Source organism: Mustela nivalis, assembly GCF_964662115.1.
Source record: "Mustela nivalis genome assembly, chromosome: X".
Classification (NCBI taxonomy): domain Eukaryota; kingdom Metazoa; phylum Chordata; class Mammalia; order Carnivora; family Mustelidae; genus Mustela; species Mustela nivalis.
Window position 1 is genome coordinate 84,807,533 of NC_139040.1, and position 72,089 is coordinate 84,879,621.

Genomic DNA, 72,089 nt, shown 5'->3' on the forward strand with positions numbered 1-72,089 from the left:
GAGCATCGAATGTTCTTCCATCTTTTTGTGTCTTCTTCAATTTCTTTCATGTGTGTTCTGTAGTTCCTCAAGTACAGTTCCTTTACCTCTTTGGTTAGGTTAATTCCCAGGTATCTTATGGTTCTTGGTGCTATAGTAAATGGATTGATCCTCTAATTCCCCTTTCTGTATTTTCATTGTTCTTGTATAAGAAAGCCACTGATTTCTGTACGTTGACTTTGTATCCTGCCACATTACTGAATTGCTGAATGAATTCTAGTAGTTTGGGGGTGGAGTCTTTTGGGTTTTCCATACAAAGAATCATGTCATCTGCGAAGAGAGAAAGTTTCACTTCTTCATTGCCAATTTGGATACCTTTTATTTCTCCTTATTGTCTGATTTCTGTTGCTAGGCCATCTAATACTATGTTGAAAAAGAGTGGTGAGAGTGGGCATCCTTGTCTTGTTCCTGATCTCAACAGGAAAGCTGCAAGCTTTTTCCCATTGAGGATGATATTTGCTGTGGGTCTTTCATAGATAGATTTGATGAAGTTCAGGAATGTTCTCTCTATCCCTATCCTTTGAAGCGTTTTAGTCAGGAACGGATGCTGGATTTTGTCAAATGCTTTTTCTGCGTCGATTGAGAGGACCTTGTGGTTCTTCTCTCTTCTCTTATTCATATGTTCTCTCATATTGAATCATTTGCGAATGTTGAACCACCCTCGTAGCCCAGGGATGAATCCCACCTGGTCATGGTGGATAATCTTTTTAATGTGCTGTTGGATCCTGTTTGCTAGGATCTTGTTGAGAATCTTAGCATCCATATTCAATAGGGATATTGGTCTGACATTCTCCTTTTTGGTAGGGTCTTTGCCTGGTTTGTGGATCAGGGTAATGCTGGCTTCATAGAAAGAGTCTGGAAGTTTTCCTTTTGCTTCAATTTTTTGAAACAGCTTCAAGAGAATAGGTGTTATTTCTTCTTTAAAAGTTTGGTAGAATTCCCCAGGGAATCCATCAGGTCCTGGGCTCTTGTTTTTTGGGAGTTTTGTGATCAGTGGTTCAATCTCATTACTAGATATCGATCTATTCAGGTTGTCAATTTCTTACTGGTTCAATTTTGGGAGTTTATAGTTTTCCAGGAATGCATCCATTTCATCTAGGTTGCTTAGCTTATTGGCATATTACTGTTGATAACCTCTGATGATTGTTTCTACTTCCTTGGTGTTCATTGTGATCTCTCCCTTTTCATTCATAATTTTATTAATTTTGGCTTTCTTTCTTTTCTTTTGGATTAGTGTGGCCAATGGTTTATAGATCTTACTGATTCTTACTAAAAACCAGCTTCTAGTTTCATTGATAGCTTCTACTGTATCTCTGATTTCTACGTCATTGATCTCACCTCTAATCTTGATTATTTCCCTTCTTATGTGTGGAGTTGTTTTAATTTGTTGTTGATTCTCCAGTTCTTTAAGGTGTAGAGACAGCTGCTGTGTTCTGGATTTTTCCATTTTTTTGAGGGAGGCTTGGATGGCTATGTATTTCCCCCTTAGGACGGCTTTTGCTGTATCCCATAGGTTTTGAACAAAAGTGTCTTCATTCTCATTGTTTTCCATGAATTGTTTCAGTTCTTCTTTGATCTCCTGGTTGATCCAAGCACTCTTAAGCAAGGTGATCTTTAGTTTCCAAGTGTTTGAGTTCCTTCTGAACTTTTCCTTGTGATTGAGCTCCAGTTTCATGGAATTGTGAACTGAGAATATGCAGGGAATAATCTCAGTCTTTTGGTATTGATTGAGTCCTGATTTGTGCCGCAGTATGTGGTCTAATCTTGAGAAGGTTCCATGTGGACTTGAGAAGAATGCGTATTCTGTTGTTTTAGAGTGGAATGTTCTGTATATATCTATGAGGTCCATCTGGTCCAATGTGTCTTTCAATGCTCTTTTTTCTTTATTAATTTTCTGCTTCAATGATCTCTCTATTTTTGAGAGAGGCATGTTAAGATCTCTTATTATTAATGTATTCATATCAATATGATTCTTTATCTTGATTAATAGTTTTTTTCATGCAATTGGCTGCTCCCATTTGGGGACATATATATTTACAATTGTTAGATCATCTTCGTGGATAGGCCCCTTAAGAACGATGTAGTGTCCTTCTCTATCTCTGACTATGGTCTTTAGTTTAAAATCCAATTTATTTGATAAGAGAATTGCTACCCCAGCCTTCTTTTGACGCCCATTGGCATGAAAAATGCTTCTGCATCCCTTCTCTTTCAGTCTGGGTGTATCTTTATGTTCATAATGGGTCTCTTGTAGACATCATATGGATGGGTCCTTTCGTTTTATCCAATCTGCAACCCCGTGCCATTTTATATGTGCATTTAGGTTATTCACATCGAGAGTGATTATTGATAGATACGATTTTATTGACATCGTGTTACATTTGAAGTCTTTCTTTCTGTAGATTTTCTCTATATTTCTGTTCAATCCTATTCTTAGTATTTTTGCTCTTTTATAGAACCCCCCTTAATATTTCCTGCAGTGTCGGCTTGGTGGTTGCATAGTCTTTTAAGCCTTGATGGTCTTGGAAACTCTTTATCTCTCCATCCAATTTGAATGGCAGTCTTGCTGGATAAAGTATTTTTGGCTGCATGTTTTTCTCATTTAGTGCCCTGAATATGTCTTGCCAGACCTTTGTGGCTTGCCAGGTCTCTGTGGAGAGGTCTGATGTTATTCTTATGGGCTTTCCTCTGTAAGTAAGGAGCCTCTTTGTCCTAGCAGCTTTCAAGAGATTATACCTACAATTATGATTCCTCAATTTGACTATCAGGTGTCGTGATGTTTGTTTGGAATGTATAATCTTGGGTGGAGTCCTTTCAGCCTCTAGTACATGAACACTGGTTCCATTCATGAGATTGGGAAAATTTTCATGAAGAACTTGTTCCACTATATCTTCTAGACTTCTTTCTTTCTCCTCCCCTTCAGGGATTCCAATAATTCTGACATTGGAACGTTTCATGTCATCATTTATTTCCCTGATTCTGTTTTCGTGGCTTCTAAGCTGTTTGTCCAGGCTTCCTCCTGATCCTTTCTCTCTATCTGTTTGTCTTCCAGATCACTAATTCTATCTTCTGTCTCAGTTACCCTCTCTTTGAGAGAATTTAGATTAGTTTGGAACTCATTGAGAGCATTGTGAACCTCATTCCTGGTAGCTTTCAGCTCAGTCCTAAGATTGTGAACATCCTCTCTGGTCGCTTTCAGTTCGACCCTCATCAATTCTGTTTGGTCGTCCATGGCTTTCTTCAACCGAGCTATTGCCTGGATAATTATTAGCCTGAATTCTCTTTCCGACATATTGTCTATGTTGATAGCCATTAGCTCTGTTGCTGAAGGTCCATCCTCTGTATTTTTCTTCTTTTGGGCATGTCTCCTCCTAGTCATTTTGGTGAGAGATGACTGAACAGATGTAGCTGGATGTATCGACCCTGGTGCAGTCAAGGTGCACCCTGGAACACTTCTGAGCAATCAGGATTCCCCACCTATATGAGAGATAAAAGAAAAGAAAAAGCAAAAAAGAGAGAGAGAGAGACAGGAGAGAAAGTGAAGATCAAAGAGAAGGTTCAACCCAAATGGGCCCCAAGGTAAGATTTATGAAGTATACAATCAAAGACAGACAAACACAAAGACTGATAAAAGTATATGACAAGAGAAAAAAATATATATGCAAATAAAGGAAGAATCTCATCAAAAAGAACCCCAAGTATAAGATTTATGTACTATCAGGAGAAACACTAAAACACAGAAACACTGGCGGAGGAAAAAGATTGGAGAGGTAATAAATTCTCAGTGTGGGTGAGGATGGTTGTTTTGATTCCTCCTGGATGTATCTTAATATCTTTGATAAATGACTCAACTTTCCCAAGATAAAGGGGGATTAAAAATTGGTTTACCTGGGGCGCCTGGGTGGCTCAGTGGTTTAAGCCTCTGCCTTTAGCTCAGGTCATGATCTCAGGGTCCTGGGATCGAGCCCCACATTAGGCTCTCTGCTCAGCGGGGAGCCTGCTCCCCCCTCTCTCTCTGCCTGCCTCTCTGCCTACTTGTGATCTCTCTCTGTCTATCAAATAAATAAATAAAAATATTTTTAAAAATTGGTTTTCCTATAGGGGTAGTATTGATTGGGGAAAGGGGTTTACTTTGAAGTTTAACTATATGAATATTAGAAAATAAAAATAAAAAGGAATAAACTAAACTAATCTAAAATAAAAAAAATTAAAAATAGAAATGCAAAAAAAACCACAGGTATATTATCAAAAAATTCAGGTTAGAATGTTATTATGGAATATAATGTACTGGACATCTCACTGTGATGATAAATAGGTTAAAATTATCTATTAAAAAAAATAAAGAACCAGAATAGTGGGAACGAGTTAAAAATAAAAGTTGTCCTATGAAGTAGTGGTGGTTGTTTTCTTGTAGTCTTTTTTTTTTTTCTCCTTTCTTGGTTTGTGTTCTGGGGGAGGGGCCTGACACGTGGGTTTTCAGTCAATGAGGTTCCCTGAGTTAAGTCCCCCCACCCCCCTCAAGAGGGTAGGCTCTAAGGAAACTGTTTTTTTTTCAGTCTTTTGTTCTCTGGTGGTTTTTATGTTTGTTCATTTTTTTTTTCTCTAACCTTGCCTGCTTTTGATAGTTTTTGTAGTTTTAGAGGGAAACAAACTACATTCTGGCCTCCCTCTCAGAGAGAAGCCTCAGTCTGCCTGCAGAGTCCAAATAAGTTCCCAATTGGCCACTGGCAGAGCAGGTTCCAAGTCGCGGTCCCTGGGGACGCAGGATCTTTTGCTTGTACCCAAAACCAGGGCAGCGGCAGCTGTCTGGGCAGCCTCAGACCGCCAGAGAGGTTCCAAGCAGCGATCGCACACTGAGATTTTCCTGCTGGCCCGGGCTGGAAGTGCCTGGTCTTTCTGGGTGTAAGAGCCCCCGGCTTGCGCACACCAATTTCATGGGGGACTGTGGGTTGTGCACGCTTTTCAGGCTCTAAGGACGGGGCGCAGGTCCAAAAGCACCAGGCTGGGCCTTCCGGCACCTCTTTCAGGGGAGAATTTGGGGCACGCGTCTTAGGCTCTGAAACAATGGCGCGGGTCACAGAGCGCCAGCTGGGCCTTTGTGTACCTCTTTCAGGGGAGAATGAGGGGCGCGCGCATCTCAGGCTGTATAGCAGGGCTTGGGCATTCTGTCCTCTGGTGAGGCACCCAGCCCCTCACAGGAGCCGGATCCCACACATTCTCGGCAGCGCTGGTGGCTTAGGGACCAAGACCTGGTTTCTCTGCTGCACTCTCTCTGGCTCAGCACCAGGGGAGGCTGTCCTGGGACCAGGGACTTAAGCCCCTGTCCCTAGCTACCCCAATTCCCACAATTCCACCCCCCACGTTCTTTTGCTCTTTTGAAGTGCGTTCAACCAGTCTCCAAGTTAATGCTAGTCCCCAGATGCAGGGCACTCTCGCTCATATTAGGGTTATTACTTTCCAACCCATCGCCTCTAGTGGCTCCCTCCTCCTTTTGTTTATCTTCCGATGATCAGTTCGGCATTCCCACTCCGCTTTACCTGCCCACTGGAGTCTTTTGCCCCTGTAGAGATCCAGACTTGTATAATTCTGATCTCAGGCTGATTTCATGGATGATCGGAGTTCTTTGGTTGGTAATCAGCTCACTTTAAGGTACAGGTTTAAAAGGCGCCTCCTCCTACTTCCCTGCCATCTTGTCCCCTCCCCCATGATTTTTATGTCGTTCAAAGTTAAATTTATTAAATTTTATTTTTTTCTTATTCTATTTTTAAAAATTTTCCTCTTTCCTATTTTAATGCTTTTAATATTTTATTCTATCAATACCTTTTAAAAATAAGTTTTTAAAACATTCATTGTTATAGTCATATTCTATCCCTTCATTGTATTTAACCTTATGTTTTCTATACATATAGGTTGTACTTTCCTTAAAATTTTTGGATAGTTTCTTCTAACGAGTCAAAATATACCTGAAATCTAGTGCATGGCTTTATTCTAGTCTCCAGCCTGATCATATTCCTTCATCATTTTTTAAAAATTTTTTTCAAATAACTTCTTATCTTATCAATTCTTCTCTTAGAATATATTTTTTTAATTTTTTAAAATTTATTTTCAGTGTTCCAGAATACATTTTTTTATGCACCACACCCAGTACTCCATGCAATATGTGCCCTCCATAACATCCACCACCAGGCTCACCCAACCTCCCAGCCCCCACCACTCCAAAACCCTCATGTTGTTTTCAGAGCCCACCATTTCTCATGGTTCATCTCCCCCTCTGATTTCCCCCAACTCTCTTCTCCTCTCCATCTACCCATGTCCTCCATGTTATTTCTTATGCTACACAAATAAGTGAAACTGTATGATAATTGACTCTCTCTGTCTCTTTGACTTATTTCACTCAGCATAAGCTCTTCCAGTCCCATCCATGTTGATATGAAGGTTGGGTATTCATTATTTCTGAGGGAGGCCTTATACTCCATAATATATATGGACCACATCTTCCTTATCCATTCATCCATTGAAGGGCATCTTGATTCTTCCCACAGTTTAGTGGCTGTGGCCATTGCTGCTGTGATGGCCCTTTTTTTCATTACATCTGTATCATTGGGGTAAATACCCAGCAGTGCAATTGCAGGGTTTTCCATATAAAGTATTGTATCATCTGTGAAGAGAGAGAGTTTGATTTCTTCATTGCCAATTTGGATACCTTTTATTTCTTTTTGTTGTCTGATTGCTGTTGCTAGGACTTCTAATACTATGTTGAATGAGAATGGTGAGAGTGGGCCTCCTTGTCTTGTTCCTGTTCTGAAAAGGAAGGCTGTCAGCTTTTTCCCACTGCAGATGATATCCACTGTGGGTTTTTCATAGATAGATTTATGAAGTTGAGGAATACTCCCTCTATCCCTGTTCTTTGAAGCATTTTAATCAGGAATAAGTGTTGGATTTTCAAATACTTTTTCTGCATCAATTGTGAGGACCATGTGATTCTTCTCTCTTATTGATTTGTTCTATCACACTGATTGATTTGTGAATGCTGAATCACCCATGAACCTCAGGGATAAATCCCATATGGTCCTGGTGGATAATATTTTTAATGTACTGTTGGATCCTGTTTGCTAGTATCTTGTTGAGAATCTTAGCATGCATATTCATCAGGGAAATTGGTCTGAAACTTTCCCTTTTGGTCGGGACTTTGCATGGTTTGGGGATCAAGGTAATGCTGGCTTCGTAAAAAGAGTCTGGAAGGGGCACTTGAGTGGCACTCCTTCAGCTCAGATCATGATCTCAGGGTGCTGGGATTGAGCCCCGCATCAGGCTCTCTGCTCAGCAGGGAGCCTGCTTCCCCCCCCCCCCGCCCGTTGCTCTGCCTACTTGTGATCTCTTTCTCTGTGTGTGTCAAATAAATAAATAAAATCTTTTCAAAAAAGAGTCTTGAAATTTTCTTTTTGCTTCAGTTTTTTGAAACAGCTTCAGGAGAATAGGTATTATTTCTTCTTTGACAATTTAGTAGAATAGGTATTATTTCTTCTTTGACAATTTAGTAGAATTCCCTAGGGAATCCGTCAGGTCCTGCAATCTTGTTTTTTGGGAGGTTTTTTTTTTTTTTAAGAATTTATTTTATTCATTTGACAGAGAGAGATCACAAGTAGGCAGAGAGGCAGAGAGAGAGAGGAGGAAGCAGGCTCCCCGCTGAGCAGAGAGCCCTATGCGGGACTCGATCCCAGGACCCTGAGATCACGACCTGAGCCGAAGGCAGCGGCTTAACCCACTGAGCCACCCAGGCGCCCTGGGAGGTTTTTGATCACTGCTTCAATCTCTTTACTAGATATTGGTCTATTCAGGTTGTCAGTTTCTTCCTGATTCAGTTTTGGAAGTTTATAGTTTTCTAGGAATGCATCCATTTTGTCTAGGTTGCTTAACTTATTGGCATATAACTGTTGATAATAATTTCTGATGATCGTTTCTATTTCCTTGGTGTTAGTTGTGATCTCTCCCTTTTTATTCATAATTTTATTAATTTGGGTCTTCTCTCTTTTCTTTTGGATTAGTGTGGCCAAAGCTTTATGTATCTTAATCATTCTTTTAAAAAACCAGCTTCCAGTTTCATTGATGCTTTCTAATATATCCTTAGTTTCTATCTCATTGATCTCTACTCTAAACTTGATTATTTCCCTTCTTGTGTGTCAAGTTGCCTTAATTTGTTGTTGATTCTGCAGTTATTTAGGGTGTAAAGACAGCTAGTATATTCTGGATTTTTCAATTTTTTGAGGGAGGCTTGGATGGCTATGTGTTCCCTCCTTAGGACTGACTTTGCTGTATCCCATAGGTTTTGGACCAATGCGTCTTCATTCTCATTGGTTTCCATGAATTGTTTAAGCTCTTCTTTGATTTCCTGGTTTATCCAAATATATATATTTTTTAATCCAAACATTCTTAAGCAAGATGGTCTTTAGCTTCCAGGTGTTTGAATTCCTTTCAAATTTTTCTTGTGATTGGGCTTTAGTTTCAAAGCATTTTGATCTGAGAATACACAGGGAATAATCTCAAGCTCTGATTTGTGAGCCAGTACATGATCTATTATGTGAAGGTTCCATGTGCACCAGAGAAGAGTGCATATTCTGTTCTTTTAGGGTGGAATATTCTGTATATATCTATGAGTTCCATCTGGTCCAATGTGTCATTCGGTGGTCATGTTTCTTTACTGATTTTCTGCTTGGGTGACCTGTGGATTATTGAGAATTGCATGTTAAGATATCCTACTATTAATATAATGTGAATCAATATGACTCTTTATCTTGAATAACAGTTTTCTTATGTAATTGGCTACTCCCATATTGGGGGCATGAATATTTACAATTGTTAGATCTTCTTGGTGGATAGACCCTTTAGGAATTTTGTGGTGTCCTTCTATATCTCTGACTACAGTCTTTAGTTTAAAAGCTATCTGATGTGAGAATCACTACCCCAGCCTTCTTTTGAGGCCCATTGGCATGAAAGATGCTTCTCAATCCCTTTACTTTCAGTCTTGATGTATCCTTAGGCTCAAAATTGGTCTCTTGTAGACAACAAATGGATGTGTCCTGTCATTCCATCCAATCTGCAACCCTGAGCCATTTTATGGGCATGTTTAGGCCACTCACGTTGAGAGTGATTATTGAGAGATATGTTTTTATTGACATCGTGTTACATGTAGAAGTCTTTGTTTCTATAGATTAATTTCTGTTCAATGATACTCTTGAATTTTTTTCCTCTATGTCTTGTAGTGCTGGCTTGGTGGTCACATACTCTTTTAAACCTTGCTGGTGTTTGGAAGTTCTTTATTTCTCCATCCATTTTGAATGTCAGTCTTGCTGGATAAAGTATTATTGGCTGCATGTTCTCCTCATTTAGTGCCCTGAATATGTCTTGCCAGCCCTTTCTGGCTTGCCAGGTTTCTGTGGACAGGTCTGACATTATTCTGATGGGCTTTCATCTGAATCTAAGGAATCACTTCCCCCTAGCTGCTTTTAATAACTCTTGTCTAAAATTATGATTTATCATTTTCACAATCTAGATTCTATGATCTTGGAGGCAGTCCTTTCTGCCTCTAGGACATGAACGCTGATGCAATTTTAGCCAGACTGGGAAAATTTTCATGGAGAATTTATTTAACTATATCCTCTAGTCTTCTTTCTTTTTCCTCCCCCTCAGGGATTCCAATAATTCTGACATTGAAACAATTCTTGGCATAATTTATGTCCCTAATTCTATTTTCATGGCTTCTAAGCTGTTTGTTCCAGGCTTCCTCCTGATTCTTTTTCTCTATCAGTTTGTCCTCCAGATCAATAATTCTATCTTCTGCCTCAGTTACCCTCATTGTTAAAGAATTTAGATTAGTTCAGAACTCATTGAGAGCATTGTTGACATCATCCCTGCTGGTTTTCACTTCTGCCCTAATTAATTTCATTTTGTCATTAAAGGTTTTCTCCAACGTAGCCATTGCCTGGATAACTGTTAGCCTGAATTCCCTTTCTGACATACTGTTTTTGTCCAAATCCAATAGCTCTGATGGAGAGGTCACAGTATCTGAATTTTTCCTCTGTTGTGCATTCCTTCTCCCATTCATTTTGATGAGAGACAGCTGAGGGGATGTTTAGCTGAATGTATCATCCTTGGTGCAGTGAAAGTGAACTCTGGAACACTTCAAAGCAATTAGATGTCCCCACCAAAAATGAAGAAAAAAAAAAAAAAGAGTGACGGAGAGACAGGATAAAAAAGAAAAACAGAAAAAAAATAAAAGAGAAGACCCAGCTCGAATGGCCTCCAAAGGTAAGATTTATAAAGTATATGAACAAAAACAAACAAAGAAACCAACAGAATTAAATGAATAATAATAAAAAAAATAACCCAGCCAAAATGAACCCCAAGTATAAGATTTATATTCTACCAGAACAAAAACAAATAAACAGAAACACTGACAGAAGAAACCTATGGGAGAGTGGTTACAAATTCTCTGCATGGGCAAGGAAGTTTATTTTGATTCTTCTTGAATGTTTGTTGATATCTTTGTTAAAAGATTCAAATTTCCTGAGATAAAGGGAAGTGAAACCTGGTTTATATATAGAGGTAGCATTGATTGAGGGAAAGGGGTTTACCTCGAAGCTTATTTCTATATGAATATTAAAAAATAAAATAAAATTTAAAAATTAAAAAAATAGAAAAGCAAAACAGGTATATGTATCAAAAAGTTCGAGTTAAAAGGTTATTATGGAATTTGTTTTACTGAACATCTCATTGAGATGGTAAATAGGCTAAAAATAATTTAAAAAATAGAAGAGAGGAAAATTCCAACATGGCAGAGGCTGCAGTCCATCTTCCCTTCAAAAACTTGGAATGATTTCAAATCATAGGCACCTTCACTTAACCCTAGCTTCCATTCATCAGCAAACACGTCGGATCAAAGCTACGCTAACCTATCGGGTTTTCGTTCTGCGCGTTCAGGTTAAATGAGTACCTGACAAAAGGGCCCACGTTTCAAGGCAGTGACATTTGATAGCTGAGAGGAAAAGTGGCTTTAATGAAAAATAAACTTTGGAATTCCTGCTTGTGAGAAATCCAATTCAGCTTTTTGTGCTGCCAGCAAGAAATGATCAGTAGCACCAGTGTTTATGGGGGAGGAGTCAAGATGGCGGAGAAGTAGCAGGCTGAGACTACTTCAGCTAGCAGGAGATCGGCTAGATAGCTCATCTAAAGATTGCAAACACCTGCAAATCCATCAGCAGATGGAAGAGAAGAAGAACAGCAATTCTGGAAACAGAAAAACAACCACTTTCTGAAAGGTAGGACTGGCAGAGACGTGAATCCAAAGCGACGGGAAGATAGACCCTGGGGGGAGAGGCCGACTCCTGGCAAGCGGCGGAGCAACGGAGCACAAAATCAGGACTTTTAAAAGTCTGTTCCGTTGAGGGACATCGCTCCAGAGGCTAAACCGGGGCGAAGCCCACGCGGGGTCAGCGTGACCTCAGGTCCCAGAGGGTCACAGAAGGATCGGGGGTGTCTGAGTGTCACAGAGCTTGCGGGTATTGGAAAGGGAAAGCCAGCTACAGAGACAGAGCAGACAGTAAGCTCACAGCTTGGTGTTACCTTGAACCAGCCACAGGCTCAGTGAACTCGGAGCGTGGCCGGAGGTCAGGCAGATGGGATTAACTGTGCGCTGTTCTCTAAGGGCACACTGAGGAGTGGGGCCCCCAGCTCTTGGATCCTCCGGGCCGGAGACCAGGAGGCCGCCATTTGTATTACCATCCTCCAGAACTCTATGGAAAGCACTCAGGGAACAAAAGCTCCTGAAAGCAAACCAGAGCAGATTACTCACCCGGGCCCCTGTTAAGGGTGGTACAATTCCGCCTGAGGCAAAGACACTTGAGAATCACTACACCAGGCCCCTCCCCCAGAAGATCAACAAGAAATCCAGCCGAGACCAAGTTCACCTACCAAGGAGTGCGGTTTCAATACCAAGGAGAGCAGCAGAATTCCAGAGGAGGAGAAAGCAAAGCACGGAACTCATGGCTTTCTCCCTGTGAGTTTTTTTAGTCTTGCAGTTAATTTAATTTTTTTCTTTTTCATTTTTTTTTTTTTATCCTGCCTTCTGGTAAAAAATTTTTTTTTTAACTTTTACCCTTTTCTTTTTTAACATTTTTTAACTAGCTTATCTAATATATATATATTTTCTTTTTTATATTATTCTTTATTCATTTTCTTTTTTTTAAATTATTTTTTCTTTTTTTTCTTTCTTCCTTTTTGAACCACTTTTTATCCCCTTTCTCTCCCCTCAAGATTTGGGATCTCTTCTGATTTAGTTAAAGCATATTTTCCTGGGGTAATGCCACCCTTTTCGTATTTTACTTGCTCCTTCATATATTCTTATCTGGACAAAATGACAAGACAGAAAAATTCACCACAAAAAAAAAAAAAAAAAGAACAAGAGGCAGTACCGAAGGCTAGGGACCTAATCAATACAGACATTGGTAATATGTCAGATCTAGAATTCAGAATGACAATTCTCAAGGTTCTAGCCAGGCTTGAAAAAGGCATGGAAGATATCAGAGAAACCCTCTCGGGAGATATAAAAGCCCTTTCAGGAGAAATAAAAGAACTAAAATCTAACCAACTTGAAATCAAAAAAGCTATTAATGAGGTGCAGTCAAAAATGGAGGTTCTCACTGCTAGGATAAATGAGGCAGAAGAAAGAATCAGTGATATAGAAGATAAAATGTCAGAGAATAAAGAAGCTGAGCAAAAGAGGGACAAACAGCTACTGGACCACGAGGGGAGAATTTGAGAGATAAGTGACACCATAAGAGGAAACAATATTAGAATAATTGGGATTGAAGAAGAAGAAGAAATATAGAGGGGAGCAGAAGGTATACTGGAGAGAATTATTGGGGAGAATTATCCCAATATGGCAAAGGGAACGAGCATCAAATTTCAGGAGGTTCAGAGAATGCCCCTCAAAATCAATAAGAATAGGCCCACACCCATCACCTAATAGTAAAATTTACAAGTCTCAGTGACAAAGAGAAAACCTGAAAGCAGCCCGGGAAAAGAAGTCTGTAACATACAATGGTAAAAATATTAGATTGGCAGCTGAATTATCCACAGAGACCTGGCAGGCCATAAAGAGCTGATATGATATTTTCAGAGCACTAAATGAGAAAAACATGCAGCCAAGAATACTATATCCAGCTAGGCTATCATTGAAAATAGAAGGAGAGATTAAAAGCTTCCAGGACAAACAAAAACTGAAAGAATTTGCGAACACCAAACCAGCTCTACAGGAAATATTGAAAGGGGTCCTCTAAGCAAAGAGAGAGCCTACAAGTGGTAGATCATAAAGGAACAGAGACCATATACAGTAACAGTCACCTTACAGGCAATACAATGGCACTAAATTCATATCTCTCAATAGTTACCCTGAATGTTAATGGGCTAAATGCCCCTGCCAAAAGACACAGGGTATCAGAATGGATAAAACGACAAAACCCATCTATATGTTGCCTCCAAGAAACTCATTTTAAGCCTGAAGACACCTCCAGATTTAAAGTGAGTGGGTGGAAAAGAATTTACCATGCTAATGGACATCAGAAGAAAGCAGGAGTGGCAATCCTTATATCAGATCAATTAGATTTTAAGCCAAAGACTATAATAAGAGATGAGGAAGGACACTACATCATACTTAAAGGGTTTGTGCAACAAGAAGATTTAACAATTTTAAATATCTATGCCCCCAACGTGGGAGCAGCTAACTATATAAACCAATTAATAACAAAATCAAAGAAACACATCAACAATAATACAATAATAGTAGGGGACTTTAACACTCCCCTCACTGAAAGGGACAGATCATCCAAGCAAAACATCAGCAAGGAAATAAAGGCCTTAAACGACACACTGGACCAGATGGACATCACAGATATTTTCAGAACATTTCATCCCAAAGCAACAGAATACACATTCTTCTCTAGTGCACATGGAACATTCTCCAGAATAGATTACATCCTCGGTCCTAAATCAGGACTCAACTGATATCAAAAGATTGGGATCATTCCCTGCATATTTTCAGACCACAATGCTCTAATGCTAGAACTCAACCACAAAAGAAAGTTTGAAAAGAACCCAAATACATGTAGACTAAACAGCATCCTTCTAAAGAATGAATGGGACAACCGGGAAATTAAAGAAGAATTGAAAAAAATCATGGAAACAAATGATAATGAAAATACAACGGTTCAAAATCTGTGTGACACAACAAAGGCAGTCCTGAGAGGAAAATATATAGCGGTACAAGCCTTTCTCAAGAAACAAGAAAGGTCTCAGGTACACAACCTAACCCTACACCTGAAGGAGCTGGAGAAAGAACAAGAAAGAAACCCTAAACCCAGAAGGAGAAGAGAAATCATAACACTCAGAGCAGAAATCAATTTAATAGAAACCAGAAAAACAGTAGAACAAATCAACAAAACTAGGAGCTGGTTCTTTGAAAGAATTAATAAAATTGATAAATCCTGGGTCCGACTTATCAAAAAGAAAAGAGAAAGGACCCAAATAAATAAAATCATAGAATGAAAGAGGAGAGATCACAACTAACACCAAAGAAATACAAACTATTATAAGAACATACTATGAGCAACTCTTCGGCAATAAATTTGACAATCTGGAAGAAATGGATGCATTCCTAGAAACATATAAACTACCACAGCTGAACCAGGATAAAATAGAAAGCCTGAACAGACCCATAACCAGTAAGGAGATTGAAACAGTCATTAAAAATCTCCAAACAAACAAATGCCCAGGGCCAGACGGCTTCCCGGGGGAATTCTACCAAACATTTAAAGAAGAACTAATTCCTATTCTCCTGAAACTGTTCCAAAAAAGAGAAATGGAAGGAAAACTTCCAAACTCATTTTATGAGGCCAGCATCACCTTGATCCCAAAACCAGACAAGGATCCCATCAAAAAAGAGAGTTATAGACCAATATCCTTGATGAACACAGATGTGAAAATTGTCACCGAAATACTAGCCAATAGGATTCAACAGTACATTAAAAGGATTATTCACCACGACCAAGTGGGATTTATTCCAGGGCTGCAAGGTTGGTTCAACATCCGCAAATCAGTCAATGTGATACAACACATCAATATAAGAAAGAACAAGAACCATATGATACTCTCAATAGATGCTGACAAAGCATTTGACAAAGTACAGCATCCCTTCCTGATCAAAACTCCTCAAAGTGTAGGGATAGAGGGCACATACCTCAATATCAACAAAGCCATCTATGAAAAACCCACCGCAAATATCATTCTCAATGGAGAAAAACTGAAAGCTTTTCCGCTAAGGTCAGGAACACAGCAAGGATGTCCATTTTCACCACTGCTATTCAACATAGTACTAGATGCCCTAGCTTCAGCAATCAGACCACACAAGGAAATTAAAGGCATCCAAATCTGTAAAGAAGAAGTCCAATTATCACTCTTCGTAGATGATATGATACTATATGTAGAAAACCCAAAAGACTCCACTCCAAAACTGCTAGAACTTGTACAGGAATTCAGTAAAGTGTGGGGATATAAAGTCAATGCACAGAAATCAGTTGCATTTCTCTACACCAACAGCAAGACAGAAGAAAGGAAAATTAAGGAGTCAATCCCATTTACAATTGCACCCAAAACCATAAGATACCTAGGAATAAACCTAACCAAAGAGGCACAGAATCTATTCTCAGAAAACTATAAAGTACTCATGAAAGAAATTGAGGAAGACACAAAAAAAATTTAAAAATGTTCCATGCTCCTGGATTGGAAGAATAAATATTGTGAAAATGACTATTCTACCTAAAGCAATCTACACATTTAATGCAATTCCTATCAAAGTACCATCCATCCTTTTCAAAGTAATGGAACAAATAATTCTAAAATTTATATGGAACCAGAAAAGACCTCGAATAGCCAAAGGGATATTTAAAAAGAAAGCCAAAGTTGGTGGCATCACAATTCTGGACTTCAAGCTCTATTACAAAGTTGTCATCATCAAGACAGCATGGTACTGGCACAAAAACAGACACATAGATCAATGGAACAGAATAGGGAGCCCAGAAATAGACCCTCAACTCTATGGTCAACTAATCTTTGACAAAGCAGGAAAGAATGTCCAATGGGAAAACGACAGCATGTTCCATAAATGGTGCTGGGAAAATTGGACAGCCACATGTAGAAAAATGAAATTGGACCATTTCCTGCCACCACACACGAAAATAGACTCAAAATGAATGAAGGACCTCAATGTGAGAAAGTAATCCTTCAAAATCCTTGAGGAGAACACAGGCAGCAACCTCTTCGACCTCAGCCACAGCAACATCTTCCTTGAAACATCACCCAAGGCAAAAGAAGCAAGTGCAAAAATGAACTATTGGGATTTCATCAAGATCAAAAGCTTTTGCACAGCAAAGGAAACAGTTAACAAAATCAAAAGACAACTGACAGAATGGGAGAATATATTTACAAATGACATATCAGATAAAGGACTAGTGTCCAAAATCTATAAAGAGCTTAGCAAACTCAACACCCAAAGAACAAATAATCCAATCAAGAAATGTGCAGAGGACATGAACAGACATTTCTGCAAAGAAGACATCCAGATGGCCAACAGACACATGAAAAAGTGCTCCATATCACTCAGCATCATGGAAATACAAATCAAAACCACAATGAGATATCACCTCACGCCAGTCAGAATGGCTAAAATCAAGAAGACAGGAAATGACAGATGCTGGCGAGGATGCGGAGGAAGGGGAACCCTCCTATACTGTTGGTGGGAATGCAAGCTGGTGCAGCCACTCTGTAAAATAGCATGGAGGTTCCTCAGAATGTTAAAATCACAACTTCCCTATGACCCAGCAATTGCACTACTGGGTATTTACCCTAAAGATACAAACGTAGTGATCCAAAGGGGCACGTGCACCCGAATGTTTATAGCAGCAATGTCCACAATAGCCAATCTATGGAAAGAACCTTGATGTCCATCTACAGATGAATGGATCAAGAAGAGGTGGTATATATACACAATGGAATACTATGCAGCCATCAAAAGAAATGAAATCTTGCCATTTGCGACAACATGGATGGAACTAGAGTGTATCATGCTTAGTGAAATAAGTCAAGCAGAGAAAGACAACTATCATATGATCTCCTTGATATGAGGAAGTGGTGATGCAACATGGGGGCTTAAATGGGTAGAAGAAGAATCAATGAAACAAGATGAAATTGGGAGGGAGACAAACTATAAGTGACTCTTAATCTCACAAAACAAACTGAGGGCTGCTGGGGGGAGCGGGTTTGGGAGAAGGGGGTGGGATTATGGACATTGGGGAGGGTATGTGCATTGGTGAGTGCTGTGAAGTGTGTACACCTGTTGATTCACAGACTTGTACCCCTGGGGATAAAAATATATGTTTATAAATAGGACTTTTCATTTTAGATGCACATAATTTGCCCTGAGAAATGTTTTAAGGAGGAGAGAGCACAGCTTTTTTTCCCCCAGAGTTGTTCGAGCGGATGGGATTGCCAGATGGGTGATTTCCCTCTGTGATGTTAAAGCTGTAATATATATTCAGAGCAGTTGGGCTGCTGCCTGTGATGAGGAGGATATTACATTTATAAATTTTAAATCGGAGCTCGGAGAATGTGCTGAGAGTCGAAATTGGATGGTTTGACTGTTCACTGTATTGATACTTAAATGTAATTTCTAGGTAGTAGTAATAATAATCACTGCAATAATATGTAAAAAACACGTTGGCATAGGCAATCATATAATTCATGAGATTTAACAGCAGATTTCAGTGTGTAAATTGCCCCCTCCTCTGTCTCTGCTTACTATTAAATAATAGTCACATAAAAAAAATAGAAGAGAACAAGAATAGTGCAAATGAATTAAAAATGAAATTTGTATCTATGAAGTAGTGGTGGTTGTCTCTTGTTATTATTATTATTACTATTATTAATGTTTTGGCTGTCTTTCGGGGGTAGGGGCCTACTGCGTGGTTTTTCAGGCAGTCTTGCTTGAGTTGAGTCCTCCTGCCCTCTATCAAGGTGCTGGGCCCTGAAGAAACTGGTTTTTCAGGCTTCTGTTCTCTGGAGGGTTTTTGTTTATTTGTTTGTTTGTTTTGTTTTGTCTTTGGTTTTTTTTTTTTAATTTTGTTTTGTTTTGGTCTTTTTCCTCTCCTTGGCAACTTTTGGTGGTTCTTTGGAGGTTTAGAAGAAAGCAAACTGCACCCAGACCTCTGTCTCAGATAGAAGCCTCAGTCTGTTCCCTTCTGGGTTCTCCAGAGCACATAAATTCTCCCTCTGTCACTGGCAGAGCACATCCCCCGTCACGGTCTCAGGGGTCACATGAACTCCTGAGAGTTCTCCATGAGAAATGCTGGTCCAGAGTGTTGTCTTCCAGTGGCTGCCTTCACCTCCACTGTCTGGGCAGGTCCAGACGACCAGAGAGATCCGAACCAGAGACAGAAAACTGAGATTTTCATGCTGGACCAAGCTTGGAGTGTTCAGAATCTTCTGGTCCTGAGGAGCATGGGCTAGTACCTGCATAGATTTCTCTCAATTGAGGGTATGGAGTTGGACTCAGAAACTGGTTGTGCAGTGTGTGTGCAGAACACAAAAGGTTGTGGTTCTAGAGAGTGCCTTCTGGTATCCACACCAGACTCACTTATGTGCGCTGCCACCCAGGCTGTCATGCATGCTGGTGGCTCAGGGACCAATGCCTGGCTTCTTCACTGCACTGTCTACGGCTTGGCGCCAGTGGTGGCCATCCTGGGTCTGTGGGCTTAAGCCCCTGTCCCTAACCACCTGATTCCACCAATTTCCCTTTAAGATCCTTTGCTCTTTTTGAGGGCTTTCAACCAGACTCCAAGTTAATGCTGGCCTCCAATCACAGGGCATTCTTGTAATGAGGTATTACTTTCCAATGGGTCATGTCTGGTGGCTCCCTCCCCCTTTTGTTTATCTTCAGATATCAGTCTGATGTTCCCACTCCACTTTACCTGTCCACTGGCATCTGGAATCCTCTGTCTCTGTAGAGATCCAGAAGTGTATAATTCTAATCTCAGGGTGATTTCATGGGTGATCAGAGTTCTTTGGGGTAGATAATCAGCTCACTTTGAAACAGCGCCTCCTACTTCTCCACCATCTTGTCTCCTACCCTCATCTCTTGGAATCTTTTTGAATTTTCATCTTTACATCAATATTAAACCCTTCATTGTTTTACCCTTATTTTTGTGTGTATATATATATATATATATATATATATATATATATATATACATTTTTTGTTATACATATGTTTTTCTTTCTTTAAATTTGGGAGGGAATTTCTTCTAACAGACCAAAATAGACCTAAAATCCAGTGTCTGGCTCTTTTCTATTCACCTGTCATACACACACACACACACACACACACACACACACGCATTTCCTCTTTTCTTCTCCTTCTGGTTTTCAGAACTCTTCTGATTTGCTTTGTGTATATTTTTTCCATGATCATTGCTACCCTTTTCATATTTTGTTCTCTCATTCATCTATTCTTATCTGGATAAAATGATAAGCTGAAAAAACTCATCTCAAAAAAAGAATAAGAGACAGTACTAATGGCTGGGGACTTAATCAATATGGACATTTGTAAGATGTCAGAACTAGAGTTCAGAATGACAATTACCAAGGTGCAAACTGGGCTTGAAGGAAACATAGAAGATACTAGGGAATCCCTTTCTGAAGAAAAAATAAAAAGAACTAAACTCTAACCAAATTGAAATTTTAAAAATTGTATTAATGAGGTGCAATAAAAATAGGAGGCTCTACTGCTAGGATAAATGATGAAGAAGAGAAAATTAGTGATCTATAAGTCCAAAGGATGGAGAATAAGGAAGCTGAGAAAAAGAAATATAAACAAGTACTGGTACATGATGGGAGAATTTGGGAGAGAAGTAATACCATCAGATGAAACAATATTTGAATATTTGGAATCCCAGAAGAAGAAGAACGAGAGAGGGAAGCAGAAGTTATATTGGACTTAATTGTAGCAGAGAACTTATCTAATTTGGTTAATGGAACAAGCATCAAAACCCAGGGGGCACAGATAATCTCCTTAAAATCAATAGAAATATGTAAAAGAACTATAATCTAATAGTAAAACTTATAAACCTCAGTGACAAAGAGAAAATCCTGAAAGCAGCTCAGGATAAGAGGTCTGTAACATACAATGGTAGAAATATTAGATTATTAGCAGACCTATCCACAGAGACATGGCAGACCAGAAAGGACTGCCATTATAAATTCAGAGCACTTAGTGAGAAAAATATGCAGCCAAGAAAACTATATCCAGCTGGCTGTCATTGAAAATAGAAGGAGAGATGTGGAGAAAGGGGAACCCTCTTACACTGTTGGTGGGAATGCAAGTTGGTGCAGCCTCTTTGGAGAACAGTGTGGAGATTCCTCAATAAATTAAAAATAGTACTTCCCTATTACCCTGCAATTGCACTCCTGGGTATTTACCCCAAAGATACAGATGTCGTGAAAAGAAGGGCCATCTGTACCCCAATGTTTATAGCAGCAATGGCCACGATTGCCAAACTGTGGAAAGAACCAAGATGCCCTTCAGTGGACAAACGGATAAGGAAGATGTGGTCCATATACACTATGGAGTATTATGCCTCCCTCAGAAAGGATGAATACCCAACTTTTGTAGCAACATGGACGGGACTGGAAGAGATTATGCTGAGTGAAATAAGTCAAAGAGACAGAGAGAGTCAATTATCATATGGTTTCACTTATTTGTGGAGCATAATAAATAACATGGAGGACATAGGGAGATGGTGAGAAGGGAGTTGGGGGAAATTGGAAGGGGAGATGAACCCTCAAAGACTATGGACTCTGAAAAGCAATCTGAGGGTTTTGAAGGGGCGGGGGGTGGAAGGTTGGGAGAGCCAGGTTTTTCGTATTATGGAGGGCACATATTGCATGGAGCACTGGGTGTGGTGCATAAATAATGAATTATGTTATGATGAAAATCAATGAATCAATCAAGAGAAAATAGAAAGAGAGATAAAAAGCTTCCAGGACAGGGCAAAATGGTGGAGAAGTAGGAGACCCTGTTTTACCCAGTCCTCTGAATTGAGCTAATATCTACCAGAACACTCTGAACACCCAAGAAATCAGCCTGAGATGTAAGATTATAAACTTTCCTATCTCTATGAGGTCAGAATATACCCAATGGGGAGGTCAGTGAAGTGGAAGCGCTTTGATTGGTATCAGGTGATAAACAGAAGGGGGGGGGGAGCTACCAGGAACAACATATTTGAAAGTAATATCCCAATACAAAAGTGCCCTGTGCTTGGGGACTAACATTACCTTGGAATACGGTTAAAAGCATACAAAAAGAACAAAGGGTCTTAAGGACAGTTTCTGGAATCAGGCAGGGACCTAAGCCCATAGTTTCATGGCAGTCACAGCTGGTGCCCACCCTGTCAGAGCCTGGCAGGGCCCAAGTCAGTGTTCCCTTAGGCCATGGCTTTCTGCTGCTTGCACCAGCCCTGAGGTTGTGTGCACCCTGCCCATTCCTAAAAGCCTGGCTCGGGCTTCTCCAGGAGGTCTCTGGACTCACAACCTTCCATTACCTTCATTGTTGCAGGGTCATAGGCATGGATTCTAGACAGCAATCCTGTCAATTTCAAATACTAGGATCAGGCTCACCTGGACCAATATCACTCATGGTTTTAGAGGCACAAGGGTGAATCAAACAGAGGGCCTTGGGTGACCACTGAGACAGTGGCTGGGAGTGTGTATCACTTGTGGGAAGTTGCCATGTTCAGTGGAGTTTGCAGAGAGGGAGTCTGTGTGATTGGGACCATCCAAAGAGGACCAGACTGAGACTTCTCTTTGAGGCGGAAGACTGAGTGTGGACAGTTTACATTGCACTAACCCTCTAAGAAGCCACAAAAAGCTGCCAAAGCACAACAACCCCTAGAGAACAAAAGCCTCAAACACCGGTTTCCACAGTGCCCAGCACCTTGATAAAGGGGATGGTGACTCAGCCCAAGCAACAATGACTGAAAAAACAATGCTGCAGGCCCTTCCCCCAGAAGACAAGCCAAAAGAACAAGAGGACAACCACCACAGGATCCCCATAAAACTGTAAAACCCCAACATCAAGGAAAAACAATAAATTAAGACCACAGTATTGCCTGAAAAACCTGTGTATTTCATATCTACAGCTTTTTTAAAAAATTTGTTCTCAGGATTCTTCTTTTTTTTAACCTATTTACCATTATAACTAGATGTTTAGTACAACATACTACATAATAACTTTTTAATGTGAACATTTTTCATATATATATATGGTGTATGTATGAAAAATATGTATGAAAAATACACCATATATATATATAGTGTATGTATGAACATTTTTCATATATATATATGGTGTATGTATGAAAAATATGTATGAAAAATACACCATATATATATATAGTGTATGTATGAAAAATGTTCACATTAAAAAGATATTATGTATATATATTAATATATTATGTAATATATAGAAATTAAATATATAAATATATAGAAATTTCTATAAATATATAGAAATTAAAATTGTTTAATATATAGAGGCAGTATTGCACAGGGACAGAGGATTAATATATTAATATTAATATATATTTATATATTTATATATTTATATATTATATATATTATATATTACATAATATTAATATATTAATATATTAATATTAATATATATCTATATATTTATATATTATATTATATATATTAATATATTACATAATATTAATATATTAATCCTCTGTCCCTGTGTAATACTGCCTCTATATATTAAACAATTTTAATTTCTCTGTCTCTCTGGAAAGTTGATTCCTTTAACAACCATAACAAGATACATCGAGGAAGTACTAAAATAAACTTTCTCGCCACATCAAGGGGTTATAACCACCTTCCCATCTTATTCCTCTGTCAGTGTTTTTCTGTGTATTTGTTTCTGTCCTTGTACTATATAAATATTATGCTTGGGGTTCATTTCAGCTGGGATTTTCTTTTCTTTTCTTTTTTTCTTGTCCTTTACTTTTGTCAGCAGTTTGTTTCTTGATTTTTGTTTATGTGCCTTATAAGTCTTACTTTTGGGGCTCATTTTGGCTGCGTTTTCTCTTCTCTCTCTTTTTTCTTTTTGGTGGTGACTTCTGATTTCTCTGAGACTTTCCAAAGTGCACCTTGCCTGGATCAGAGTTGATACATTCATCTACACATCCACTAAGCCATCTCTCACCAAAATGACTAGGAAGAGGAATGCCCAACAGATAAAAAATTCAAAGACTGTGTCCTTTCCATCAGAGCTATTGGATTTGGACATAAACAGTATGTCGGAAAGGGAATGCAGGCTAACATCTATCCAGACAATGGCTAGGTTGGAGAAAATCATTAATGACAATATGGTTTTTTTTTTTCTGTTTATCTCTCTATTTTCCTTTTTCCTTCTTTTTGGTGGTGACTTCCAATTGCTCTGAAACTTTCAGGGTGCACCTTGCCAAGATCGTGGTTGATATACTCAATTATACATCTCTTCAGCCACCTTTCACCAAAATTACTAGGAGGAGGAACACCCAACAGAAGAAAAATTCAGAGACTGTGCCCTCTCCATCTGAACTGTCAGATATGGACATAAAGAGTATGTCAGAAAGGGAATTCAGGGTAACAATTATACAGGCAATGGCTGTATTGGAGAAGGCTACTTGTGGCATCACAGTATCTCTATGGGCTGAAGTGAGAGCTGATATGGCAGAAATTAAAAATTCTATCAATGAGATGCAATCTAACCTAAATACTCTAACAGCTAGGGTAAATGAGACAGAAGACTGAATTAGTGATCTAGAAGACAAACTGATAGAAGAGAAGGAAACAGGAAGAGACATAGAACAAACAGCTTAGAAGCCATGAAAACAGAATTAGGGCAATGAATGACACCATGAAACATTCCAATGTCAGAATTATTGGGATCCCTGAGGGGGTGGAGAAATAGAGAAGACTAGAAGATATATTTGAACAAATGCTAGATAAAAATTTCCCAGTCAGGTGAGTGGAACAAGTGTTTGGGTCCTAGAGGCAGAAAAGACACCCCCCAAGTTCAATAAGTCTAAAAAGAACTCCAGACACTTATTTGTGAGATTCATGAATCGTAATTTCAGACAAGAGGTCTTAAGGGCATCTCCGGGAAAGAGATTCCTTACATACAGAGGAAGGACCATCAGAATAACATCAAGCCTATACACAGAAAACTGGAAAGCCAGAAAGGGCTGGAAGGACATATTCAGGGCACTAAATGAGAGGAACATGCAACCAAACATACTTTATCTAGCAAGGTTAACATTCAAAATGGATGGAGAGATAAAGAGCATCCAAGACCAGCATGGTTTAAAAGTGTATGTGACCACCAAGCCTGCACTACAAGAAATATTAAGGGGTATTCTGTAAAAGAAGAAAGAACCCAAGAGTCGCCTAGAACAGAAATTTACAAAGATAATCTAAAGAAACAAGAACTTTTCAGGCAACATGAGGTTAAAACAGATAATTTTGCAAATCTTTTCCACTCTTTATTGGAAAATGAGATTTTTTAAAAATTTATTTTTCAAATTTCTTTTCAGTGTTCCAGAATTCATTGTTTATGCACCACACCTAGTGCTCCATGCAATACGTGCCCTCCATAATACCCACCACCAGGCACACCCAACATTCCACCCTCCTCCCATCCAAACCCTCAGATTGTATTTTAGAGTCCATAGTCTCTCATGGTTTATCCTCCCCCCCCCCAATTTCCCTCAACTCCCTCTCCTCTCCATCTCCCCATGTCCTCTGTGTTATTTTTAATGTTCCACAAATAAGTGAAACCATATGATAATTGACTCTCTCTGCTTGACTTATTTCACTCAGCATAATCTCTTCCAGTCTCGTCCATGTTGCTACAAAAGTTGGGTATTCACCCTTTCTGATGGAGACATAATACTCCAAGGTATATATGGACCACATCATCTTTATCCATTTGTCCACTGAAAGGCATCTTGGTTCTTTCCACAGTTTGGTGACTGTGTCCATTGCTGCTATGAACACTGAGGTATATATAACCCTTCTTTTCACTACGACTAGAACTCATACAGCAATTCAGTAATGTGGCAGGGTACAAAGTCAGAATGTACAAATGTACAAATGTACAGAAAGCAGTTGCTTTCTTATACAACATGATGTCAATAAAAACGTATCTTTCAACAATCACTCTCAACTTAAATGGCCTAAATGCTCTGATGAAAAGGCACAGGATTGCAGACTGGATACAATGACAGGACCCATCCATATACTCTCTACAAGAGAGAAATTTGGAACCTAACGATACATCCAGGTTGAAAGTAAAGGGATGGATAACCATCTTTCATGCCAACAGGCCTCAAAAGAAAGAAGTGGCATTGTTTCTTATGCCAAATAAATTGGAATTTAAGCTAAAGACTGCAGTCAGATATACAGAAGGACATGACATCATTCTTAGAGGGTCTATCCACCAAGAAGGTCTAAAGATTGTAAATATTTACACCCCCAACTACATAACCCAACTGTTCAGCAAAATAGAGAATCATAGTGATATGAATACATTAATTGTAGGAGATCTTAACATGCCACTCTCAGCAAAAGACTGATCTTCTAAGCAGAAAATCTACAAAGAAACAAGAGCTTTGAATGACATATTGGACCATGGACCTCATAGATATATACAGAAAATTCCACTCTATATCAATAGAAAACTCACTCTTCTCAATGCACATGGGAATTTCTCCAGAATGCCCACATATGGGGTCACTAATCAGGGCTCAACTGATACCAAAAGATTGAGATTATTCCCTGCGTCTTCTCAAACCACAATGCTTGAAACTGGAAATCAACCACAAGAAACAGTTTGGAAGGAATTCAAACACTTGGAAGCTAAAGACCATCCTGCTCAAGAATGTCTGGATCAACCAGGAAATCAAAGAAGAACTTAAGCAATTCATGGAAACCAGTGAGAATGAAGACACATCAATCCAAAACATATGGGACACAGAAAAGGTGGTCCTAAAGGGAAATACATAGCCATCTAAGCCTCTCTCAAAAAAACCTGAAAAATCCTGAAAACGCTAACTGTCTTTATACCTTAAAGGACTGTAAAATCAACAACGAATTAAGCCAACCCCATGCACAAGAAGGGAAATTATTAAGATTAGAGCAGAGGTCAATGAGTTAGAGACTAAAGATACAGTAGTTCACATCAATGAACATAGGTTCCTTTCAAAGAAAAGATAAGATCGATAAACCAAGGGACAAACAAATCCAAAAGAAAAGAGAGAAGACCCAAATTAATAAAATTTTGAATAACACCAAAGAAATAGAAACAATCATTAGAAATAATTAACAGCAGAAATATGCCAATATGCTAAGCAACCTAGAGGAAATGGATGAATTCCTGGAAACCTGTAAATTTCTAAGACTGAAATAGGATGCAGCTGACAGCCTGAATAGATCAATAACTAGTAACAAGATTGAAGCAGTTATCAAATCTCCCCCAAAATACAAGAGACCAAGACCTGACTGATTCCCTAAGGAATTCTACCAAACATTCAAAGAAGAAATTATACCTATTGTCCTTACACTGTTTCAAAAAAAATTAAAAAAGAAGGAAAAATTCCAAACTCATTCTATGAAACCAACATTAACTGGATCTCCAAACCAGGCAAAGATTACATTAAAAAGTAGAATTTCAGACCAATATCCCCAATAAATATGAATGCTAAAATTCTCAACAAGATCCTAGCAAGTAAGGAATAACATGGAAGACATGGGGAGATGGAGAGGAGAAGGGAGTTGGGGGAAATTGGAGGAGGAGAAGAACCATGAGAGACTGTGGATTCTGAAAAACAATCTTAGTGTTTTGGAGGGGCAGGGGGTGGGAGGATGGGTGAGCCTGGTGGTGGGTATTATGGAGGGCACGTATTGCATGGAGAACAGGGTGTGGTGCATAAACAATGAATTCTGGAACACTGAAAAGAAATTTAAAAAAAATTTTAAAAATCCTAGCAAATAACATCAAACAGTGCATTAAAAAGATTATCCACGATGACCAGGTGGGATTTATCCATGGAATGCAAGGGTGGTTCAACATTTGCAAGTCAATGCGATTGAACAAATGAATAAGAGAAGAGAGAAGAACCACGCAGTCTTATCAATTGATGCAGAAAAAGCATTTGACAAAATACAGCATCCATTCTTGATTAAAGCTCTTCAAAGTACAGGGATAGTGGGAACATTCCTCAACTTCATAAAATCTATCAATTAAAAACCCAAAGTGAATATCATTCTTAATGGGGAAAAGCTGACAGTCTTCCCTTTGAGATCAGGAACACAACAAGGATGCCCACTCTCGCCACTGTTGTTCAATATAGTAGAAGAAGTCCTAGCAACAGCAATCAGACAACAAAAATAAATACAAGTAATTCAAGTTAACAATAATTAGTCAAACATTTTCTCTTCCCAAGTTATATGATACTTTATATGCAAGCCCCAAAAGTCTCCACACCTAACTAGTAGAACACATTCAGCAATTCAGTAATGTGGCAGGATACAAAATATATGCACAGAAATCAGTTGCTTTCTGATACACTAACAATGAAAATACAGAAAGGGAAATTGGAGAATTGATTCCCTTCACTATAGCACCAAGAACCATAAAATAACTGGGAATAAACCTGATCAAAGAGGTAAAGGATCTGTACTTGAGGAACTATAGAACACTCATGAAAGAAATCAAAGAAGACACAAAAAGATGAAAAACCATTCCATGCTCATGGATTGGAAGAATAAACATTGTTAAAATTTCTATACTGCCTAGAGCAATCTATACTTTCAATGCCATCCTGATCAGCATTTTTCAAGGTGCTGGAACAAAGAATCCCCAAATTTGTATGGAACCGGAAAAGACTGCAATTTGCTAAGAAAATTTTGAGAAAAAAAACCAAAGCTGTGGGCATGATGTTGCCTGACTTCAAGTTTTACTACAAAGCTGTGATCATGAAGACAGTATGGTACTCGCACAAAAACAGACACATAGACTAGTGGAACAGAGGAGAGAGCCCAGGTATGGACCTGCAACTTTATGGTCAACCAATCTTCAAAAAAGCAGGAAAAAGTATCCAGTGGAAAAAGGACAGTCTCTTCAATAAAATTTTTCTGGAAAAATTGGACACCTATGTATAGAAAAATGAAACTTGACCATTCTCTTATACCATACACAAAGATAAATTTGAAATGGATAAAAGACCTCAAAGTTAGGCAGGGATCTATCAAAATCCTAGAGGAAAACATAGGCAGTTACCTCTTCAACATTGTCCACAGTAACTTCTTTCAAGACATGTCTCCAAAGGCAAAGGAAAAAAAAAAAAAAAGGAAAAATGAACTTTGGGGACTTCATCAAGATCAAAAGCTTCTGCATAGCAAAGGGAACAGTCAACAACAACAACAACAAAAACATGGAATGGGACAAGAGATCCACAAATGACACTACTGAGAAAGGGCTGATATCCAAGATCTATAAATCAGAGAGGGAACATGAACCACGAGAGACTGTGAACTCTGAGAAACAAACTGAGGGTTATGGAAGGAAGGTGTGGGGGATGTGTGAGCCTGGTTGTGGGTATTATTGAGGGCACATATTGCCTGGAGGACTAAGTGTGGTGAATAGACAATAAATTTTGAACACTGAGAAAATAAAATTATTTTTTTTTAAAAGGACTGATCAAACTCTACACTTAAAAGACACAATCAGGTCAAAAAAAATGGAGAAAATATATGAACAGACACATCTCTAAGAAGACATACAAATTGCTAACAGGCACATAAAAAATGTTCGTTGTCATTAGCAATCAGGGAGATTCAAATCAAAACCACATTGAGATACCACCTTACTCAAGTTAGAATGGCCAACATTAACAAGACAGTAAACAACATGTGTTGGAGAGGACGTGAAGAAAGGGAAACCTCTTACTCTGTTAGTGGGAATGCAAGTTGGTGTAGCCACTTTGGAAAATAGCATGGAGATTCCTAAAATATTAAAAATAGAGTTGTGTTATGACCCTGCAATTGTATTACTAGTTATTTATCACAGTGATACAGATGTGGTGAAAAGAGGGGCCATATGTATCTCAATGGTCATAGCGGCAATGGCCAGAGTTGCCAAATGGTGGAAAGAGCCAAGATGCCTTTCAACAGGCTATTGGATAAAGAAGATATGGTCCATATATACAATGGAGTATTGTGTCTCCATCAGAGAGGGTGAATACCCAACTTTTGTATCATCATGAACTGGACTGGAGATTATGCTGAGTGAAATAAGTCAAGCAGAGAGAGTCAATTATCATATTGTCTCACTTACTTGTGGAGCATAAGGAATAACATGGAAGACAGGGGAAGGAAAGGAAAAGTGAATTGGGGTAAATCAGAGCAGGGGGGGAAAGAAGTATGAGAAACTCTGGACTGAGAAACAAACTGAGGGGTTTGGAAGGGAGGGGGATAGAGGGATGTGTGAGCATGGTGGTAGGTATTTGGAGTGCACATAATGCATGGGGCACTATGGGTGGTGCTTAAACAACAAATCCTGGAACATTGAAAAAAAATTAAATAAAATCAAGATTTAAAAAAAAAGCTTTCCTGAGAAACAAAAAGTAGAAGAATTTGTGTACTCCAAAACAGTGCTACAGGAAATATTGAAATGGGCCCTCTAAGTAAAGGGAGATCCTTAAAGTAACAGAGCCAAAAAGAACAGACAGAATATACAGTAGCAGTCACCTTATAGGACTTAATGGCACGAAATGCATATCTTTCCATAGTTACCCTATATGAACATATACTAAATACCCCAAAGTATAGATACAGGGTATCAAAATGGACTTAAAAAATAGGACCCATCGATATGCTGTCTGCAAGAAACTCATTTTATACTGAAAGATGTCTCCAGATTTAATGTGACAGAGTCGAGAACAATTTACTATGCTGATGGACATGAAAAGAAAGCTGGGGTGGCAATCCTTATAGTAGACAAATTAGATTTTAATCCAAAGACTATAATAAGAGATGAGGAAGTACACTACATCATCCTTAAAGGGTCTGTCTAACAAGAAGATCTCACATCTGTAAATATCTTTGCCTCTAACATGGGAGCAGACAATTCTATAAGCCCATTAATAACAAAATCAAAGAAACACATTGAAAATAACACAATAATAGTAGGGAAATTTAACACCCCCTCACTGAAATGGACAGATTGTCTATGGAAAAGATCAACAAGGCAATAAAGTTTTAAATGATACACTGGACCAGATGGACTTCACAGGTATATTCAGAACATTGCATCCAAAGCAACAGAATACACATTCTTCTCTAGTGTACATGGAATATTTTCCAGAATAGATCACATTCTGCGTCACAATTGAGGTCTCAACTGGTACCAAAACATTGGGATCACTCCCTAAATATTTTCACACCATAATGCTTTGAAACTAGAGCTCAGCAAGAGTAGGAAAGCTGGAAAGAACTCAAATACATGGAGGTTAAAGAGCATCCTACTAAAGATTGAGTGGATCAAGCAGGAAATAAATTAGGAATTTTAAAAATTCATGGAAAGTGAAACATAATTGGTCAAAAATTGTTCACTATTACCACAAGTGGAAAAGTGAAAACACAATTGGTCAAAATCTTTGGACACAGGGAATGTAGTCTTGAGAGGAAAGTATATAGCAAGACAGCCTTTTCAAGAAGCAAGCAAGGCCTCAAGTACCCAACCTAACCCTACATATAAAGAAGCCAGAGAAAGAATACTAAAGAAAGCCTAAACTCAGCAGGAGAAGAGAAATAACAAAAATCAGAGTAGAAATCAATGAAATAGAAACCAAAAAGAACAGTAGAACAAATCAATGAAACTAGGTGCTGGTTTTTTGAAACAATTAGTAAGATTGATAACCCCTGGCCAGACTTATCCAAAAGAAAAGAGAAATGACCCAAATTATTGAAATCATGAATGAAAGGGGAGAGATGACAACCAACACCAAAGAAATACAAACAATTATAAGAACATAGTATGAACAACTATACACCAGTAAATTTAACAATCTGGAAGAAATGGATGCATTCTCAGAGACGTATTAACTATCAAAACGGAACAAGGAAGAAATAGAAAACCTGAGCAGAATCATAATCAGTAAGGATATTGAATCAGTCACCAAAAATCTCCCATGAAAGAAGAGCCCAGGGCTATATGTCTTCACAGGGGAATTCTACCAAATATTTAAAGAAGAATTAGTACCTATTCTCCTGAAACTGTTCCAAAAAATAAAATGGAAGGAAAGCTTCCAAACGCATTTTATGAGGTCAGCAGGTCCTTGATCTCAAAATCAGAGAAAGACCCCACTAAAATAGTGAATTACAGACCAATATCCTTGATGAACACAGATGCAAAAATTCTCAGCAAAATATGACCCAATTGGAACCAATAGTACATTAAAAGAATTATTCACCATGACCAAGAGGTATTTTTCCTGGGCTGCAAGTTTGGTTCAACCTCTGCAAATCAATCAGTGTGATACAGTACATAAATAAAAGAAAGAACAAGAACCATATGATACTCTCAATAGATGCTGAAAAAGCATTTGACTAAGTACAGCTTCCTTTCTTGATCAAAACTTTTCACAGTGTAGGGATAGAAGTTACATATCTCAGTGTCATCAAAGCCATCTATGAAAACCCACAGTGAATATAATTATCAATGGGGAAAAGCTCTCATTTTTTTTTCAGCTTTTTTTTTCCCCTTTTAGGGGAAAGCTGAGAGCTTTCCCCTAAGGTCAGGAACACAGCAAGGCTGTTCACTATTACCATTGCTATTCAACATAATACTAGAAGTCCTAGCCTCAGTGATCAGACAACAAAAAGAAACAAAAATCATCTGAATCAGCAAAGAAGAAGTCAAACTCTCACTCTCTGAAGATGATATGATCCTTAATGTGGAAAACCCAAGACTCCACTCCAAAACTGCTAGAACTCATACAGGAATTCGATAAAGTGTCAGGATGTGAGATCAATGCAAAGAAATCAATTACATTTCTGTACACCAACAGCAACACAGGAGAAAGAAAAATAAAGGAGTTGGTCCCATTTACAATTGCACCAAAAATCACAAGATTTTTTTCATAAGAATAAACCTAACCAAAGAGGTAAAGAATCTGTACTCAGAAAACTATTAAGTACTCATGAAAGAAATTGAGGAAGGTGGAAAGAAATGGAAAAACGTTTCATGCTCATGGATTAGAATAACAAATATTGTGAAAATATCTATGCTACCTAGAACAATCTACACATTTAATGCAATACTTATCAAAATCCCATCAACTCTTTTTAACAAAATGGAATAAATAATCCTAAAATTTATATGGAATCAGGAAATACCCCGAGGAAGCAGAGTATTGTTGAAAAAGAAAAGTAAAGTCGGTGGCATCACAATTCCACACTTGAAGTTGTATTACAATGCTATAATCATCAAGACAGTCTGACAGTGGCACAAAAACAGACACATAGATCAATGGAACAGAAAGAGAGCCCAGAAATGGACCCTCCACTCTATGGTCAACTAATCTTTGACAAAGAAGGAAATAGTGTCTAGTGGAAAAGACAGTGTCTTCAAAAAATGGTGTTGGAAAAATTGGACAGCCACATACAGAATGGCACTGGAGCATTTCCTTATACCACACACGAAAATAGACTCAAAATGGATGAAATACCTCAATGTGAGAAAGGAATCCATCAAACTCCTTGAGGAGAACACAGACAACAACCTTTTCAAGCTCAACCACAGCAACTTCTTCATAGAAACATCACCAAAGTCAAGGGAAGCAAGGGCAAAAATGAACTACTGGGACTTCAAGATCAAAATCACAGCAAAGGAAACAGTCAACAAAACCAAAGACAACCAACAGAATGGGAGAAGATATTTGCAAATGATATATCAGATAAAGAGGTAGTATCCAAAAGCTATAAAGAACTTATCAAACTCAACACCCAAAGAAGAAATAACACAATCAAGATATGGGTAGAAGAAACGAAGAGATCTTTTTGTAAAGAAGACATCCTAATGGCCAACAGACACATGAAAAAGTGCTAAACATCACTCAGCATCAGGGAAATACAAATCAAAACCACAGTGAGATACCACCTATGTATCACAGCAGTCAGAATGGCTACAATTAACAAGTCAGGAAATGACAGATGTTGGCAAGGATGTGGTGAAAGGGGGACTCTCCTACATTGTTGGTGGGAATGCAAGCTGGTGCAGCCACTCTGAAAACATTATGAAGGTTCCTCAAAAAGTTGAAAATAGAGCTACTCTGTGACTCAGCCCTCATACCCCTGGGTGTTTACCTTAAATTGCAAATGTAGTGATCCAATGGGGCACATGTACCCAAGGGTTTATAGCAGCAATGTTCACAATAACCACCTATGGAAAAAACCTAGATGTCCATCAACAGATGAATGGATATAGAGGAATTGGTATATATATACAATGGAATTCTATGCAGCCATCAAAAAATAAAATCTTGCCATTTACAATGTTGTTGTTGGAACTAGTGGGCATTATGTTAAGAGAAATAGGTCAATCTCAAAAAGGCAAGTATCTCTCTGATATGAGGAATTTGAAAATCAGGGTGGGGTTCATGGGGGTTTGGAGGAAGAAAAGAAAATAAAATGGGACCAGGGAGGGAGACAAACCATAATATTCTCTTATCTCAGTAAATAAATAAAATTTGGGTTGCTTCAGCCTCTTAATGTGAATAGTGCCTCTATAAATATGGGTGTGCAAATATAATTTCAAGAACCTGTTTTCAGTTCTTTTAGATATACACCTTGAAGTCAGATTCCTGGGTCAAATAGTAATTCTATTTTAAGTTTTTGAGACACCTCCATATTGTTTTCCATAATAGTTGTACCATTTTATAATCATACAAACAGTGCACAAAGGCTTCCTTCTCCCCATTCTCACAAACACTTGATACTTTTTTTGTTTTGTGAATAATAGCCATTCTAGTGAGTAAGAAGTTACATATCAATGTGGATTTGTTTTGCATTTCTTTTATAATACTTGATGTAGATTATCTTTTCATATGCTTGTTGGGCATATGTATATCATACTTGGAGAAATATCTATTCAAGTCCTTCACATATTTTTAAAAATCAGGTCATTTATTTATTTTTTTTAATATTTTTAAGTTGAAGAAGTTCTTTATATTTTCTGAATATTAACCACTTATATTTGATTTGGGAAAAAATACCTCCAGCTGGATAAGTTGCCTTTTCCAACTATTGTACCTTGGTGAATAGCAGTTTTTAAGTTTGATGTATTTCCATTTGTCTATTTTTTAAATTAATTTATTTATTTTCAGCATAACAGTGTTCATTATTTTTTCACCACACCCAGTGCTCCATGCAATCCGTGCCCTCTATGATACCCACCACCTGGTACCCCAATCTCCCACCCCCCCCGCCACTTCAACCCCCTCAGATTGTTTTTCAGAGACCATAGTCTGTCATGATTCACCTCCCCTTCCAATTTACCCCAACTCCCTTCTCCTCTCTAACACCCCTTGTCCTCCATGCTATTTGTTATGCTCCACAAATAAGTGAAACCATATGATAATTGACTCTCTCTGTTTGACTTATTTCACTCAGCATTTGTCTATTTTTAATTTGCTTGCCTGTGCATTGGATTTTATATCCAAGCATTCATTGTTAACTTCAAGGTCATGATGATTTGACCTGATATTTTCTTCTAGGTGTTTTATAGTTTTGAGGTCTAAGTTCAGGTTTTTAATCCATGTTGAGTTAATTTTTTGTGGTAGAATATGAGTCTAACTTTGCTTTTTTGATTATAGATATTCACTTTTTCCAATACTATTTGTTGAAGAGATTGTCTTTTCTCACTTTGGTGACCTTGGTATGCATTGTAAAGATCATATGACCATATATACTTGAGGGATATATAATATGTGTGTACTGTTCCTTCAATGTATATGTCTGAATTTATGTCAGTACTACATTATTTTAATTACTGCAGCTTTGAAGAAGATTTTAAAATCAAAAACTGTAAGAACTCCACTTTTTTTTAAAAGAAACATTCTATAGTTTTATATTTATATATTTATTAACTTATTTTTTGAAGTAGAATTGACACACAATTTTACATTTGTTTCATGTCCATAAAGTAGTGACTTAATAATTGTATATATTATGCTGGACCCAACACAAGTATAGATACCATCTATAGCTACACAATGCTATTACAATACAATTGACTATATTACTTATGCTGTACATTTCCTTTTTTGATTTAATTTTATTTCACAGGGTTCCAGGATTCATTGTTTATGCACCACACTCAGTGTACCATCCTATATGTGCCCTCCTTAATACCCACCACCAGGCTCATCCATGTATTTACTATGCAATTTACTATGGCAAGTCCACCCGAGAATCACTGCAATAGAATCGTCCCCCAGAAGACCTGAACATCAACTCACACAAATTTTACTGATCAAAGAGAATTACAAAGCTTCAGATCTAGAGGAAAATGTTATCTAGCCTCCTTTGTACTCTTATTCTTTATTTTTATTATTATTTTTTATTCAAAACTTTTTTAGTTCTTCTGCATCATTACCTCTTAATGTGTGTGTGTGTTTGTGTGTGTGTGTGTGTGTGTGTGTGCATGTGTGTGTATGATTTATACATACAGTACATTTTGGCTTACTTTCATTATAATTTATTTTATTTATTTTCTCTTATTTTGATCTCTAGATTCTTTCAACAAGCAGATGAAAACACACTCAGGATCTAGGTTTTTCTTTGTTTTGTTTTTCATTTTCTTTCTTTTTTTCTTTTCTGGACAGAATGATGAGATGGAGAAATTCTTCCCAAAACAAAGAACAGTTGGTAGTTCTCACAGCGGGGATTTAATCAATACAGACACAGGTAAGATGTCTGAATGAGAATTTAAAATAAAAATTTTAAGGATACTAGCTGAGTTTGAAAAAAAAACATAGGAGACACTAGAGAATCCCTTACTGCAGAGATAAAAGAACTAAAATCTAGCCAGCCCCAAATTAAAAATGCTGTAACAAAGATGCGGTCCTAGTGGAGGGCAAAAAATATGGCTATGGATGAATAAGAGAAATGAATCGGTGAAAAAGAAGATAACATTAAGGAGAATAATGAAGCTGGAAAGAGGAGGGAAGGAAAGGTAACAGACTTCAAAGGTAGACTTAAGGAACTCAGCGACTTATTAAAACAGATTAACATTTGTATCATAACAGTACCAAAAGATAAAGAGGAAAAATAAATGGACAGAAGGATTATTCAAACAAATTATAGCTGAAAATTTTCCTAATCTGGGAAAGGAAGACATCAAAATCCAAGAAGCACAAAGAGCCCCCATTAAATTCAACATAAGCTGATCATTGCTAAGGCATATCATAGTCACATTCACAAAAGACACAGACAAGGGCAGAATCCTGAAAGTAAGAGAAAATGTGTCCTTAACCTATGAGGTAAAGCACATCCATCCACAGAAACTTGGCAGGCTTCTAGTAGCAGGAAATATTCAAAATGCTGAAAAGGAAAAATATCTAGCCACAAAATTTTTATCCAACAAGGCAGCCATTCAGAATAGAAGAAGAGATAAATAATTTTACAGGCAAATAAAAACTGAAGGAATTTTTGACCACTAAATGAGCCTTGAAAGAAATTTTCTGCACTAAGAGTGGAGGGGAAATAAAAAAGTGACAAAGACTAGAAAGGACCAGAGAACATCATGAGACACACTGACTGTACAGGTAACACAATGACACTAAATTCATATCTTTCAAAGCTGACTCTGAAAGTAAATGGACTAAATACTCTAATCAAAAGACATAGGATGAGACTGAGTGCTGTGAAGTGTGTAAACCTGGTGATTCACAGACCTGTACCCCTGGAGATAAAAATATATGTTTATAAAAAAAAAGACATAGGATGTCAGAACAAGTTATAAAACAAGATCCATATGCTGCCTATAAGATACTTATTTTAGACCTGAATATATTCACAGATTAAAAATGAGGGGATGGACAACCATCTATGATGGCAACAGACATAAAAAGAAAACCAGAGTAGCCATACTTACATCAGATAAACTAGATTTTAAAACAAAGACTATAAAAAGAGATGAATAAGGGCATTATATCATAATTAAGAGGTCTATCTATCACGAAGATCTAATAATTGTAAATATTTATGCCCCAACTTGGAAGCAACCAAATATATAAATGAACTGAAAATAAACATAAAGAAACTCATCAATTAAATAATACAATAATAGTAGGAGAACTTAGTACCCAAAATTACACCAGTGGAAAGATAATAAAAGCAGAAAGCCATCAATGAAATAATGTCTTTGAATGACACACTGGACCAGATGCTCTTAACAGGTATATTCAAAGCATTTCATCCTAAACCTACATCCTAAGCCTTTTGAGTGCAACAGAATATTCTCCAGAGTAGGACACATACTGGGTAACCAATAAATCAGCCCTCAACAAGTAAAAAAAGATTGAGAACACAGTATTCATATTTTCAGGGCATAATGCTAAAAACTTGAACTGAACCACAAGAAAAAAAAATGGACAGACCACAAATTCATGGAGGTGCCACCCCAAAAGAAAAAAAAATAAGAAATTCCTTACTCAGAATAAATGGGTTAACCAAGAAATTAAAAGAGAAATTTTTAAAATTACATATAAGTGAGGAAAATGAAAACATGACAGTCTAAAACCCTTGGGATGTAGCAAAGACAGTGGTAGGAGGGAGGTATATTACAATACAGGCTTACCTCAAGAAGCAAGAAAAGTCTCAGACACCCTAGCTTTTTACCTAAAAGAGCTACAAAAGGAACACCAAAGACAAAAACCAGTAGAAGAAGGGAAGTAATAAATACTAGAGCAGAAACAAATGTTATAGAAACAACGAAAGAAAAAACAGTAAAGCAGATTAATAAAACCAAGGACTGGTTCTTCTAAGGAATTAATCAAATTGATAACACCCTAATGAGACTTATCAAAAAGAAGAAGGGGCACCTAGGTGGCTCAGTTGATTAAGCACCTGCCTTTGGCTCAAGTCATGATCTGGGGCTTCTGGTTCTAGGCCCTACCTCAGGCTCTCTGCTCAGTAGGGAGTCTGCTTCTCCTTCTGACCCTCCCCCTCCTCATGCTTACTATCTTTATCTCAAATTCATACATAAAATATTTAAAAATAATAAAGAATAGGAAGAGGGAGGCAAGATGGCTGAGGAGTAGGGGATCCTACTTCAACTGGTCCCCTGAATTTAGATGGATATCTACCAAACCATTCTGAACACCTATGAAATCAGCCCAAGATATAAGAATATATACCTGGATTTCAACAAGCAGAAATTCTTCAGTGTTTGTGACATATGAAGGGCAGAATTGTGATTCTGTGGGCAGATATCAGAGATAAACAGAAAGGAGAGGGTGGTGCCAAAAGCTAGCACCAGGAAGATGATATAACACTGGAGCACAATAGCGTTCCACACTGGGGACCAAGCACAGAGTAACAGACAGGTAGTAGTGGGGAAAAGACTTTAGTACAGCCCACATACAGGACACAGCAAATGCAGGTGCATGCATGTAAACAAGGGGAGGTTCACGGTTTTAGAAACACAAATGGAGGAGATGTGCCTCAGTGCTGGGAATAACCACTGAGAGAGTTTCTGTGGGGTGTACCACTGGGGAGGCTGAGGTTTTTAGTAGTGCAGACAGAAACAGACATTGGGAGTTCAGTGAAGATTAGAGTGGGATTTCTCTTCTCTGGGTTAGAGGTTTGGGTGTGGTAATTTCTGCTCTCAGAAGAGACAGAAGAGACTCAGAAGGCCACCAGAGAACAAAAGCACACACACACACACACACACACACACACACACACACACACTCAAAATTCCACTGAGCCCAACCCCCTGACAGGAGGAAGGGAAAATCTGCCCAAGCAGGGTTACCTGAGTAAAAGTGCGACAGAATTTTCTCCCAGAAGACAGGCTTGAATAACAAGAGGGCAACACTAGGGTCCTTATAAAATGAGTGTATCTTGCTTGGGTCATGGTTAAAACTTTGGACTCTGTACATTCCCTCAACCACTCCTCAACAGAATGACTAAGGAGGTGCCAACCCAAAAGAAAAAAAATCAGAATGTCACAGAACTAATGGATATGGACAGAAACAAGATGGCAGAGATAGACCTCAGAGTAGCAATTATGAAGTCAATATCTAGGCTTGAGAAAAATATTAGTGTCAATATAGAATCTCTAAGGAAAGAAATGAGATCTAAGCAGGCTGAACTTAAAAATGCTATGAATGAGATGCATTCTAAACTGGATACTCTGACAGCCAGGGTAAATGAGGTAGAATAATAAATTAATGAGCTAGAATATAAGATGATAGGAAAAAAAAAAGAAGTAAAGGATGCCTGGGAAAAGCAGCTAAAAGCCCAAGAGTTCAGACTGAGAGGGATTAATGATGCCATGAAACATTGAAATATCAGAATTATTGGGATCTCTGAGAGGGTGGAGAGAGAATGAGGCCTAGAGAAAATTATATCTGAGAACTTCCCTAACCTGGGGAAGAAAACAACGATTCCTGTACAAGAGGCCAGGAGAACCCCTCCCAAGATTAATAAGAACAGATCAGTGCTGTGACATATAATAGTACTAATTCACAAACCTTAGATCCAAGGAAACAATCCTGAAGGTATCAAGGAGGAAGAGTTTTCTTACATACAGATGGAGGAAAATCAGAATAATGTCATACATGTCCACAGAGACCTGACAAGACAGAAAGGGTTGGCAAGACATACTAAGGGTACTAAATGAGAAGAACATGCAACCAAGGATAATTTATCCAGCAAGGCTGGCATTTGGAATGGGTAGAGAGACAAGGAGATTCTGGGACCAGCAGAAATCAAAAGAAAATGTTGCCCACAAAGCTGGCCCTGCAAGAAATATTAAGGGGGGGGTTCTATAAAAAAAGACCCCCAAAATAATATAAACCAGATATTTACAGAGACAATCTGTAGAAACAGGGAATTCATAGGTAACACAAAAATCATATCTTTCAATAGTCACTTTCAGCATGAATGGCTTAAATATTCCCGTGAAATGGCACAGGGTTACAGACTGGATAAAAAGACAGGATCTACCTATATGCTATCTACAAGAGACTCATTTTGAACGAAAAGACAATTGCAGACTGAAAGTAAGGAGATGGAGAAGTATTTTTCATGCCAAAGGACCTCAAAAGAAAGCTGGGATAGCAAATTTCATAGCAGACAAAATAGATTTTAAGCTTAATATTGAAGTAAGAGATACATAGATAGGGACACTCTGTCATTCTTGAAGGGACTATCCAATAAAAGATCTAACAATTGAAAATATCTATGCTCCTAACATGGGAGTAGACAGCTTTATAAGACAACTGTTAACAATAACAGACATATTGACAATAATACTTTACTAGTAGGAGACCCCAACATTCCACTCAGCAATAGACAAGTCATCTGAGCATAAGATCAACAAAGAAACACGAGTTTTGAATGGCAAATTGGATCAGATTGACTTCATAGACATACAGAACGTCCCACCCTAAAACAATAGAATACTCATTCTTCTCGAATGTACATGTCAATTTCTCCCAAATAGACCACATATTGGGACACAGAGCAGGTCTCAACTGATACCAAAAGACTGAGACAATTACTTACATATTCTCTGACCACAATGCTTTGAAACTGGTACTCAATAACAAGAAAAATAAATGGAAGGATTTCAAACACTTGGAAACTAAAGACCATCTAGCATAAAAATGTTTGGGTCAACCAGGAAATTACAGAACTTTCACAATTCATGGAAACCAATGAGAACAGTACAACACTGGGTCCAAAACCCATGGGATACTACAAAGATGGACCTAAGGGAGAAACACATAGCCATCCAAGCCTCACTCAAAAAAATTGAAACATGCCATCTGCAAAGACAGAGAGTTTGACTTCGTCATTGCCAATTTGGATAACTTTTATTTCTCTTTGTTGTCTGATTGCTGTTGCTAGGACTTCTAATAATATGCTGAACAACAGTGGTGAGAGTGGGCATCCTTGTCGTGTTCATGATCTCAACGGGAAGGATGCAAGCTTTTTCCCATTGAGGGTGATATTTGCTGTGGGTCTTTCATAGATAGATTTGATGGAGGTCAGGAATGTTCCCTCTATCCCTATATTTTGAAGCGTTTTAATTAGGAACCAATGCTGGATTTTGTAAAATGCTTTTTCTGCATCAATTGAGAGGACCATGTGGTTCTTCTCTTATTCATTTGTTCTATCACATTGATTGATTTGTGAATGTTGAACCATCCTTGTAGCCCAGGGATGAATCCCACCTGGTCATGATGGATAATCTTTTTAATGTGCTGTTGTATCCTGTTTGCTAGGATGTTGTTGAGAATTTTAGCATCCATATTCATGAGTGATATTGGTTTGAAATTCTCCTTTTTGGTAGGGTTGTTGCCTGGTTTGGGGATCAGGGTAATGCTGGCTTCATAGAAAGTCTGGAAGTTTTCCTTCTGCTTCAGTTTTTTGAAACAGCTTCAGGAGAATAGGTGTTATTTCTTCTTTGATAGTTTGGTAGAATTCCCCAGGGAATCGGTCAGGTCCTGGGCTCTTTTTTTTGGGGGGAGGTATTTAATCACTGCTTCAATCTCGTTATTAGATATTGGTCTAATCAGGTTTGTCAGTTTCTTCCTGGTTTAATTTTGGGGGCTTATAGTTTTCTAGGAATGCATCCATTTCATCTAGGTTGCTTAGATTACTGACATATAACTGTTGATAATAACTTCTGATGATTGTTTCTACTTCCTTGGTGTTCATTGTGATCTCCCCCTTTTCATTCAAATTTTATGAATTTGGGATTTCTCTTTTCTTTTGGATTAGTGCGGCCAATGATTTATCGATCTTATTGATTCTTTAAAAAAACAGCTTCTAGTTTCATTGATACATTCTACTGTATCTCTGGTTTCTACCTCATTGATCTCAGCTCTAATCTTGATTATTTCCCTTCTTATGTGTGGAGTTGGTTTGGTTTGTTGTTGATTCTCCAATTCTTTAAGGTATATAGACAGTTTCTGTGTTCTGGATTTTTCAATTTTTTTGAGGGAGGCTTGGATGACTATGTATTTCCCCCTTAGGACTGCCTTTGCTGTATCTCATAGGCTTTGGACCAAAGTGTCTTCATTCTCATTGGTTTGCATGAATTGTTTCAGCTTCTCTTGGATCTCCTGGTTGATCCCAGCATTCTTAAGCAAAGTCAATGTACAAAAATCAATGGATTTCTTATTTTTAAATAAATTAATTTATTTATTTTCAGAAAAACAGTATTCATTATTTTTTCAACACACCCAGTGCTCCATGCAATCGTGCCCTCCATAGTATCCACCAACCTGTACTCCAACCTCCCACCCCCCTGCCACTTCAAACCCCTCAGACTGTTTTTCAGAGTCCATAGTCTCTCATGGTTCACCTCCCCTTCCAATTTCTCCCAACTCCATTCTCCTCTCTAACAATCAATGGCTTTCTTATACAATAACAATGAAAATACAAAAGGGAAATTAGAGAATCGATTCCATTTACTATATCACCGAAAACCATAAGATAAATGGGAATTAACCTAACCAAAGAGGTAAAGGTAAAGGATCTGTACTCGAGGAACCACAGAACACTCATGAAAGAAATTGAAGAAGACACAAAAAGATGGAAGACCATTCCATGTTCTTGCATCGGAAGAATAAACATTGTTAAAATGTCTATACTGCCTAGAGCAATCTATACTTTTAATGCCATTCTGATCAAAATTCCACCAGTATTCTTCAAAGAGCTGGAGCAAATAATCCAAAAATTTGTATGGAATCAGAAGAGACCCCGAATTGCTAAGGAAATGTTGAAAAACAAAAATAAAACTGGCAGCATCACGTTACCTGATTTCAAGCTTTATTACAAAGCTGTGATCACCAAGACAGCATGGTACTGGCACAAAAACAGACGCATAGACCAGTGGAACAGAGTAGAGAGCCCAGATATGGACCCTCAACTCTATGGTCAATTAATCTTTGACAAAACAGGAAAAAATATACAGTGGAAGAAAGACAGTCTCTTCAATAAATGGTGCTGGGAAAACTGGACAGCTATAAGTAGAAGAATGAAACTCAACCATTCTCTTACACTGTACACAAAGATAAACTCATAATGGATAAAAGACCTCAACGTGAGACAGGAATCCATCCGAATCCTAGAGGAGAACATAGGCAGTAATCTCTTCGATATCAGCCACAGCAACTTCTTTCAAGATATATCTCCAAAGGCAAAGGAAACAAAAGCAAAAATAAACTTTTGGGACGTCATCAAAATCAAAAGCTTCTGCACAGCAAAGGAAACAGTCAAAAAATCAAAGAGGCAACCCACAGAATAGGAGAAGATATTTGCAAATAACAGTACAGACAAAAGGTTGATATCCAGGATCTATAAAGAACTCCTCAAACTCAACACACACAAAACAGATAATCATATCAAAACTAGGCAGAAGATATGAACAGACACTTCTCCAATGAAGACATACAAATGGCTCTCAGACACATGAAAAAATGTTCATCATCACTAGCCATCAGGGAGATTTGAATTAAAACCACATCGAGATATCACTTTACACCAGTTAGAATGGCCAAAATTAGCAAGACAGGAAACATCATCTGTTGGAGGTAATGTGGAGAAAGGGGAACCCTCTTACACTGTTGGTGGGAATGCATTTGGTGCAGCCTCTTTGGAGAACAGTGTGGAGATTCTTCAAGAAACTAAAAATAGAGCTTCCCTATGACCCTGCCATTGCACTACTGGATATTTACCCCAAAGATACAGATGTAGTGAAAAGAAGGGCCCTCTCTACCCCAATGTTTATAGCTGCCATGGCCACGGTCGCCAAACTGTGGAAAGAACCAAGAAGCCCTTCAATGGACGAATGGATAAAGAAGATGTGGTCCATATACACTATGGAGTATTATGCCTCCATCAGAAAGGACGAATACCCACCTTTTGTAGCAACATGGACGGGACTGGAAGAGATTATGCTGAGTGAAATAAGTCAAGCAGAGAGAGTCAATTATGATATGGTTTCACTTATTTGTGGAGCATAACAAAAAGCATGGAGGACATAGGGAGTTAGAGAGAAGGGGGTTTGGGTAAATTGGAAGGGGAGGTGAATCATGAGAGACTATGGACTCTGAAAAACAATCTGAGGGGTTTGAAGTGGTGGGGGGTGGGAGGTTGGGGTACCAGGTAGTGGGTATTATAGAGGGCACGGATTGCATGGAGCACTGGTTGTGGTGAAAAAATAATGATACTGTTATGCTGAAAATAAATAAATGAAAAAAAGGAGAATTACAGAACAATATCTATGATGAATATGAATGAAAAAATACTCAACAAGACTCTAGCCAATAGGATCCATCAATATATTAAAAGGGTTATCCATCATGATCTAGTGGGGTTTATTCCTGTGATGCTGGGTTGGTCCACATTTGCAAATCAATCAATGTGATACAATACAGTAATAAAAGAAAGACAGTCACTATATAGTCCTCTCAATTGTTGCAGAAAAAAAATTGACAAAATACCGCATCCTTCCCTAATTATAACTTTTCAGAGTGTAGGGATAGAGGGAATACTCCCCAATTTCATAAAAACCATCTATGAAAAGGCCACAATATCATTCTCTATGGGGAAACGCTGAGAGTTTTTACCTTAAGGTCAGGAACACGACATGGATGCCCACTGTCACCACTACTGTTCAACATAGGACTAGAAGTCCTAGCATCAGCTATCAGAAAACAAAAAGAAATAAAAAGCATCCAAATTGGCAAGGAAGAAAATAAAGTCTCACTCTTCAAGGATGACTTGATATTTTATGTTTAAAACCCCAAAGACTCCACCCACATTAATAGAACTCATACAGCAATTCAGCAGTGTGGCAGGATATAACATCTATGCTCAGAAATCAGTTGCTTTTCTATACACTAACAATGTAACTGTAGAAAGAGAAATTAGTGAATGGATTCCATTTACAATAGCACAAAAAACATAAGATATGTAGGAATAAACCTCATCAAAGAGGTACAGCATCTATGCTCTAGAAACTACAGAACACTTCTTAAAGAAAATGAGGAAGACACACAAAAAAAGGAAAATCATTCCATGCTCACGGATTACAAGAAGAAAACACTATTAAAATGTGTATACTGTCCGGAACAATCTATACTTTCAACACCATCCCTATTAACATTCCATTGGCATTTTTCAATGAGCTGGAACAAACAATCCTTAAATTGTTGTTGATCCAGAAACGAATCCAAATCGCCAATGGAAGGTTGAAAAAGAAAAACAAAGATGGGGGCATCAAGTTGCCTGATCTCATGCTCTGTTATAAAGCTGTGATCACCAAGAGAGCATGGTATTGGCACAAAAACAAACACATACATCATTGGGAAAGAAAAGAGTCTCCAGAAATAGACCCTTAACACTATGGTCAACTAATCTTTGACAAAGCAGGAAATAATATCTAATAGAAAAAAAAAAAGACAGTCTCTTCAATTAATGGTGTTTGGAAAATTAAGCAGCTATATACAGAAGAATGAAACTGGATCATTCTCTTACACCTTACACAAGGATATACTCAGAATGGATGAATGACCTCAACATGAGACAGGACTCCATCAAACTCTTAGAGTATAACATAGGTAGGAACCTCCTCGACACAGGCCACAGAAACTTCTTTCATGACATGTCTCCAAAGATGAGGAGAAAAAGGGGAAAAAGGAACTTTGGGGACTTCATCAAGATAAAGCATTTCTCAAAAGCAAAGGAAACAGTCAATGAAACTAAAAGGCAACTCACGAAATGGGAGAAGATATTTGCAAATGACATTACAAATAAGGGGCTGGTACCAAAGATCTATAAAGAACTTCTCAAACTCAACACCCAAAAGACAATAATCAAGCAAGAAATAATCAGAAGACAGGAACAGACACTTCTCCAAAGAAAACATACAAATGGCTGACAGACACATGAAAAAATGTTCAACATCATTAGACATCAGGGAAATTCACATCAAAACCAAATTGGGATACCACCTTACAAAAGCTAGAATGGCAAAAATTACCAAAGTAGGAAACATCAAATGTTGGTGAGGGTGTGGATAAAGGGGAACCCTCTTACACTGTTGGTGGAAATCAAGTTGGTACACCCTCTTTGGAAAAAGGCATGAGGTTCTTCAAAAAGTTAGAAAAATGAGATACTCCATGACCCAGCAATTGCGCTACTGAGATATAGATGTGGTGAAAATAAGGTGCTCATGGATCCCAATGTTCATAGCAGTAATGTCCACAATAGCCAAACTGTGGAAGGAAATGGAATGCCCTTCAACAGATAAATGGATACAGAACATATGGTTCATATATACAATGGAATCTTACTCAGCCATCAGAAAGGATGAATACCTAACATTTGCATCGACATGGCTGGAACTGGAGGGGATTATGCTAAGTGAAATAAGTCAAGTAGAGAAAGGGAATTATCATATGGCTTCACTCCTATGTGGAACATAAGTCAACATGTGGAGCATGTTAGGGGAAGGGAGCGAATATTGAACAGGGGGAAATAAAAGGGGCGGAGAACCATGAGGGACTATATTCTCTGGGAAACCATCTAAAAGTTTCAGAGTGGAGAGGGCTGGCACAATGTCATATCCCAGTGATGGATATATAGGAGGGCATGTCTTTTAATGACCACTGGGTGTTATACACAAAGAATGATCCCTGGAGCACTACATCAAACACTAAAGATGTGTTGTGTGGGAGCTAATATAACATAATAAAAAAATATGAGTAACGAAAAATTTTTAAAAAATAAAATTAAGGCAGAAAAAGAAAAGGATTCAAATAGGTAAAAATCACAAATGAAGGAGGAGAAATCACAAACAATACCAAAGAGTTACAATTAAAAGAGAATACCATGAAAGAGTATATGCTAAAAAAGTGGGCAACCTGGAAGAAATGGACATTTTCTAGAAACATACAAACTACTCAAACTGAAATGGCGGAAATAGAGAATTTGAGGAGACCCATAGTCAGAAATTAAATTGAACCAGCAATCAAAAATCTCCAAAAATATTAGTCTGGTTCCGGGTGGCTTCCCAGGAGAATTGTACTAGACATTTAAAGAGAAGTTAATACCTATTCTCAAACTCTATGGAGGTTTCTCAAAAAGTTTAAATTAAAAATATCCTACAATCCAGCAATTTTATTATTAGGTACTTATTCAAAGGATACAAAAAAATACAAATTCAAGGAGATATATGCACCTCGTATATGTTTAGAACAGCATTGTCAACAATAGCCAAACTATGGCAAGAGCTCCATTGTCCTTTTTTTTTTTTTTTGATGAATGGATAAAGAAAATCTGGTTTATATATTCAATGGAATGTTATTCAGTCATCAAAAAGAATGAAATCTTCCCATTTTCATGGACATGGATAGAGGTAAAGTATTTTGTAAAGTGAAAAAAGTCAGAGAAAGACAAATACCATACCACCTCATTCATATGGAGAATTTAAGAAACAATGCAGATGATAAAGGAGGACGGGAGAAAAGGAAAAAAAAGGGAAAAGGGAAACAAGTTGTACATGACTCTTAACAATAGAGAACAGACTGATGGTTGATGGGAGGGTTGGGCTAAAAGTGTGATGGGCATTAAAGAAGGTACTTCATGTGATTAGCCCTGGGTGTTGCATGTAAGTGAGAATCACTGAATTGTACTCTAGAAACAAATGCTTTAGTGTATGTTAACTAACAAAATTAAAAAAAAATTATTGCATGGAGCACAGGGTGTGGTGAAAAAATAATGAATACTGTTATGCTGAAAATAAATAAATTAATTTAAAAAATTAAAAATAAACTCTGGGTGCACAAATCCCTTTAAGTAATTACTTTTGTCTCTCTTTTTTTAAAGTTTTTATTTTTTATAAACATATATTTTTTTCCCCAGGGGTACAGGTCTGTGAATCACCAAGTTTACACACTTCACAGCACTCACCAAAGCACATACCCTCCCCAATGTCCATAATCCCACCCCCTTCTCCCAAACCCCCTCCCCCCAGCAACCCTCAGTTTGTTTTGTGAGATTAAGAGTCACATATGGTTTGTCTCCCTCCCAATCCCATCTTGTTTCATTGATTCTTCTCGTACCCACTTAAGCCCCCATGTTGCATCACCACTTCCTCATATCAGGGAGATCATATGATAGTTGTCTTTCTCCGCTTGACTTATTTCGCTAAGCATGATACGCTCTAGTTCCATCCATGCTGTCGCAAAAGGCAAGATTTTATTTCTTTTGATGGCTGCATAGTATTCCATTGTGTATATATACCACATCTTCTTGATCCATTCATCTGTTGATGGACATCTAGGTTCTTTCCATAGTTTGGCTATTGTGGACATTGCTGCTATAAACATTCGGGTGCACGTGCCCCTTTGGATCACTACGTTTGTATCTTTAGGGTAAATACCCAGTAGTGCAATTGCTGGGTCATAGGGCAGTTCTATTTTCAACATTTTGAGGAACCTCCATGCTGTTTTCCAGAGTGGCTGCACCAGCTTGCATTCCCACCAACAGTGTAGGAGGGTTCCCCTTTCTCCACATCCTCGCCAGCATCTGTCATTTCCTGACTTGTTTATTTTAGCCATTCTGACTGGTGTGAGGTGATATCTCATTGTGGTTTTGATTTGTATTTCCCTGATGCCGAATGATATGGAGCACTTTTTCATGTGTCTGTTGGCCATCTGGATGTCTTCTTTGTAGAAATGTCTGTTCATGTCCTCTGCCGATTTCTTGATTGGATTATTTGTTCTTTGGGTGTTGAGTTTGCTAAGTTCTTTATAGATTCTGGACACTAGTCCTTTATCTGATATGTCGTTTGCAAATATCTTCTCCCATTCTGTCAGTTGTCTTTTGATTTTGTTAACTGTTTCCTTTGCTGTGCAAAAGCTTTTGATCTTGATGAATGCCCAATACTTCATTCTTGCCCTTGCTTCCCTTGCCTTTGGCGTAGTTCCTAGGAAGATGTTGCTGTGGCTGAGGTCGAAGAGGTTGCTGCCTGTGTTCTCCTCAAGGATTTTGATGGATTCCTTTTGCACATTGAGGTCCTCCATCCATTTTGAGTCTATTTTTGTGTGTGGTTTAAGGAAATGGTCCAATTTCATTTTTCTGCATGTGGTTGTCCAATTTTCCCAGCACCATTTATTGAAGAGGCTATCTTTTTTCCATTGGACATTCTTTCCTGCTTTGTCGAAGATTAGTTGACCGTAGAGTTGAGGGTCTATTTCTGGGCTCCCTATTCTGTTCCATTGATCTATGTGTCTGTTTTTGTGCCAGTACCATGCTGTCTTGATGATGAGAGCTTTGTAATAGAGCTTGAAGTCCGGAATTGTGATGCCACCAATGTTGGCTTTCTTTTTCAATATCCCTTTGGCTATTCGAGGTCTTTTCTGGTTCCATATAAATTTTAGAATTATTTGTTACATTACTTTGAAAAAGATGGATGGTACTTTGATAGGAATTGCGTTAAATGTGTAGATTGCTTTAGGTAGCATAGACATTTTCACAATATTTATTCTTCCAATCCAGGAGCATGGAACATTTTTCCATTTCTTTGTGTCTTCCTCCATTTCTTTCATGAGTACTTTATAGTTTTCTGAGTATAGATTCTGTGTCTCTTTGGTTAGGTTTATTCCTAGGTATCTTATGGTTTTGGGTGCAAATGTAAATGGGATTGACTCCTTAATTTCTCTTTCTTCTGTCTTGCTGTTGGTGTAGAGAAATGCAACTGATTTCTGTGCATTGATTTTATATCCTGACACTTTACTGAATTCCTGTATAAGTTCTAGCAGTTTTGGAGTGGAGTCTTTTGGGTTTTCCACATATAGTATCATATCATCTGCGAAGAGTGATAATTGGACTTCTTCTTTGCCGATTTGGATGCCTTTAATTTCCTTTTGTTGTCTGATTGCTGAGGCTAGGGCCTCTAGTACTATGTTGAATAGCAGTGGTGATAATGGACATCCCTGCCGTGTTCCTGACCTTAGCGGAAAAGCTTTCAGTTTTTCTCCATTGAGAATGATATTTGCGGTGGGTTTTTCATAGATGGCTTTGATGATATTGAGGTATGTGCCCTCTATCCCTACACTTTGAAGAGTTTTGATCAGGAAGGGATGCTGTACTTTGTCAAATGCTTTGTCGGCATCTATTGAGAGTATCATATGGTTCTTGTTCTTTCTTTTATTTGATGTGTTGTATCACATTGACTGATTTGCGGATGTTGAACCAACCTTGCAGCCCTGGAATTAATCCCACTTGGTCGTGGTGAATAATCCTTTTAATGTACTGTTGAATCGTATTGGCTAGTATTTTGTTGAGTATTTTCGCATCTGTGTTCATCAAGGATATTGGTCTATAGCTCTCTTTTTTGATGGGCTCCTTGTCTGGGTTGGGATCAAGGTGATGCTGGCCTCATAAAATGAGTTTGGAAGTTTTCCTTCCATTTCTATTTTTTGGAACAGTTTCAGGAGAATAGGAATTAGTTCTTCTTTAAATGTTTGGTAGAATTCCCCCGGGAAGCCGTCTGGCCCTGGGCTTTTGTTTGTTTGGAGATTTTTAATGACTGTTTCAATCTCCTTACTGGTTATGGGTCTGTTCAGGCTTTCTATTTCTTCCTGGTTCAGTTGTGGTAGTTTATATGTTTCTAGGAATGCATCCATTTCTTCCAGATTGTCAAATTTATTGGCGTAGAGTTGCTCATAGTATGTTCTTATAATAGTTTGTATTTCTTTGGTGTTAGTTGTGATCTCTCCTCTTTCATTCTATGATTTTATTTATTTGGGTCCTTTCTCTTTTCTTTTTGATAAGTCGGGCCAGGGGTTTATCAATTTCATTAATTCTTTCAAAGAACCAGCTCCTACTTTCGTTGATTTGTTCTATTGTTTTTTTTTTTTTTTTTGGTTTCTATTTCATTGATTTCTGCTCTGATCTTTATGATTTCTCTTCTCCTGCTGGGCTTAGGGTTTCTTTCTTGTTCTTTTTCCAGCTCCTTTAGGTGTAGGGTTAGGTTGTGTACCTGAGACCTTTCTTGTTTCTTGAGAAAGGCTTGTACCGCTATATATTTTCCTCTCAGGACTGCCTTTGTTGTGTCCCACAGATTTTGAACCGTTGTATTTTCATTGTCATTTGTTTCCATGATTTTTTTTCAATTCTTCTTTAATTTCCCGTTTGACCCATTCATTCTTTAGAAGGATGATGTTTAGTCTCCATGTATTCGGGTTCTTTTCAAACTTCCTTTTGTGGTTGAGTTCTAGCTTTAGAGCATTGTGGTCTGAAAATATGCAGGGAATGATCCCAATCTTTTGATACCGGTTGAGTCCTGATTTAGGACCGAGGATGTGATCTATTCTGGAGAATGTTCCATGTGCACTAGAGAAGAATGTGTATTCTGTTGCTTTGGGATGAAATGTTCTGAATATATCTGTGATGTCCATCTGGTCCAGTGTGTCGTTTAAGGCCTTTATTTCCTTGCTCATCTTTTGCTTGGATGATCTGTCCATTTCAGTGAGGCGAGTGTTAAAGTACCCTACTATTATTGTATTATTGTTGATGTGTTTCTTTGATTTTGTGATTAATTTGTTTATATAGTTGGCTGCTCCCACGTTACGGGCATAGATATTTAAAATTTTTAAATCTTCTTGTTGGACAGACCCTTTGAGTATGATATAGTGGTCTTCCTCATATCTTATTATAGTCTTTGGCTTAAAATCTTATTGATCTGATATAAGGATTGCCACTCCTGCTTTCTTCTGATGTCCATTAGCATGGTAAATTCTTTTCCACCCCCTCACTTTAAATCTGGAGGTGTCTTTGGGCTCAAAATGAATTTATTGGTGGCAACATAAAGATGGGTTTTGTTTTTATATCCATTCTGATACCCTGTTTCTTTTGACAGGGGCATTTAGCCCATTCACATTCAGGGTAACTATTGAGAGATATGAATTTAGAGCCATTGTATTGCCTGTAAGGTGACTGTTACTGTATATGGTCTCTGTTCCTTTCTGATCTACCACTTGTAGGCTCTCTCTTTGCTTAGAGGACCCCTTTCAAGATTTCCTGTAGAGCTGGTTTGGTGTTTGCAAATTCTTTCAGTTTTTGTTTGTCCTGGAAGCTTTTTATCTCTCCTTCTATTTTCAATGATAGCCTAGCTGGATATAGTATTCTTGGCTGCATGTTTTTCTCTTTTAGTGCTCTGAAAATATCATGCCAGCTCTTTCTGGCCTACCAGGTCTCTGTGGATAAGTCAGCTGCCAATCTAATATTTTTACTATTGTATGTTACTACTTTTGTATCTTTTGGATAAATTTTTATTAGTGTAATTGTTAGATCACAGGACAGTTCCCTGTGTAAATTTTTGAGCAACCTACATTTTCTCCAGAGTGATTTTATATGTTTGCATTCCAAATAACAGTGTAAGAGCGTTCCCCTTTCTCAGCCTCTTTGCCAAGAGCTGCTGTATCTTCTATTGTTAATTTTAGCCATTCCAACAGGTGTGAGTTGGTAGATCATTTTGGTTTTGATTTGTGTTTTGATTTGTATTTCCCTGTTGATGGGTGATTTTGAATATTCTTTCACTTGTCTGTTATCCCTCTGAGTGTTTTCTTTTGAAAAAAAATGTCTATGTCTTCTGTCCTTTACTTAACTGGATGATATGTTTTTTTGGGTGTTGAGGTTGATAAGTTTTTTCAGGATTTTAAATACTAATAATTTATGAGATATATTATTTGCATATATCTTCTCTCACTGCCTTTTAGTCTCCCTTTTAGTTTTCCTGATTTTTTTCCTTCACTGTGCAAAAGCGTTTTATCTTGATGAAATCCCAATAGTTCTCTCTCTTTTTTTTTTAAATTTCCAGCATAACAGTATTCATTATTTTTTCACCACACCCAGTGCTCCATGCAATCCGTGCCATCTCCAATACCCACCACCTGGTACCCCAACCTCCCACTTCCCTGCCACTTCAAACCCCTCAGATTGTTCATTTTTGTTTGTTTCTTTATTTCCCTTTGTCTCCAGAGCCATGTCTAGTTAGAAGTTTCTCCTGCCAAGATCAAAACATTTCTGCCTGAGTTCTTCTCAGGATTTTGATGGATTCTTATTCAATATTTAGGTATTTCATCCATTTTGAGTTTAACTTTGTGCATGGTGAAAGTCATCCAGTTTCATTCTTCTGTAGATGGCAACCCCAGTTTTCCCAATACCATTTGTAAAAGAACTGTCTTTTGTCCATTAGATATTCTTTCCTGCTTTGTCATACAGTTGACCATATAGTTGTCTGTCCAGTCCTTGGGTTTGAATTCTGTTTCTTTGATCTATATGTCTTTTGATCTATATGTTCTAGTACTTTGTGTGTGTGTGTAATCTTGGGTTGTAATCTTGGGTTTTCTACATAAAGCAATAGTGAAAATTAGTACCACACTGTCTTGATGACTATAGATTTGGAGTCTGGAGTCATGATGCCCAGTTTTGTTTTTCTTTTTCAGAATTGTATTGATTATTCAAGGACTTTTGTGGTTCCATACAAGTTTTAGGATTGTTTTTTTACTAGATCCGTAAAAAATCCATGTAGCATTTTGGTACAGATTGCATTAAAATTTTAGATTGTTTTGGATAGTGTAAACATCTTAACAATGATTGTCCTTCCAACCCATGAACACGGAATGCTGTTTACTTTGTGTCCTCTTTCCTAAGTGTTTCTTTCATAAGTGTTCTATAGTTTTCAGAATACAGATCTTTTCCCTCTTTGTTTAAATTTATTCTTAGGTATCTTATTGTTTTTGGTAGACTTGAAAATGAGATTGATTCCTTGATTTCTTTTTCTGTTGCTTCGTTGTTGATGCATAGAAATGCAACATATTTCCACAGGTTGATTGTATACCCTGCGATGTTGCTGAATTCATGGATATGTTCTAGTACTTTGTGTGTGTGTGTGTAATCTTGGGTTTTCTACATAAAGCAATAGTGAAAATTAGATTTCTTCTTTGCCTATATAAATTATTTTTTATTTATTTTCATTGGTTGTTGAGGCTAAGAATTCCATTACTATATTAAAGAACAATGGTGAGATTGGACATCCCTGTCTTGTTCCTGACCATAGGTTTTCCCCATTGAGGATGATATTAGCTGTAAGTCTTTTGTACATGGCCTTTAAGATGTTGAGTTAAGTTCTATTTATAAGAACTTTGTTGAAGGTTTTTTTATCAAGAATGGATGCTGTGGGGGCACTGGGGTGGCTCAGTACATTAAGTGTCTGCCTTTAGTTCAGGTCATGATCTTGGAGTCTTAGGGTTGAGGCCCATGTCGGGCTCCCTCCTTGGTTGGAGCCTGCTTCTCCCTCTGGTGTCACTCCCCTGATACTGCTCTCTCTCCCTCTCTCTCTCTCATCTCTATCTCTCTTGAAGTCAAATAGATGAATAAAATCTTAAAAAAAGAATACATGTTGTATTTTGTAAAATGCTTTTTCTACATCTATTGACGGGATCGTGATTTTTATTCTTTCGTTTTCTAAAGTAGTATATCATATTGAGTGATTTGAAAATATTGAACCACTTCTGCAATCCAGGAATAAATCTCACCTGATTGTGCCCTCCTTAATACCCACCACTTGGCTCCCCTAAGCTCCCACCCCCCGCCCTTCAAAACCCTCAGATTGTTTTTCATAGTCCATAGTCTCTCATGGTTCACCTCCCCTTCCAATTTCCGTCTGCTCCCATCTCCTCTCCATCTCCCTATGTCCTCCATGTTATTTGTTATGCTCCACAAATAAGCGAAACCATATGATAATTGACTCTCTCTGCTTGACTGATTTCACTCAGCATAATCTCCTCCAGTCCCATCCATGTTGATACAAAAATTTGGGTATTTATCCTTTCTGATGAAGGCATAATACTCCATAGTGTATATGGACCACACCTTCCTTATCCATTCGTCCGTTGAAGGGCATCTTGATTCTTTCCACAGTTTGGCGACCATGGCCATTGCTGCTATAAACATTAGGGTACAGATGTCCCTTCTTTTCACAACATCTGTATCTTTGGGGTAAATATCCAGGAGTGCAATGGCAGGGTCATAGGGAAGTTCTATTTTTAATTTATTGAGGAATCTCCACACTGTTCTCCAAAGAGGCTGCACCAACTTGCATTCCCACCAACAGTGGAAGAGGGTTCCCCTTTCTCCACATTCCCTCCAACAGATGTTGTTTCCTGTCTTGCTAATTTTGGCCATTCTAAGTGGTGTAAGGTGGTATCTCGATGTGGTTTTAATTCAAATCTCCCTGATGGCTAGTGATGATGAACATTTTTTCATGTGTCTGAGAGCCATTTGTATGTCTTCATTGGAGAAGAGTCTGTTCATATCTTCTGCCTAGTTTTGATATGATTATCTGTTTTGTGTGTGTTGAGTTTGAGGAGTTCTTTATAGATCCTGGATATCAACCTTTTGTCTGTACTGTCATTTGCAAATATCTTCTCACATTTCATGGGTTGCCTCATCGTTTTGTTGACTGTTTCTTTTGGTGTGCAGAGCTTTTGATGTTGATGAATGCCCAAAAGTTTATTTTCGCTTTTGTTACCTTTTCCTTTAGACATATCTTGAAAGAAGTTGCTGTGACTGTTGTTGAAGAGGTTACTGCCTATGTTTTCCTCTAGGATTCTGATGGATTCCTGTCTCACGTTGAGGTCTTTTATCCATTTTGAGTTTATCTTTATGTACGGTGTAAGAGAATGGTCGAGTTTCATTCTTCTACATATAGCTGTCCAGCTTTCCTAGCACGATTGATTGAAGAGACTGTATTTTTTCCACTGTATATTTTTTCCTGTTTTGTCAAAGATTATTTGACCACAGTGTTGAGGGTCCATATCTGTGTTCTCTACTCTGTTTCACTGGCCTATGTGTCTGTTTTTATGCCAGTACCATGCTGTCTTGGTGATCACAGCTTTGTAGTAAAGCTTGAAATCAGATAACGTGATGCCCCCAGTTTTATTTTTGTTTTTCAACATTTCCTTAGCGGTTTGGGGTCTCTTCTGGTTCCATTCAAGTTTTTGGATTATTTGCTCCAGCTCTTTGAAAAATATTGGTGGTATTTTGATTGGAATGGAATTAAAAGTATAGTTGAACCAAGAAGAAATTGACAGCCTGAATAGACCGATATCTAGTAACAAGATTGAACCAGTGATCAAAAACCTCCCATAAAACAAGAACCCAGGACCTGATGGATTCCCTGGGGAATTCTACCAAACTTTCAAAGAAGAAATAACACCTATTCTCCTGAACCTGTTTCAAAAATTTAAAGCAGAAGGAAAACTTCCAGACTCTTTCTATGAAGCCAGCATTACCATGATCCCCAAATCAGGCAAAGGCCCTACCAGAAAGGAGAATTTCAGACCAATATCCCTGATGAATATGGATGCTAAGATTCTCAACAAGATCCAGCAAACAGGATACAACAGCACATTAAAAAGATTATCCTCCATGACCAGGTGGGATTCATCCCTGGGCTACAAGGATGATTCAACATTCTCAAATCAATTAATGTGATAGAACAAATTAATATGAGAAGAGAGAAGAACCACATGGTCCTCTCAATTGATGCAGAAAAAGCATTTGACAAAATCCAGCATCCGTTCCTGATTAAAACGCTTCAAAGTATAGGGATAGAGGGAACATTCCTGAACTTCATAAAATCTATTTATGAAAGACCCACAGCAAATATCATTTTCAATGGGAAAAAATTTTCAGCCTTCTCTTTGAGATCAGGAACACGCCAAGGATGTCCACTCTCACCACTCTTGTTCAACATAGTATTAGAAGTCCTAGCAATAGCAATCAGACAACCAAAAGAAATAAAAGGTACCCAAATTGACAATGAATAAGTCAAACTCTCTCTTTTTTTAAATTTTTTATTTTTTATAAACATATTTTTTTATCCCCATGGGTACAGGTCTGTGAATCACCAGGTTTACACACTTCACAGCACTCACCAAAGCACATACCCTCCCCAATGTCCATAATCCCACCCCCTTCTCCCAAACTCTCTCTTTTTGCAGAGGACATGATTCTTTATATGGAAAACTGAAAAGACTCCACCCCCAAACTACTAGAACTCCTACAGCAATTCAGCAACGTTGCAGGATACAATGTCAATGTACAGAAATCAGTGGCTTTCTTATACACTAAGAATGAAAATACAGGAAGGGAAATTAGAGAATTGATTCCATTTACTATAGCACCAAGAACCATAAGATACCTGGGAATAAACCTAACCAAAGTGGTAAAGGATCTGTACTCGAGGAACTACAGAACACTCATGAAAAAAATTGAAGAAGACACAAAAAGATGGAAGACCATTCCATGCTCTTGGATCAGAAGAATAAACATTGTTTAAATGTCTATACTGCCTAGTGGTCTGACCTTATTCTGATGGGTTTTCCTCTGTATGTAAGGAACTTCTTTGTCCTAGCTGCCTTCAAGAGGGCTTTTCTGCGATTATAATTCCTCGTTCTTACTATTAGGTGTCCTGAGGACTTTTGAGAATCTATAATCTTGGGGGGAGACCGTTCTGCCTCTAGTACATGAATGCTGTTTCCATTCCCGAGATTTGGAAAATTTTCATGGAGAACTTGTTCCACTATATCTTCTAGACTTCTTTCTTTCTCCTCCCCTTCAGGGATTCCAATAAGTATGATGTTGGAACATTTCATGGCATCATTTATTTCCCTGATTCTGTTTTCATGGCTTCTAAGCTGTTTGTTCCAGGCTTCCTCATGATCCTTTCTCTCTATCTGTTTGTCTTCCAGATCACTAATTCTATCTTCTGTCTCAGTTATGCTAGCTTTTAGAGAATTTAGATTAGATTGGAACTCATGGAGAACATTGTGAACATCATCCCTGGTGGCTTTCATTTCTACCATGACATTTTAAACGTTGTCCCTGGTGGCTTTCAGATCTACCCTAATCAATTGTGTTTTGTCATCCATGGCTTTCTCCAACCTAGCTATTGCCTGGATAATTGTTAGCTTGAATTCCCTTTCCAACATATTGTCTATGTCGGTAGCCATTAGCTCTGTTGCAGAAATCCCATCCTCTGAATTTTTCTTCTGTTGAGCATTCCTCCTTCTAGTCATTTTGGTGAGAGATGGCTGAATGGATGTAGCTGTATTGACTGTGGTGCAGTCAAGGTGGACCCTGGAATGCTTCTGAGCAATCAGGAGTCCCCACCCAAACAAAAGAAAAAAGAAAGAGAAAAAAGAGAGAGAGAGAGACAAGAAAATAAAAAGAAGGATAAAAGAGAAGGTTCAGTCCAATGGGCCCCAAGTTAAGATTTATGAAGTATACAAACAAAAACAGACAAACAAAAAGACTGATTCAAGTATATGACAAAAGAAAAAATGTATTTATTTAAAAGCAACAAAACAAAACAAAACAAACAAAAATAACGAACTTTGTCAAAAAGAACCCCAAGTATAGGATTTATATACTATCAGTACAAACACAAATACACAGAAACACTGGCGGAAGAAAAAGATGGGAGAGTGGTTATAAATTCTCAGTGTGGGCAAGGAAGGTTTTTGTTTTTTTTTAAGATTTATTTATGTATTTGACAGAGATTACAAGTAAGTAGAGAGGCAGGCAGGGGGCGGGAGGCAGGCTCCCTGTTGAGCAGAGAGACAGATGTGGGGCTGAATCCCAGGACCCTGGGAGAGAAGGAAGAGGCTTTAATCCACTGAGCCACCCAGGCGCCCTGGTTATTTTGATTCTTCCTGGATGTATTTTGATATCTTTGTTAAAGGACTGAACATTCCTAAGATAAAAGGGGATTAAAAAGTGGTTTACCTACAGGGGCAGCATTGATTGGGGAAAGGGGATTACCTTGAAGTCTAACTCTACATGAATATTTAAAAATTAAAAAAAAAAAAACTAAACTAAACTAAAATAAAATAAAATAAAATAAATAAAAATAGAAAAACACAGGTATATGTATCAAAAAGTTCAGTTTAAAAGATTATTATGGAATTTGATGTACCAGACATCTCACTGTGATAGTAAATAGGTTAAAAAATTATCTATATAAAAAATTAACCAGAATAGTGGGAACGAATTAAAAATACAAGTTGTATCTATGAAGTAGTGGTGGTTTTTCTCTTATCGTTTCCCCCCAACCCCCGGTTGGCTTTCTGGGGGAGGGGCCTGCCACGTGGGTTTTTAGGCAGTGTTCCCCGAGTTAAGTCCTCCTGCCCCCTCAAGGGGGTGGGCTCTGAGGAAACCGGTTTTTCAGGCTTTTGTTTTCTGGAGGTTTTTATGTTTGTTTGTTTGTTTGTTTGTTCATTTGTTTTCTCTCGCCTTGACAGCTTTTGATGGTTTTTGGAGGTTTAGAGGAAAGCAAACTGCACCCAGACCTCCCTCCCAGAGAGAAGCCTCAGTCTGTTCTCCTCTGGGTGCTGCATAGCCCATAAGTTTCCCCTCAGCAGCTGGCAGAGCACGTTCTGAGTCCCAGTCCCTGAGGACAGAGGAACTCATGCTTGTACCCTAAAACAGTAGCAGCTGTCTGTGCAGCTCCAGACCACCAGAGAGGTTCCAAGCAGCGATTGCACTCTGAGATTTTCCCACTGGCGCAGGCTGGGAGTGCTGGGTCTTTCTGGGTCTGAGAGCGCTGTGCTGGCACCTGCGTGCACCTCTCTCAGGGAAGGGTGTGGGGCGCGACTCAAGCTCTGATATCACGGCCTGGTGTGTGGGTCAGGACTGCAAAAAATCTGTGCTTCTGCCAGTTGGCGAGGCTACCAGCCCCTCACGGGAGCCAGACCCCACATGTTCTTAGATGCTCTCAGCTCAGGGACCAAGACCTGGTTTCTCCACTAGACTCTCTCTGGCTCAGCGCCAGGGGTGGCTGTCCTGGGTCTGGGGACTTAAGCTCTTGTCTGTAACTGCCCCGATTCCCATATTTTCCCTCTGTAATTTTTTGCTTTTTTTGAGTGCTTTCAACCAGACTCCAAGTTATTGTGGTCCCCAGTCACAGGGCACTCTCGTATTGGGGTATTACTTTCCAATGGGTCACTTCTGGTGGCTCCCTCCCCCTTTTGCTTATCTTCCGATATCAGTCCGACGTTTCCACTCCTCTTTACCTGCCTACTGGTGTCTTCTGCCCCCGTAGAGATCCAGACGTGTATAATTCTAATCTCAGGTTGATTTCATGGGTGATCGGTGTTCTTTGGTAGGTAATCGGCTCCCTTTAGGGTACAGGTTGAAATGGCACCTCCTCCTACTTCCCCGCCATCTTTGGTTTCATGTATTTTTCTTAAATTTCTTCTTTAATTTCCTAATTAACCCATTCATTCTTTAGTAGGATGTTCTTTAACCTCCACTTATTTGTGGTCTTTCCTAATTTTTTCTTGTGCTTGACTTCATAGCATTGTGATCTGAAGATATTTATATGATCTCAATGTTTTTGTACTTATTGAGGGTTGCTTTATTACGCAGGATGCGATCCATTCTAGAAAATGTTCTCTGTGCATTTGAAAAGAATGTGTATTCATAAAATATTCGGAATATATCTGTTACGTTTGTGTGGTCTAGTTTGTCAGTGAAAACCATTGCTTCCTTGTTGATTTTCTACTTAGATGATCTGACTGCTGCTGTGAATGAGGTGTTAATGTCCCCTACAATTATTGTATTACTGTCAAAGAGTTCCTTTATGTTTGCTGTTAATTGATATTAATTGACTTATATATTTGGTTGTCTCAATGTGGGGCATAAATATTTACTATTGTTATGTCTTCTTGATGGATAGACCCTTTAATTATGATATAATCCCATTCTTCCTCTCCTGTTATAGTCTTTGTTTTAAAATCTAGCTTGATACTCTGGCTTTCTTTTGACCTCCATTAGCATGGTAGGTGGTTTTCTGTCTCCTCACTTTCAATCTGCAAGTGTGTTTAAGTATATAATGACTCTTTTGTGGACAGCATATAGGTGGGTCTTGTTTCTTCTCTATTATGATACCCTATGTCTTTTGACATTTAGTCCATTTACATTCAGAGTGATTATTGATATATATTAATTTAGTGTCATTTTGTTACCTGTGATGTTGGTGCTTCTTGTATTGTTCTCTGTTCCTTTCTAGTGTATGTTGCTTTTGGTCATTTTCCACAATCAATGTGTGCTTTGTAATATTTCTCGTAGGGTTGATTTACTGCTCATAAACTCCTTTAGTTTTTTTTTTTTTTTTTTTTTTTGGTCTGGGAAACTCTCTCCTTTTAGTCTCAATGACAGACTTCCTGCATAAAATACTGTTGGCTACAGAAATTTCCTATTCAATATATTGAATATATTCCGTCCCTGCCTTCACTCTTGTCACTTTTCTGTGGACAGATCTGCTGTGGACCTAATCTGTTTTCAGATCTGTCTTCCCTCATAGGTTAACAACTTTTTCTTTTGCTGCTTTCAGGATTCTTTCCTTGTCTGTGTATTTTGTGAATTTTACTCTGATATGTTGGTATTGGCCAGCTTTTGATGAGTTTAATGGGAGTGCTCTGTACTTCATGGATTCAGTGTTTGTTTCCTTCCCCAGATTAGGGAAGTTTTCAGCTTTAATTCGTTCAAATAAACTTTGTGTTCCTTTTTCTCTTTCTTCATCTTCCAGGACTTCTGTGATGCAAATATTATTACTCTTTAAGGCATTACTTAGCTTCCTAAGTTTACCTTCATGGTACAATACCTTTCTCTCCCTCTTCCTTTCAACTTCATTATTTTCTATCTTTATCTTCTATATCACTGATTCTTTCCTGTGCTTTGTACATCCTTGTTTTCATATTCTTTAATCAGGTTTTCATCTCAGTTATGACATTTTTAATTTTGGCCTGACTAGATTTTAGTTCTGTTATCTCTGTAGTAAGGGATTGTTTAGCATCTTTTTATGCTTTATTCAAGCCCAGCTCATATCCTAATAATTGTTGCTCTAAAGTCTAGTTAAAATATCTTACTTATAGCTATGTTGGTTAAAACCCTGTCAGTTACTTCTTCCCGTTCTTTCTTTCTTTCTGGAGTAGTTTCAGAGGTAGAACTTAGTGGTTTATCAGTTTCATGTAACACCCAGTGCTCATTATATCAAGTGTCCCCTTTAACATCCAGTACCCAATTATTCCTTCCCAATACCCACCTCCCCTCTGGAAACCCTCAGTTTGTTTCCCAGAGTTCAACTTATCTTGTGTATTTCCTCTGTCTCAGTTTTTTTTTATATTTTTCCTTCATTTGCCCTACGTTCATTTGTTTTGTTTCTTAAACTCTGCCCATGAATGAAATCATAGGGTATTTTTCTGTTTCTGACTGACTTATTTTGGTTTGCATAATATTCTGTAGTTCCAGACATGTCATTGTAAATAATAAGTTTTCATTCATTATGATGGCTAATTATATAGTGTATATATATATATATATATATATATATATATATATAATATTCTTAAATCATTTATATATAATATCCATTTATATATAAAATATATATTTATATGTTATACTTTATATGTTATATATGTATATATAAACATATATATAATATTTATCCATTTGTCCATGGAAATCTTAGCTCTTTATATATTTTGGTTATTGCGTATATTGCTGTTATAAATACTGGGATACATGCATGTGCACCTTCCAATCACTATGTTTGTATCCTTTGGATAAATATCTAGTAGTGCAATTGCTGAATTGTAGGGTAGCTCTATTTTTAACTTTTTGAGGACCCTCCATACAGCTTTCCAGAGTGTCTGCACAGTTTGCATTCCCAGCAATGGTATAAGAGGTTTCCCTTTTCTTTGCATCTTTGCCAACATCTGTTGGGAAAGGTTTTCATTTGAATTTCCCTGATGTCAAGTGATGATGAACATTTATTCATGTGTCTGTTGGCCATTTGTATGACTTTCTTGATGAAATGTGTGTTTGTAGTCCAGTTTATGGTCTCTTATTCTGTATGTGGCTTTCTAGTATTCCCAACATCATTTGTTGAAGAGACTTTTTTCCCATTGTATAATCCTTCCTGCTTTGTCAAAAATTAGTTAACCATACAGTTGAGGGACCATTTCTAGGTTTTCCATTGATCTTTGTGTCTGTTTTTGTGCCAGTACCATACTGTGTTTATGGTTACAAACTTGTAATATAGTTTGAGCCCTGGAATTATGATTCCTCAAGTTTTGGTTTTCTTTCTCAACTTTCCTTTGGCTATTCAGGGTCTTTTTTGGTTCCATACTAATTTTAGGTTTATTCCAGCTCTGGGAAAAATGCTTGTGGTATTTTGATAGGGCTTACAATGAATGTATAGATTACTTTGGATAGCACAGACATTTTAACAATATTTGTTCTTCCAATTGATGAGCATGGAATGTTTTTCCATTTTTTTTTTGTCTTCCTTAATTTCTTTCATAACTGTTCTATAGTTTCAGAGGGCAGATCCCTTACCTCTTTGGTTACGTTTATTCCTAGATACCTTGTGGTTTAGATGCAGTTATAAATGGGATCTATTCCTAATTTCTCTTCCTAATGCTTCATTTTGGTGTATAGAAATAGATAATATTTCTATGCATTGATTTTGTATCTTACAACTTTGCTGAATTACTCTTGTCATTTGTGTCTATGTTTGGGAGTAGTCTTTCAGGTTTTCTCTATAGAGTGTCATGTCCTCTACATAGACTGAAAGTTTTGTGTCTTTGCAAATTTGAATGACTTTTACTTTTTTTATTGTCTGATTGCTGAAACTAGGACTTCTATTCTACCATTACTAGATTTAACAACAGTGGTGAGAGTGTTCATCCCTGTCATATTCCCAACCTTAGGGCAAAAGCTGTCAGTTTATCCCTGTTGAGAATGATATTTCCTGTTGGTCTTGGATATATGGATTTTATGATATTGAGATATGTTCCCTCTATCCCTACATGGTGGATAGCTTTTATCAAGAAAGGATGCTATGTTTTTTTAATTTAAATTTTTATTTTTTATAAACATATATTTTTATCCCCAGGGGTACAGGTCTGTGAATCACCAGGTTTACACACTTCACAGCACTCATCAAAGCAGATACCCTCCCCAATGTCCATAACCCCACCCCCCTTCTCCCAACCCCCCTCCCCCCAGCAAACCTCAGTTTGTTTTGTGAGATTAAGAGTCACTTATGGTTTGTCTCCCTCCCAATCCCATCTTGTTTTATTGATTCTTCTCCTATCCACTTAAGCCCCCATGTTGCATCACCACTTCCTCATATCAGGGAGATCATATGATAGTTGTATTTCTCTGTTTGACTTATTTCGCTAAGCATGATATGCTCTAGTTCCATCCATGTTGTCGCAAATGGCAAGATTTCATTTCTTTTGATGGCTGCATAGTATTCCATTGTGTATATATACCACATCTTCTTGATCCATTCATCTGTTGATGGACATCTAGGTTCTTTCCATAGTTTGGCTATTGTGGACATTGCTGCTATAAACATTCGGGTGCATGTGTCCCTTTGGATCACTACGTTTGTATCTTTAGGGTAAATACCCAATAGTGCAATTGCTGGGTCATAGGGCAGTTCTATTTTCAACATCTTGAGGAACCCCCATGCTGTTTTCCAGAGTGGCTGCACCAGCTTGCATTCCCACCAACAGTGTAGGAAGTTCCCCTTTCTCCGCATCCTTGCCAGCATCTCTCATTTCCTGCCTTGTAGATTTTAGCCATTCTGACTGGTGTGAGGTGATATCTCATTGTGGTTTTGATTTGTATTTCCCTGATGCCGAGTGATATGGAGCACTTTTTCATGTGTCTGTTGGCCATCTGGATGTCTTCTTTGCAGAAATGTCTGTTCATGTCCTCTGCCCATTTCTTGATTGGATTATTTGTTCTTTGGGTGTTGAGTTTGCTAACTTCTTTATAGATTTTGGACACTAGTCCTTTATCTGATATGTCGTTTGCAAATATCTTCTCCCAGTCTGTCAGTTGTCTTTTGATTTTGTTAACTATTTCCTTTGCTGTGCAAAAGCTTTTGATCTTGATGAAATCCCAATAGTTCATTTTTGCCCTTGCTTCCCTTGCCTTTGGCGATGTTCCTAGGAAGGTGTTGCTGCGGCTGAGGTCGAAGAGGTTGCTGCCTGTGTTCTCCTCAAGGATTTTGATGGATTCCTTTCTCACATTGACGTCCTTCATCCGTTTTGAGTCTATTTTCGTGTGTGGTGTAAGGAAATGGTCCAATTTCATTTTTCTGCATGTCGCTGTCCAATTTTCCCAGCACCATTTATTGAAGAGGCTATCTTTTTTCCAGTGGACATTCTGATGCTATGTTTTGTCAACTCCTTTTTCTGCATCTATTGAGGGAATCATATGGTTCTTGTCCTTCTTTTTATTATTATGGTGTATATCACATTAATTGATTTGTGGATGTTGAACCATACTTGCAGCCCAGGAATAAGTCCCACTTTGTTACATTAAAAGGGGAATAATCCTTTTAATGTACTGTTGGATCCTAATAGCAAGTATCAAACTGAGAATTTTTGCATCCATCTTCATCAGGGATATTTTTCAGCAATTCTCCTTTTTGGTGGGATCTTTGTCTGGTTTGGGGATTGAGATAATGCTGGCCTCATAGAATGACTTTGGTAGCTTTCCTTTCATTCCTGCTTTTTTTTTTTTAAAGATTTTATTTATTTATTTGACAGACAGAGATCATAAGTAGGCAGAGAGGCAGGCAGCGAGAGAGAGAGGGAGAGAGAGAGGAGGAAGCAGGCTCCCCGCTGAGCAGAGAGCCCAATGTGGGGCCTGATACCAGGACCCTGAGATCATGACCCTAGCAGAAGGCAGAGGCTTTAAGCCACTGAGCCACCCAAGCGCCTTGGACCAAATCTTCTTTATCCGTTCATCTTTTGAAGGGCATCTTGGCTCTTTTCACAGTTTGGTGACTGTGGTCTTTGCTGTTATGAACATTGTGGTACAGGTGGCACTTCTTTCCAATACATCTGTATCTTTGGGGGTCAATACCCAGTAGTGCAGTTGCAAAGTCATAGGGTAAATATTTTTATTTTTTTTAAGGAATCTTCACACTGTTTTCCAAAGTAGCTTCACCAACTTGCATTCCCACAAAAAATGTAAGAGGGTTCCCCTTTCTCCACATGCTTTCCAACACTTGTTGTTTCCTGTCTTGTTAATTTTGGCCATTCTAAATGGTGTAAGGTGATATCTCAATGTGGTATTGATTTGAATAGAGAGTCCAGATATGGACCCTGAACTCTATGGTCAAATAAACTTTGACAAAGCAGAAAAAAAAATCCAGTGGAAAAAAAGAGTCTCTTTAATAAATGATGCTAGGAAAATTGGACAGCTATGTATAGAAGAATGAACCTCGACCATTCTCTTATACTACACAAAGATAAACTGGAAATGGATAAAGACCTCAATGTGAGGTAGGAATCTATCAAAATCCTAGAGGAGAACATAGGCAGTAACCTCTTCCACATCGGCCACAACAACTTCTTTCAAGGTATGTCTTTAAAGGCAAAGGAAACAAAATGCTCTATTCTTTATTATTTCTCTTCTGCTGTATTTAGACTTTATTTGTTGTTCTCTTTCCAACTTCTTTACATGTTAGGTTAGGTTGTGTATTTGGACTTTTGCTGTTCTTGAGAAAGTCCTGTATTGGTATATACTTCTGTCTTAGGACAGCTTTTGTGGCCTCCCAAAAGTTCTAAACTGTTGTGTTTTCATTTTCATTTTCTTCCATGTATTTTTTAAATTCTTTAATTTCCTGGTTGGCCCATACATTCTTTAGTAGGCTGCTCTTTAACCTCCATCTATTTGTGTTCCTTCCAAATTTTTTCTTGTGATTGAGTTTAAATTTCAAAGCATTGTGCTCTGAAAATATGCATGTATAATCTCAGTCTTTTGGTATTGTTTGAAACCTGATTTGTGATCCAGTATTCTATTTTGGAGAATGTTCCATGTTCACTCAAGATGAATATGTTTTCTGTTGTTTTGGATGAAATGTTCTGAATATATCTGTGAAGTACATCTCGCCCAGTGTGTCATTAAAAGCCCCTTTGTCCTTGTTGATCTTCTGCTTAGATGATCTATTCATTGCTGTGAGTCAGGTGCTAACCCTCCCTACTATTATTATATTATTATCAACGTGTTTGTTTAATTTTGTTATTAATTGTTTTATATATTTAGCTGCCTCCACGTTAGGGGCATAACTATTTACAGTTATATCTTATTTTCAGATAGGCTCTTTTATTCTGATATCTTTTTCATCTCTTATTAGTCTTTGTTTTAAAATCGAGTTTGTCTCATATAAGGATTGCTACTCCACCTTTATTTTGATGTCCATTAGCATGTTAAATGATTTGGATCCCTTCACTTTGAATCTGGAGATGTCTTTCTGTCTAAAATGAGTCTCTTGTAGACAGCATATCAATGGATTTTTTTCCCAATCTGATATTCTGTGTCTTTTGACTGGGGGCATTTAATGCATTTACATTTAGACTAATTATTGAAAGATGTGAATTTTGTCTGCTATATTACCTGTAAAGTCACTGTTCTTATAGATTTTCTCTGTTCTTTTCTGGTCTTTGTTATGTTTGGGATTTCTCTTTGCTGAAAGTGTCCCTTAAATATTTTCTTGACCCTAAATATTTTCTTGGTTTAGTGATCACAAATTCTTTTAGTTTCTGTTTATCCTGGAAACTCTTTATCTGTTCTACTCTGAATGACAGCCTTGCTGGATAGAGTATTGTTAGGTTGCATATTTTTCTCATGTAGTACATTGAATATAGCATGCCAGTCTTTTATGGCCTGTCAGGTCTCTGTGGACAGATATGTTGCCAGCCTTGTATGTATTCCATTGTAGGTTAAGGACCTCTTGTCCTTAGTTGCTTTCAGGATTTTCTCTTTATCTTTGAAATTTACAAGTTTCTCTATATATGTCATTATATGTATTATATGTACCTCAATGTGGTTTTAATTTGAATCTTCCTAATGGCTAGTGATGATGAACATTTTTTTCATGTGTCTGATAGCCATTTGTATGTCCTCATTGGAGTAGAAGAATGAAACTTGACCATTCTCTTACACCGTACACAAAGATAAACTCAAAATGGATAAAAGACCTCAATGTGAGACAGGAATCCATCAGAATCCTAGAGGAGAACATAGGATGTAACCTCTTCGATATCAACCACAGCAACTTCTTTCAAGATATGTCTCCAAAGGCAAAGGAAACAAAAGTGAAAATGAACTTCTGGGACTTCATCAAGATCAAAAGCTTCTGCACAGCAAAGGAAACAGTCAAGAAAACAAAGAGGCAACCCACGGAATTGGAGAAGATATTTGCAAAATAACACTACAGACAAAAGGTTGATATCCAGGATCTATAAAGAACTCCTCAAACTCAACACACAAAAAACAGATAATCATATCAAAAAATGGGCAGACGATATAAACAGATACTTCTCCAATGAAGACATACAAATGGCTATCAGACACATGGAAAAATGTCCTCTGTAGTTTCTATCTGAACTCTTTGTTCACCTGTCCTGTGACCAAATGTTTTTTTTTTTTTCCCCCCTCAGGCATGTCACTGAGTTTCAAGTATTCATATTTTAGGGACTCCTGCAGCCTGGACGCATGCTGTTCCTCTGGAGGAGGGAAGGGGATCTCACCACACTTATGCCTTTTCCTGGGCCCCTTCTGGGAACATTGTCATAGGATCCTGCAGTGGTTCACAATTTATGGCAATACTGAGCAGAAAGACACCACCTAGCCTCGCTGTGTTCAGCCCGCTTCCCTGCTCCAATGCCTGCACTCAAGCACCCTTATTATTCCTCAAACCCTAGGCATCCTGAGACCATGCTCTTCTACTTGGGATTCCACCCCACTTCACCACCTGAACACCTTTAATCCAGCTATTTCTCCCATAGCAACTGACATACAAAAGTTCTTCCTTCCACTTCTTATAATCTTTTACCTTAACCTTCTTAAGTTGGACCCTTCCCCACTGCTGCATCCTCTGATATATCATCCCGGACTCAAGTCTCCATCCTGCCTGTCTTTAAAAAAGGGATCGCTTTTCTATTTGTAGAATTACATCATTTCTTTTCTCAGATCTTTGACTGATTTCACAGATATTTAGAATGATTTGGTAACTCTCTAACTGAATTCCAGGGACCAGAAAAACTTAGCATCCTCTAAGCCATCTTAGCATCCCCTTGGCCATCTTAACTCCTTACCTTTCCTGTTCTTTCTTTAAGGATAAACTCTTCATCTCATAATTTTGTTGTGGTAAAAAAAAAAAAATGAAGAGATGGTATATCAGAATGTGATTTGGTCTGTTTGTTAAAGAAGCTAGATCTAAAAGGGAAAAATTAAAATTTAAAAAATAATGAATTTGAATAAGTGATTTAAAATAAATAATAATAAAATAAAAATACAAATAAAGTTCCTATTTTCCCTAGAACTGAAGGTTTGTGATCCTCTATGATCAGAAGACATGGTGCATGCAAGGGTTTCATGCTGGTTTTCTGGGAGAGGAGCCTATTGCTCTGATTCTCAGGTGGACTTACTATAGTGGTGATGCACTTTCAAGGTGCAGGGAGGTGGTGCTTGGTGTAAGCTCTGCCCTTCCCTTTTGTGGTTCTGTTTTGCTCTCCTGTCAGTCAGTTCTTAGGGGTAGGGTGAAAATGATATCACCTCACTCTCATCCCTGGAGTGGGGAGTTTTTGCCCACTGTTCTTCAGGAAGTCCTCACATGAGAGCAAATAATCATCACCTGTCTTGTGTCCCTGTCTTTTGCCATATTCCTGCCTTCACCCTGCCTGTGTCTGATATTTCTGCCTGGCAGGCAGCACTGCATTTCTATATTTTATCTCAGGTGAGTGGCTGGGTTTTAAAACTCCAAGTTTTGGAGATCCATATGGCATGGATCCATGCTGAACCTCTGTGGTTTGTTCTTACTGCTTTGGGGCCATTTGGCGGTTTGTCCCAGAGATCGGTTGCAGGACCTCTCAATGGTTTGCAGTTTATGGTTAAGTGCAGCAGAACACCAACCTCAAGGCTCACTGCCCTCAGCCAGCATTCCTGTTTGTATGTTAGTGAATGGGTCAGCTCAGTGTTGCTCACTGTGTATTTTGCTCCCCGGAGATGTTGTGTCTCCTCTCCCAAATGTACTCCAAATGGGAACTTCTTCTCCACAGGCAACCTAGGAGATCCTCACACCATCCTGCCCATTCCCTGGTCTCTGTCCTTTTTCCTCTCGGAGCACTGCTAAGCCCACCACGCTCAAGCCTGGCAAAGGCATGGACCTTGAAAGCTTCAGACTCTGTGCTCCTCTGTTAATAAAAACCTGTGGTATTCTCAACGGCCAAACTGTGGAAGGAGTCAGGATGTCCCTCAACAGATGAGTGGATAAGGAAGATGAGGTTCATAAACCATGGAATATTACTCAGCCATCAGAAAGGATGGATACCCACCATTTGCATCAACATGGATGGAACTGGAGGGAATTATGCTAACTGAAATGAGCCAATCAGAAAAAGACAATTACCATATCATTTCACTCATATGCAGGATATAAGGAATAATGCAGAAGACCACAGGGGAAGGGAGAGAAAACTGAATGAGAAGAAATCAGAGAGGAAGACAAACCATTAGAGACTCTTGACCTGGGAAACAAACTAAGAGTTGCGGAAGGGAGGAGGTTGAGGGATGGGGTAACTGGGTGATGCTCATTAAGGAGGGTATGTGATGAGACTAATACCGGGTTTATACACAACTAATGAATCATTGAACCTTATATCAAAAACTAATGATTGGGGTGCCTGGGTGGCTCAGTGGGTTAAGCCTATGCCTTCAGCTCAGGTCATGATTCCAGGGTCCTGGGATCAAGCCCTGCATCAGGCTCTCTGCTTAGCAGGGAGCCTGCTTCCCCCTCCCTCTCTGCCTGCCTCTCTGCCTGTTTGTGATCTCTGTCTGTTAAATAAATAAATAAAATCTTTAAAAAAAAACCTAATGATATACTATATGTAGGCTAATTTAACTTAAACAAATGAACAAACAAAACAATCTACGGTAATCAGCCCCTCTCTTTTTCCCATTCAGTGGTTTTGGGGAAGAGTTTTTGTTGTGTTATTCCCTGAAAACACTTCTACTTTCTCTTTTTCTTTCTGTCTCATTCTTGTCTCTGTGATCATGTCTCCATCCCCATCACAACACCCACAGCTCTTCTCTTCCTTAATTCAAGTATCAGCCACTCCTAACTTCTAAGATGTGGTGCTTTTTCACCTCTCTTTGTGCATTTTTACTCTCTCCATCCTCAGGTAGGTGTTCAAAATGATTTGATATTTATCTAGCTGTGTTCGAGAGATGATGTCAGCCTAGGGTCTCCCTACTCCTCCATCATTTTAACTCCTTTCTGTCTTTTTCTTGACCCCAAATGAAATGCTCTCAATTTTTCACAATTGAATGTTAGCTCCCTTTTTACCATATGTGGCCTTTATTATGTTGAGGTATATTTCCTCTAAACTCACTTTGTTGAAAGTTTTTTTTTTTTTAAATCATGAATGGAT